General features: G+C 36.5%; 1 protein-coding gene and 1 long non-coding RNA gene across 2 annotated transcripts in view; both read right to left on the minus strand.

The window, feature by feature from the left end:
• Positions 1-25,327: 25,327 nt before the first annotated feature.
• LOC139670981 (uncharacterized) lies at positions 25,328-39,940 on the minus strand. Its single transcript, XR_011697621.1, has 3 exons — positions 39,865-39,940; positions 27,211-27,313; positions 25,328-25,520 (listed from the first exon to the last, which is right to left on the minus strand). It is a non-coding gene; the product is annotated as an uncharacterized lncRNA (long non-coding RNA).
• Positions 39,941-64,756: 24,816 nt separating this feature from the next.
• DSEL (dermatan sulfate epimerase like) overlaps positions 64,757-72,089 on the minus strand; it is a 10,271-nt gene continuing 2,938 nt past the window's right edge. The window contains exon 2 of the mRNA XM_071554894.1: positions 64,757-72,089. This exon is cut by the window's right edge and continues 2,051 nt beyond it. Coding sequence (XP_071410995.1) covers positions 69,524-72,089 — 2,566 coding nt within the window. The 3' untranslated portion in view covers positions 64,757-69,523.

Raw genomic sequence — 72,089 nt, forward strand, 5'->3', positions numbered from 1 at the left:
GACATTTTATCTTTGCTTTTATTTGGTTAATGCTTATAAATTGAGCCCTTAATTTATCTTCAGCTGAGCTTGAAAAAGCAGAGTTAAAGTTTTATTGCTTACTCATGGTGTTATAAGCTTTAAAGTAAATTTCCTTCCCAGGATATTATCTCTTATCATTAGCTACCAGGACATCCCTTATCCCACTTTTGTCGATCAAAAAAAAAGATAAAAGAGTAATACATCTTTGCAGAAACTAACTGAACCCTCTCTCAAGCAAATTTTGACAACATTTAACCCAGTATCCACAAATAATAGGTTTATATGCTAGCTAAAGGTGACTTAGAAAAACATCTAAATGGAAGAACCCTAAAATTCATCATCCTGTGGAATTATGCACTGTATTTGCATGTCCTATACAGTATGCTTATTTCAGCTTTGATGTTATGCTGAGACAGGCTCATATATTTACAGACATTTTTACGATTTCCTTCCAGAACTCTCCAGAGATATATAGTGATTTCTTATATCACAAATGAAACCTATGGAGTTAATAATTCTTTCAATATGTTTCTCACACATCAATTATTAATTTCGCTTTTACATTCAGTGGTTTTCTACTAATGGCTTTATAGCTATATGATGTTGTGGTGGAGAGGATGGGAGGAAGTGAAGAGGTATATAAAGTAAAGAAAAATCATTAGAAACACTTAAGTTGTAAGTTCTCATCTCTCTCATACATTTAATTTCAAATATTAACATCTCCTCTTCAGCAAGGTAAATCTTTGATAAGAAAAGGAATCCAGGATAATGAAAGCTAAAGTACTGATTGCTGGTCTGCAATAGAGCAAAAGCTACTTCTAACATCAGATGAGTGAGTCACTACATGAAACCTCTGGTCACTACAGAGTGTCTCAAACTGGGACTAGGACATTGCACTTTGTAGATATTATTTCTGAGTATTTCTTTTTGTTAATAAAAACTTTACCCACAAAACCAATGTATTTAGTGTCACCTTCCTTGCTTTTACAGAAAGCGAAATACTGTTCTTTGATCATTGTGCCCTAACCCATAGAAGTAGCTGGATTTCAACAACAGGCTGAGACACTTGTGTTACGTGAAAGGGAGGAGGGAGACAGAAATGCAAAGATTTCTAGTCTTAACTGTATTAATAAAAGTTATTAGCTATAAAGACCCTCAGAGTAATCAAAGCTTTATGAACCCAGCATTGCCTGCCGGACTCTGGACAGAACACAGGCTGGAAAGATTTTTGACTCCCCTATGAGGACCACACTTAAGCCAGGGAGAAATTATTAGCAATAAGTGCTTCTAGACAATCAGAGCCTTATGTCTCCAACACTGTCTGTCAACTAATGGACAGCCCACAGGTTGGAAAGGTTCTAACCTCTAATATGAAGCCACACTTAAGCCAGAAAAGAACTTTTCTCACAACCCTCCTGAAACAACATTTATTAATACAAATATGTGACAGTTATTGTGGGTTCTGCTTTGGGGGTGATAACGTTCAGCTGCAAGATTGTATTTAATTGATAATAAAAGACCCCAAAAGAAACCAGCACAAAACACATTTTACACAGACCCACTAAACTCAAGTTACAATACAGCAATGTATCCCATTTTCACAACAGACAGAAACTAGCAACAAAGAACTACTAACTAAAAACACAGCTACCTAAAACACGTATCTAGACACCCTCTCAGTAACATAGGACAATAAAGTATCCTGCACACCACTCTCTGTAACATAAAACAAAAGGAAAGAACAGAACTGCTTCTTATCAACACACATGTTGAAAAAGAAACTACACATTGAAAGTAAAGCAAGTTACTGTAGTTGCAAAACAGAGCTGTCTTATAAAGTAAGAATAACAAGAAGCAATAACCAATATAAAGTAGCAAAGTGTGAAGCAAGTTACTGTAGTTAGTATTAAGGCAGCAAAACACAGTCAGGAAAGAAGATGCTTATAAAGCAAGAATCAAAGTAGCTGTTAGCATAAGATGTAAGATATAAAGGAATAAGCTTTGTAAGAAAGTAAAGTTAAGAAAGTGAAATATAGAGAAAGTAGAAAGCACATGGTCTTCTCACACCTACATTGTTCCAGGAGGTAGGAGGAGACAGGACAAGCTGCAGCAGTTACCCTCACAGAGACACTGGCATTTTCCCCTCTCCTTCTGCTGGAGTTTAAACTCCACACTTTTTATACCTTTTTTATTTCCTTCATGTGGTTTTCTGACTAATAGTCAATCTACTGGGGGGTGATGGTGATGCTTGAGGGGAGGTAGCTCCTAGAGTAGTTATAGAAGATATCGCAAAGGAAGGCCATGCTATTTCTTAACACTCCATCCTTTGTTAATCTTAGTTTGAAAGCCTTTGTCCTCTTCTTGGAGCATCCCTCCAGGGGGCTGAGGCGTCTCCCTCAACCCATCAAGGCTTATCAGGGGCCATCACCCCACACTCTTGTGTACAAATTTATCATCCCCAGCCATATTTAATATTTTGTTTGGTTTAAATGAAAAATAAAATAGGATTACATATAAACCTAAGGACTGTGTTTTGGTTCTCCACTTTTTTTCTTGAGAGTGCACCTTAATAAAAATTAAGAGCCATGTACTATACCTTTGCAATCTCCCTAACACTGAAGACAACTTAATAGGACCATTAATCGAAACTTTTTTTTTAATGTAACATTTTATTTTCTTAGTGGAAAAGTATTTTTTAAACAAAATTTGCAGTTTGAAAAAAAGAATAAAAATTAAAAAAATAACCTTTGGAAAATATTTGCAGGGGTTTTTTTCATCCCAGAGAGAAAACCGTAATGAAATTGTTTTCTTCTTTCAAGGAAACACTGTGGGCTTCAATGCTGGTATTCAAAATACGGTAACATTTTATTTCATTTGCCTGTAAAATAAACAAAATGCTGGAAGAGAGCTTGAAAATTACAGAAGAAGCACGTTACTTAAAGTCTCTTCAGGGAAGCAAGTATGATTCATCACTAGATGTGTGCAGTGAATGTAAACACAGGTCAAGTTTAAAGAAGACATAGGCACAAAACCAAACTGAAAGACACTTGTCTAACACGTCAAAGGCCCAACACAACAACTTTGAATGTACGTGGGAGAACAAAAAATCAGACAGAGAGATGAAAGTTCCTTATGATGTTTCCTGTTATAAATTGTGGAGGAGTAGAAAGCCATGCAGTGTATTGAAACTCCAGGGACCTGCAAGTAACAGGCCTCCTAGAATCCCCTTACCTGGAAAAGTTCTAAATCATCCCTTTACATAGTTGTCCTAAAATACCGTATACTTGAAAACTTCAGTGCAAAGTTGATACTGAAGATTAAGTGTCTTGTGCTCTAGCAGCTGTCAATGGAAAAATAACTTTTATTTTCCTTTTTGTTTTCTATAGACATTTTCCCCAGCTAAGGTGAATGTGCAGGTAATCATTTATACCAGTTCCAACTCTGCTGATGAAAAGGCAACATGCAGCTTGAAGAACAAAGGAGCAACTCACTTCAAGGTTCAGGGCAAAGTTAACACTTTATTAAAATGGACGTCAACTTGGTGGGGGGGAGGGAGGGGCATGAAGGAGAAGCATGCAAATGAATGGGTTGGAATAACCATATAGGGAAGGATGTTGCATTGCACCAAATGTGGACCAATAAGAACAAGAGAGAAGGAGTACCACAGGGAAAACAGGGAAGGTTCCAGAACTCACATAACTGGGAATTGTACATTATAAGATGTGGGGAAGAAAAGGAAAATTCTAATACAAATAACAAGTAGTACAATGCATTTCCAACAAGTCAACTAGCAAAACCAGAAACACTTGTAACAAGAGTGATCAAAATGTCAAACGCTGGTCTCTTCCAAGGCAAGGTCAATGAATTTAGAGTCTTTTATCCATCTTTGGTATTCCTCTACTCAAACAGCAACACTCTTATCATTTTGAACACTATAAATGCTTATCAAAACTATGCAAAACAACAAAAGCACTAACAGAGTCTTGACAAACCCCTCAGAATACCTCTGTCTTTATCACAGTAGGCAAGCATCGGAATGTTATTTTGTACAGCTTAAATAGGATGCCAAAAATATAGATAATAAAATAAAGATAAAATAGTTTTCACTGACAATGAAATCTCAAGTGCATTTTTAACAACTTTCTGACATATATGTTAAGGATCCCGCAAGGAAACATAGAATCACAGAATGTTTTTGTTGGAAGGGATCTTCAAGATCATGTACTTACAAACCCTCTGACATGAGAAGGTGTGCTACTCACTAAACCAGGTTGCTCAGGGCCTCATCTAATTTGGGCTTAAAACACTACCAGGAATGAGTCATCCACAATCCCTCTGGGCAACTATTCTGTGCATCACCACCCTCTGAGCAAAACATTTGTTCCTAATATCTAATCTAAACCTGCATTGTTTCAGTTTAAGACCATTACTCCTTGTCCTGTCACTATCTACCCATATGAAAAGTATTTCTCCCTTTCTTTTTGTATGCCTCCTTAAGGTACTGGAAGGCCACAATGAGGTCTCCATGAAGTCTTCTCTCCTCTCCCGGACTTCATGCTTACCAAAAACAAAAGAACTGATTTGGAATATGGACAAGCTTGGGTGCAGTGACCATAAGAAGGTGGAGTTCAGGGTCCAGAGGAAAGGGAACATGGCAAAAAAAAGAACACAACACCAGGTTTTTCAAGAGAGCAGACTTGATACTCATCAGAGATCTGCTTGGATGAATCTTGTGAGATACATCCCTGAGGGGAAGACAGGTTGTGCAGGTTTAAAGATAAACCGGCAGGAGAAGTGGACCCACCACAAGAGAGATTATAAGTCAGAGTTACAATTTAATGAAAGATGTTACCATAAATACACTGACACAAAGAGAAATTGCTTTCAACTCACAAAACCTAGCAGTATAACCCAGTGTCCTGGGCACAAACCCAAAGGGGTTTGTTAGCCCTTGTGCTGAGACCTGCGTGGTTCCCCCCAAGTCAAAAGCAAAAAGAAGTGAGAAATCTGTTGGTGCAGGTGATGGCTGTAGTCTGGTCGAGAGTGGCAGTCGTACTCTAGTCAAGAGCGGTGGTCTCCTCCTGTCGAGGTCCTGCTGCTCCTCTGGATCCAATGAATGGTTCCCGAGGTCTTACCCACCACTTATGTACCCTCAGGGAGCACCCAGTCCCTCTCCCAGGGCAGGGACTCACACAATGGGTGATTAACTCTGGGAGCCATGGGGTATTGTTGAACCGTTGATAGCCCATTAGCAGCCACGCCCCCTCAGGCTGGGTGTGAAGGTGCTAATGACTCCCTGGGCAGGTGCTGCTAATGGTCCATTGTCCTTGGGGAATGAATAGAGGTGGTAGAATACACAGCTTTGATCACCTCCACACAATGATAGCTGGTCCCACCTGCTGAACTAGTACACATGTCCAGAAATGCTTGCTCATATATAAAGATCACCTCCTCCAAATACAGTACCTGTCCCAAAAAATAGAAAATCAAAATAAAAACAGAGGACAACCACATGGATGAGCTCCAAACTGAACTTAGACATAAAAAGGAAGTGTGCAAGAGGTGGAAGCAGAGGCAGATGACCCAAGGGGACTATGGATTTCTTGTCTGGTTGTGCAGGAATAAGGTTAGGAAAGTCAAGACTGGCATGGAAATTAATCTGGGAGGGGATGTGAAGGACAATAAGAAATTATTCTTATGTACATAAGCAACAAAAAGACTTCAGGGAAAATGTGATCTTTCTGCTGAGAGGAACAGGGGAGCAGGTGAAAAATTACACAGAAAGGGAAGAGATAGTTGTCTGCTTTGCCTCAGTCACTGCCAGTAAGGTGAGCACTCAGGCACCTAAGACTAGAGGCATGACTTGCCCTTGGTTAAAAACCACCAGGTCAAGGAGCACTGCTCTTAGATAAGTCTGTGATGGGTTGCACCTGTAAATGCTGAGAAAACTGGTTGATGTTATTGTGAGTTTATTTGGAATATCTTTGAAATGTCAACTGCAAGAAGTTCCTGAGGATGGAAGGAAAGAAATTGTTACCTCTATCTTCAAAAAGATAAATATCTGTGAAAGTACAGGCTGGTCAATTTCACCTCTGTCCCTATGTAGATGGTGGAAAGAATGTCCTGAAACCATGTCAAAATGCAATAGACAAGAAGGTAATCAATTAGCATGGCTTTAGGAGGAGGAAATCATGCTTAACTAACCTGCCACCCTTCTACAATGACATGTCACAGCACTAATAAGTTTGGTTAGAGGTCAGTCACAGCTGTGTACTCCAGGACTTGATACTGAGGAAAATGCTGTTTAACACATTCATTGATGACTTGAGGACTTGATGACCCTCACCAATTTCACAGGTGATACAAAACTGTGAGGAGTGGCTGATACACCACAGCACAGAGAGTTGTGCTGCCCTTCAGGCAAAGCTAGACAGATCTGAGAACTGAGCTGCCAGGAAACTTATGCATTTCAACAAGTGAAGTGAGAAGTCTTGCATCTGGGGAGAAATAACCCCAGTCACCAATAAACAATAATGGGCAGCCAACTGGAAAACACCCCTGTGGAAAAGGACCTTGGGGTTCTGGTGGGTAGCAAGCTGATCATGAGTCAGCAAAGCACACTCATGGCAAAGGCAGCAAACAGTATCCTGGGCTGCATTAAGAAGAGTATGTTCAGCAGATTGAGGAAATGATCCTGCCCTCTACTGAGCACCGTTAAGGCCCACCTGGAATGCTGGGTCCTGTTCTGGACTCTCCAGTGCATGAAAGATATGGACTTACTGGGATAAGTCCAGCAGAGGTCCACAACGATGGTTAAGTGAACATCTTCTATGTGAGGAGAGATTGAGGGAGCTGGGACTATTCAGCCTAGAGAGACTTAGCAGAGGTATCTCATCACTATACATATACTCATCAGTTTATATAACCCTCTGAGAGGAGGGAATAAAGATGAGGGAGCCAGGGTTTTTTCAGCAGCAGTCAGTGACAAGTAAAAAGGCAATAAGCAAAAACTGAAGTACATGAAATTTGATTTGAACACAAGAAAGCACCTTTTTACTGTAAGAATGATCAAAAACTGGAGCAATTTATCCAGGGCAATTGTAAAGAACCCATTTGTGCAGATGTTCAAAACTTGACTGTGTTTGGTTCTGGACAGCCCCTGAGCAAGGCAGAGGCTGGAATAAATTGTCTTCAGAAGTCTCTTCCATCCTAAGCAATTCTGTAATTCTGGGAAGTCTGAGGCTAGCCACAGACAATATTTCAGAAATTATATCAACTATATCCTTTTTTAATATGTCCCTATTACAGGTGAAACAATAAAAACAAAACAAACACAACACCCAAAAAATCCCCACCTTGACACTCAGAGAAACCAAAACCAAACTTAACACCTGATTTGTGATAATCTGCATTAAGAATGTATTTTTGTTTTCTTTGCCCATAGAGAGTTAAAGAATTTCTTGCACAATGAAACTGTAATATTAAATTAAAACTACCTTCAGAAAGAAAAGCTATTTGAACACCATTGCAATCTTAATGAAATGGGTGAGATTTGAAATTTCATAAGTTCTGAATCTGAAAACAGCTTAAGATATGTGACATAGTTTTATTCTTTATAAAAAAATATCTGGCTCTAGTATACTGTAATTATTCATCCCTCGCATGGAGATGTGACACATTATGGGTTGGACAGAGCACTCTTCACTGGATTAAAAACTGGCTGGATGGCTGAACCTATAAAGTGGTGGTGAATACGGCCACGTCCAGCTGGCGTTGGGTCACTAGTTGGGGTCCCCAGGGCTCAGCATTGTGGCCAGTCCTGTTTACTATCTTTATTGATTGGATCGAGTGCACTCTCAGTGTGTTCACTTAGAGGGCATTAAGTTGTGTGGGACTGTTGATCTGCTGGAAGGCAGGAAGGTTCTGCAAAGCAATCTGGACAGGATGGATCAGTGGGCTGAAGTGGCCAAGAAGGCCAATGGGATCCTGTCCTGTATCAAAAATAGCGTGGCCAGCAGGACCAGGGAAGTGATCCTTCCCCTGTACTCTGCATTGGTGAGGCCACATCTTGAGTACTGTGTTCAGTTCTGGGCCCCTCAGTTCAGAAAGGATATTGAGGTGCTGGAGCGAGTCCAGAGAAGGGCAACAAGGCTGGTGAAGGGACTGGAGCACAAGCCCTGTGGGGAGAGGCTGAGGGAGCTGGGGTTGTTTATCCTGGAGAAGAGGAGGCTCAGAGGTGACCTCATCGCTGTCTATAACTACCTGAAGGGAAGTTATAGCCAGGTGGGGGTTGGTCTCTTCTTCCAGGCACTCAGCAATAGGACAAGGGGGCACGGGCTTAAGCTCTGCCAGGGGAAATTTAAGTTGGAGATCAGAAAAAAAATCTTTCCAGAGAGAGTAATCAGGCATTGGAATGGGCTGCCCAGAGAGGTGGTGGATTCACCATCCCTAGAGATTTTTAAACGCAGATTGGACGTGGCGCTGAGTGCAATGATCTAGTAAATGGACTGGAGTTGGACCAAGGGTTGGACTCGATGATCTTGGAGGTCTTTTCCAACCCAATTGATTCTATAATTCTATAATTCTATAAAGCCAACTGTATGAGGTTCAACAAGGCCAAGTGCTGGGTGTTGTACTTCGGTCACAACAACTCCAAGGAGCGCTACAGGCTGGAGGCTGAGTGGCTGAAAATCTGCCTGCTGGGAAAGGACATGGATGTGCTGATTAGCAGCTCACATGGCAGCAGTGTGCCCAGGTGGCCAAGAAGGCCAGTGGTTTCCTGACTTATGTCCCTGCTCAGGGAAGTTGTGGAGGCACCATCCCTATAGGTCTTCAAGAAATGACTGGACATGACACTTAGTGCCTGGTTTAGTCGACATGATGATGTTGGGTCAAAGGTTGGCCTTGATGACCTTGGAAGCCTTTTACAGCATAAATGATTCTGTCATTAAAAGAATTTCTCCTTCAAAATATAGAAAACCTAAGACATTTTTATGCTATATTTGATAATATTTACAGCTATGAAAAAAAATTAATTAATTAATTTCAAGTCCTGTAGCATCATAGGCAATGCATTTTATAATGCCAAACATAATTCCTTGAAGATCCATCCTAAAAGCAATTAGTTGTTGATTATATTGTTTTCTTCTGCCAGTGTTGATTATATTCATTTGAATGTATTAGTCTGCAGTTTTCCTCAACATCTAAAAGACAGAACATACTTGCCTCTACTATAGTTCAAGCAGAAAATAACACCAGTGTGTGAAAATATGGGATGATGTATTGAAGGACTTAACTTTTCAAGAGGGCTCAGAGTGAACAACTCAATACATGTCCTTTATATAGAGTCAGTTTTTGTTTTTGTAGTCTCTCAAGTTTATCTCCCCAAAACTCTTCTATTTGCTTTCATCTTAGCTCCACATGAGTGTTCTTTCTTCATCTAACACATATTTACATATCTACATTCTTCCATTTCTCCACCTGTATCTGACTGCACAATTGATTACAATTTTGGTAAATAATATTATTGTTTAATATCAGTCTACTAAACATCATTTGAAACAGTTCAAGATACAGGGCACTTTTTTCCCCCCATAAAGTAATTAATAATCTAATGCTTTGATCTTTAAAACCCCAAATTGTAGGACTACTGGAAAGACTAAGGAAAGATGAAATACCAGATTTAATTAATGATCACCTTATGACAATGCTCAAGCTTAAAAATACACAGAACTAGGCTGGAATACATGAAGGCTTGGTCCTTGCCCTGAAGATTTTAGTCTCAAAGAAAACTTAATATTTAAAGACAATTAATGTGAGAGAGAATGATTAAGCTGTCTGCCAAAAGGCTTCCTAAGAATCAGTTAATATTTAAATCCACCTAAATACCCAGAAAGGAAGGAATGGTGGAAGACTGCCACATTTGGCACTCTATTCTTGTCCCTTTAGCTACAACAAACCTAATTAATACATGCCAGCCCCCTCACCCTCCACTATACCCCCTTAACAGCTTGCTGTCTATTTCGTTAGGAATTAATATTTCATTAAAATAAAGGTTAGCATCATAGGGTGTTAATGACATTGGATTTCTATTCACAACATTAAGAGTAATTTGAATCATCAGTAGAAGAAACAGAAGGAACAGAAGGTATGACCTTTCTTGAAAGATGCTGCAGGAAGAGAAATGTCAATAAAAAGCGAACAGTGTTTTGCATATCCCCTTACAAAAAGCCAATTCCTGTTTATGCACTTAAGAGAATAGGCTTTTTCTGAGCCATCAACTTGGCACAAGGGATCACTTGACAATGTCAAAGTGAAATAAGAACTCATATATCCCATGCACTGTCCTGCTGCTCAGCTGCAGCAATCAAATATACATGAAGCTCTTTGCTCCAAAATGGCAACCAGCTTAGGACCAGCAGGAGAGAAATCAATGTCTTTATCTTGTGTTATCCTGTTCTCTTTACGATTCCAAGAACATCAAGCAAACAAATACATGACCATAATACAAATGCTGTAAAAAGACCATAATGCCAAAAACATTCAAGGCTTTTAAATGTGGATATTTTTATACCACTTTATTTTTTCTGAATAAAGCCTCAGATCTTCTGATTCTCCTAAAACTGCTGTAAAGCTTGGTGAAAGCACTTTTGAATTATTCTCAAACTCCCTAAAATTTCTGTAGTTTTCTGTAGTAAACTTATTCCAATCATTTAATGTGACAGAAACAAAACACAAACAAACAAAAAAAAACTTCAAAGAAAACCAACTATTATAAAGCAAAAAATCCCACCACAACCAAAGAGAAGTGAATCTTTAAGCACATTTGAAGGCATTTTTCTAAAGTCAATAATTTAGAAATTTTTCTAAAGTCAATAATTTAGAAATAGATTCACTATGCAACAGAGAATACTTTTCGAAGGCAGTTGCTTCTGAAAGCAGATGATGTTTGAAAGATTAAATTTACAAAATTGCACTACAAATCAGTCTCTTTCACTTCCATGCAATTCATCCATCTGCAGGAAGGAACTGCAACTAGATCCACCTCAGAGTATTTTAAATTCGTGTTCTTTATTCTCTTAATTTTCTCTTTACTTTCTATGAAAATATACCATGATTGGAAAAGACAGAATGGAATAGATAAACATGTTGAAGATACAGAAACAAGTAACGAGAGTTATTTGACAGAACAAAATATTGTCCTCACTTGCCAGTTTTCTTAACCAGCCTATCAATAAATCTCGAGATTTAACTGTGAACTTTGCTTCAGCCATGCTAATCCATGATATGCTCAGTATGGACTGGTCCCAGCCTCTCTGAATTCTTACCAGAACTGGGGCTTTTGAGCCATCAGTTTAAGCATTTAACTTAGCATGAGTTTACATATGAAGACAATAAAAGCCTGTGTAACATCTGTGGGACAAGTATTGAGGAACATGGAAAAATAAACCACTTTTATTTCTACAAACACAATCCATTTCACCCTCATTATGGATGTCTTGCTGTCCTTCCACTCTTGGTGTGCTCAGCCAGCAAATTTCACATGAACAAAACTATGTGAAAAACAAATTGTTTGTATGACTGTGTACTAAACAAAGGACACATTTCTGGAGGTATTGAGGAAAAAGATTGCAATTTTTACTTTCCCCCAAAAAATGACTACCAGTAGACCTTAAAGGAGAAAATAATTACCCTGGCTGGAATCCATGTAAAAGGAGCAATTCTGAATTACTCCCTAGAGAACAACTTGATCAATTTTATTCATACTTTCTGGGTATTTTTAATTCACTTTAAAAGTTCAGCTGAAAAAGAATAAGACTAAAATAATATGTCGAGAAAAAATAAGGAAAAATAAAAAAGATATGAAAGCAGGCTACTAATGGAACACTTATTGAAGCCTTAATTAAGAGTAGGCAGTTGATCGCTCTTTAATCATTGCCTTGAATTAAATGTCTCAAGTACAATAACTAAAATATAATGGCACTATTCAAAGCAATAGAATGAAACAACCTACCATTTTTTGGCTTACTCCTGGTTCCTCCAGATCTCCTTTTATAAGTATCATTAAAAATGCATATTTGTATTGCTTGGAGGTAACCTCTTCCCATGAACTCAATCACAAAAACAGAAGTGTCAATTACTAAGCTACTTGTTGGATTAAGAATCTCCTATGAGTTCAACATTGGTATAGACAGAGTAAAAAGATCTCTGAAACTTTGAATAATTAGCCTTTCTGTAAGAAAAGTGAGACTACTTTCCTTCACATCAGGGTAACCTTGAAGGAAGTTTGTTGTAACTTTTCACTAACATTAAAAAGGAGAAATAAGGGAGATGAAAGAAAATTTTATAGGACAACACTGGAAAGGCAAGGTAGGAAAAAAAAGGTGTTAAGCAGTATATAAGTGAAATAAAACACTGAAATAATATATTAAAAAAGCCATAAAAATACAAATGTCTTAATCAACCTAATATACTCCTATGTTCAGGGAATATAATAACTGCATGTGCAAGCAAGTTTTCAAATCTTTACTCTCAGTTCATATTCTTGCAGCAAGGTTAGTACTAGGATTTGGGACTTTTTTATGTTTGACAAGCACAGTAGCAATACCTGGGTGCATTAGCAGGTTACTTGGCTGTAATTAAAAGGCCTGCAGGCAAACATGTATGGCATTTCGGGTACAAGAGAGAGTCTTCTTAATTGCCCAAAGCATGTCTCTGGCAAGAATTGAGGCAAAATCCAGAAAACTAAATGCAGGAAGTTTCAATGTATTCAAAATATTCAATTTCTAAAGTCTTTATTATAGGTATAACATGAAAAACAAATATTGGGGACTAGATTTATGTACTAGCAAACGAAACAACAAAAAGAAAACAGAAAAAAACCCTAAACATAAAGAAAATTATGAGGAAAAGCAGATCTTATTTCCATTCTACTAGCAGGGTTCTAGTTTTGCTGTACAGTTGGTTTTACTTAAACCAAATTTGCTAAATCCTGCTGCTTTCAAAGAGAGAAAGCTATTTGTTTCCAACTGGGTATCTTTCAGCATGCTGAGCCTTTACTTTCTTCAAGCATAAAAACCAGCCAAACAGAAAATTCTAAGTTAAGTCATAATGGTCAGCAAGAAAAATAACACAACCTAACAAATAAAAACCCCCAAGAAAACCAAACCAAACCAAACCAACCAAGCACACACACATACACACACACTAAAAAAAACCCAACAACAACAGCAACAAAACAGAAAAAAAATTCCCAAAAAAACTCAAACGAACAAAAATCCCACACACACAAAAAAAAAACCAAACCAGAAAAAAAAAAGACTTTATGGACTTGTACCCCTTTCTAATGACACAGATTCCACTGAAACATGTCTCTACCTTGTGTCCTTATCATAGATTCCTGAGATCATAGTGCCCAAGAAATCTCTGCCTGTAATAGCTGAAAACTGGAAGAATTCTGCAGCTATTTCTGAGTACCTGCACAGTCCATTTCTCAGTTGAGAAGGTCACCTAGTTCTTTCTGAAAAGATTTTTCCCCCATTGTTGACTAGGTTACCCATGAAATCGCCTCCTAGAGCCCACAACAGAGCTGAGAATCCTACAGAAGCCAGAAGCTGCTCTTGAACTCCTGCATTAATATCTGAAGGGTTATGCTGAACTCAAAGTCAATGTGACAAATGGAAAAAGAAGTTCATACTCTAATTACAACAGTTAAGCATTTTTTATAATTCCTTACAGTTCTATGATTGTTTATTTTATTCCTCTTCCAGCTTAGAAGTGTTAACACTTTTAATTAAGAGAACTATAAATGAAAGTTGAATCAATTACTGGCAAAACTTGCCAAAAATGACACAGAAGTATGCCTAGTCAGACATGATAACAACTATGCATAAATTATGTTCAAAGGTTTGGGTAGCACTTAATATTTTTCACATTATTAAATTGGAAAGCAATGTGTGGCATCACTGGACCTGGGTGTCTCTAAATGGGGGAAGTCTATGGGCCTGAATAATAAATTATTTAGAACATTTTTTAATGCCACATATTGCTTACACTGAACTTCAAAAATTACACTTAGAAGACTCGAACATTTGAACTTCGTGGACTGAGTTCTTTGCTGTGAAAGCTCCACTTGAGCTTATAAAAAAAGTTAGGATCCTAAAGAGGATGGAACTCAACAGAATGTTGAAGTCATCAGCCTGGATTTAATATTAGGATAGAAATCCATCAGCTGAACAGTGAGTGCAAAATATTTCTTATCTCTAAGGTATATAGCAGTCAAGTGCAACCACTGGCAAGGATACTGCAATAAGAACTGTCCAGGGCTTTTTCAGAATAACAGCAGCAGGACAATATATCCCCCTCTCCGTACACATGGGGACAAGATTTCAATTGTATTTTTAATTGTGTTTGTTTTCATAGTGTCAGGTATGAGTGGAAATAAAGGATGTATTTGCCATCATCCACTGGAAGAAAAACTAAGTAATTTTCTTTCATAAACACTAATCATGGTCAAAGTTTTGCTGACTTTCCAAATTAACTATGTGCATTTGCCTCTGCTTTCAGCTGCCACTCTGCACCTTGAAGAATTTTGTCTGCCACTTGAACAATTGTCAGATTTTTTTTTCCTTTATACTAGGTACATGAAAGAAGTAAAGGCACAAAGTGATATGTGTGTTTCACTTTGGTGAAAGTTGACTTTATGGAATTCTTAAAAGAAAAAGACTCCATTTCTTTTCCAACACTTTAATATTCGTGTAAGATAGTGGCACAGGTGCTATTTCTACAAAAAAACACTCTCTCATAAGCAAGAAATCAGTAGATTGGCAGGGATGACTTTCTCATGTTGGCTGGGTTCAAGAAGCAAAGCCTTTAATGTGGATTCTGCATTTTTGGAACAGCTGCTTCTAAAAAATAACACAAGGTTTTACAAAAGTATGTCAGCTTACTGTGAGTGCCATAAAAAATTTCTTACAGGCAAAGCACAACAGATCAATTCTCAAGTAGATTTTTGCACTAACAAAATGCAAATCACTGCTTCACAAAATTATTTTCTAAGACAAAAATAGGAAAAATATCATACTCACTCTTTAAATTTCAACATAATAAAGTTAGAAAGGCTAAATACAACATTTTTTCATATAGATGTTATTTTTCTCAGATATAAAGTGATAGGTATTGTACACAACACCATTATGTTTTCCTTCAAGAAAAGTGCTGTCACTCAAAACAGTGTTCTGAATTTCTTTAAGTTTATCAGAGAATAAATGAATAAAAACTACTCCAATTTCACTGTAATTCAAGAATTAACTAGTTAAGTAAGTAGTGCATTGCAATGGAAATGTATTTAAATGTTTTTGGGAGGAGATTTTTTACATAATAGTCTCAACAAGCATTTCCTTCACTCTCTTGACACAGACACCAGCACACCCATTAATCTCCATTCTTGTCTCTACTTTATACCTCTAGTTACAATAAAAGTCCTTTCTGATTTTGGAAAACAGCATAAATAACAAATAAATGGAAATGAAAAACAAATATTTAATAAATACCCTGGATGGGAACATAAGTCATAAACAGACAAACTAATGAGCAATTAGCAGGGAAAAGTAGAGAACCACTTAAAAAAAATCTTAGAAGGTGGGCTAAAAGCAGAGGAATATTGCCTTTGCCTGCAGGACTGAGGTCATGTCAGCTGCATGTGCATGGAGGTTTTCCCCTGGCTTCTTCCTACCTGATCCAAATGATAGTTAGTGTGGGTAATGCCAGCAAGAGGTTGACAAGAATATGTTCCACCTTTTAGTGGGTTCAGATGGGTGTATAAAGAAAAGATGTGATGCAGTTTGATCTCTGAATGAGATTCGGGAGGAGACACATTATGGGTTTAGCCAAGTAGGCCTAAATTTAGGCTTTAAAGTTCAGATCAGGCCTGGGATTGTCAGCTGACTTGATCTAGGCTGGGCTAGCTAACAGCTGACTTCTTCTAGCCAATAATATTGTATTCCATACCATATTATGACATAATCTCAAAAGGAGTAAGAGCCAGTGTGTGGGAGTGGCTTAGTCAGTTCCACCATGGCTGAAGTAGAAGAAGAATGTGCTACAGCTCTTCTACTGTGCTAGGCCCTGCTCCTGCTGCCACTACTTGCCTTTTGTTTGAGTTCAGGGAAGCAAAAATATTTTGTTGTTATACTTTCTTTTTATTGCAGGGTGTCTTTTAGAGTGCTTATGAATCCAGAGTAATAGACTTTGTATTAATTGGGGAGTGGGAGGTTATTCCTTGTTACACGTAACTTGTGTGTGTTTTATATTGTAGTTTTTTCTTAATTTTCTCTTTTCTGCATAAATATATATAGTTAGTTTCAGCATAAACCTAGTTTGGAGTTTTTTTGCTCTCCCTCTTCTTCCCTTGGCTGGTTGGTTGGGGGGGAGAGAACCTTTTCTCTCTGTCTTGGACAGTTGGCAATTTGCCTGCTCAACCCAAGACAGAAGTTCCAACTTATGCATATATGCATAGATATAAGTCAAGCTTCTCTTCTTATTGCAACATATTATGCCAACCCAGAATATGAGACCAGCTAGATAGCTGGGCAATTTCACTGCCTTTGATTGTAGGTGACAAAGGTAAATACCTGAAATGGAAACATGGAGTTGATCCTGCACTGTAAACCAGGAAGTGATAGAGGAGACGCAAACTCTTAAATTGTGATGGAAGGAAGAACATTTGTCCACCACCAGAATGTAAATATACCAAAGTAATATTTTGTTAAACTTTATTGATTTTCTCTCTGAGAAGCTATACAGCAAGTAAAACTAAAATTATTTAGTAAAAATTATTTCTTTACAAAAAAAGAGGTGAAGAAAAATGTTCCACTTTAACCTTAAAATAATTTTTGTTTCCATTGGACTTTAAGAGCTCTTTCCTGCTCTCCTCTTTTCTGTATAGTAGAAATCTAAACATAAACTCACCAGCAACACTCTGTCTTGGTTTGAGATAAGCAACTGCCAACCCCCCCAAGCACAGAGAGAAAAGCCTCCCTCCTAACACCAGGGAAAGGGAGGAAAAGAGAGGGAAAAGAAAAAAAATCCACTTCAAACTGCATTTATACTAAAACTACATATATTTTTCACAGAAAGAAAGAGACAATTAGAAGAGAGTACAAATATACACTCACACAAGTCTGCAACAACAAGTTCCCCACCTCAACTTCTTAACGAACACACAAATTCTACTGTCTTAACTACACATTACTTAAGGAAATACTTATTCCCCAGGGAGACAAACCCAAGCAGAAAGGAGAGACCCAGAACAACACATTTTACTTTCCTGAGATACCCTGTGAGCCAGTGGTGGGCCTGGTCCTCTCCATCCCCCCTGGGGCAGCATCGTGCGTCCTCTCAAGAGGAGGGCTGAGAAGCGACTGCCTTAACCACTCCCACACTGGTTCCTGCTTCCCTGGAGATGATGTCATAATGTGGTATGGAATACAAACTTATTGGCTAGAAGAGGTCAGCTGTTAGCTCAGCCCAGCTCAAGTCAGCTGACAGCTTCGGCCTAGTCCAAACTTCAGAGCACAAATCTAGGTCCACCTGGGTGAACCCATAACACACTCAGATGCTATTTCATGTATTAAAGATGACTGAAAGCGATAAACTTTTTAAAAAAAATTCTTGACTTAAAATTCTAAAATAAACTTTAAAAATAATACTGTAACCCTCCAGCTCAGAACAGTTTGAATTTCAGTCACCATTTTGCTTTGATAGTCTTTGTATGTTGCAGGCACAGCCTCAAGCAAAGACAATAAAAAAAGAAAAAAATATGCTTTAAGGATGTATTTTTCATTCCAGTAAGTAAGGGAGAAATTCAAATGCATGTTCATGCCACACAAGAAATATATTAATACTTACAAATGTAAAAAGTAAAACATAAGGCATTTTAATAAACTATGTATTACTCTAGTTCTGTAAATTAAATAATATTATTATATTCTATACTGCATAGTGAAATAAATGAGATTCAATTTTCTTACATGTATAATGCAAATTTTTATCAGTGCTATATCATCATGCTACTTTGTAAAGCACTTCAGGGTTTATTTTTCCCTTACAGAAAACTTCAGAGGTTTTGTATTCAAAAGCTGATTCAATTCAGCCTTGTTTAATTCGTAAGTTCTCAACAGTCAGACTCAGTTGCCTATCTCAGAGAAGGACAAGAAAATATTTGAAAATAGACAACCCTATGTTAAGACATTGTTATGATTGAACCCCTTGAAGTGATATTAATATGGAAATGATAGAGATTTTAATTCCCAAGGGCAACTTTACACAAATGTGTTATATGTACAAAGCATTGTATTTTCCACTTTAAACTATAAGATGAAGGAAAAACTTTGTCATCTTTTCTTGTGGCCAAGAAGCCCTCTTAAAAGTGGTAAAAACTGATATTTCAGACTGTACACATAAATCACAGAATCTAACATTTTAAAAGCCTGGTTCACATTTCACTGCTGCTTTGTAAAACTTATCCAGCCAACTAAAATAAATACTGATGGTACTGACAACTCTTCAGAAATTCACAAAGAAATCTGTTTATTGATAGAGTCTTTAGAGCTTACAAAACAGAAATGTGAGGGATGCCAACAGGAAAATAATCCCTTGAACCGTAGAAATGCTTAGGGTTTGGGTTGAATTTCAAGTCAGTTTCCCTCCCTCCCTCCCTCTTTTCCTTCCTCCCTCCCTCCCTTTCTTCCTCCATCCCATCCTTTCCTTCCTTCCTTCCGATATCCTTTCTTCCTTCCAAATTCCTTCTGTCCTTCCGAATTCCTTCCTTCCATACAAATTTCAGTGTGCTCCATTTGCTGTGCTCCATTATAAATTATAATAACCACTCCGCTTTGCATTTCTAGCACTGGACAACCCACAGCTGCAAACCTCTGCACAATACTCAAAGACATGGGAAACTGAAGTTTGAGAAAATTGATTTTATGTTTAATAAAGAGGGCAAAGAAATGGTATCTAATGTGTAATGGTTACCAGATATATTACATTTGGATGTAATGGGGAGCTCTAGACCAAAGAAGAAAGTGAAAAATGTATAAGTGTATGTTAACAAACATATAAAAATTATATAAAGTGGATCCCAGAGTATGGATTAAGAAATCATCAACAAGAACATTGAGTTCCTTCCACAAAAGGACTTGGATCCTGAAAATTAGCTGCTAACAGTGGCATTCATTATCAGCACCAGAAGTAAGGCACACAGAGGAGCAAGGGAAGGGTGGACATAACTGCAAGAAATAGTGTAGGTTCATATAACTTAATTATATATTATAAGTAACTCTTGTTTTTTGGGTGTTTTTAAACCACAATATATTCTTTCTTTTCCTGAGAGAAACACAATTGAGCTAAAAATGTTTAAAGTCTTAAGATATCAGTTGACTGATATTTGGGTTTATACATAAGGTGCACTTTCTCTGACCATAAAAGTTTTGAATGTTATGTCCAAAATTTGTTGTATAAAATTCAGTGTTAACTAACTACCTCTAATAATTTTTAATGCCAGCTTGACAGAAAACAGATTAAAAAAAAAAAGGAAAAAAAGAACTACTAGAAAATCTAACTTAAAGAAATAATCCCTGCTTTTGAATGTGTTAAATTATGTTTGCCATCTGAACTAAAGTGAAGAAATAGTGACTAGACTCAGTTGTGATTACCAGTCTACCATATCTCCAATGTTATTTTGTTGTTTCTGGAGAGTGTTTGGATAATTTGGGCCTGAACAACAGAAAAATACTCAGGAATTGATGCATTGTCAATAATTACTATGATAGCATTTACCCAGCGAAAAGGAAGCATATACCTTGATCCTCTCTAAATAGAGATAAGGTTGCCTTATCACCACACTTTGCATCATAGCTCTGTCAGTTCTGACATTCATCCGTATCTGAGAATGCAGGTCTGTGAACCGAGGCTCTCTTTCTTGTGCAGACTTGTATAGAAACTGTCCAATATTTTTCAATGAACAAATGTGCTCTTGAGGCAATCCTGAGGTATTCTGGGAATGTATATGTGCAGGTTTCAGCTGAGATAAAGTTAGTTTTCCTTGTAGCAGCAGTTACAGTGCTTTGGTTTTTTATTTATAACATATAGAGAGAGACAGAATAATGTTGATAACACACTCGTGTTCAGTGGTGCTTACTCTGAATCAAGCATTTTTCACTTTTCCATGTTCTGCCAGTGAGCAGATGCACAAGAACCTGAGGAAAGCACATCCAGGGCAGCTGACCTGAACTTCTTTTCATTACAGCTAGTAGTATTTGTAGTAGTGTATTTTATCTTCTTCCATTATTAAACTGGTCTTATCTCTATCTGTTATGATTTACCATTTCTTTCTGATTTTCCCCTGCACTGGGTGGGGTGGGGGAGTTCTGATAAGTGAGCAGCTTCTTGATCCTCAGTTGTCAACTGGGGTTAAACCATGACAATATGCAACAGCATATTTTGTTTTGTTTGGGTTTTGGTTTGGTTTGGTCTCGTTTCTTAAGCAAATACATTAACTGGTGTGCTGTCCTTTTCTCAAATCGAGAACAACTGCACTTCACAGATGTACTTGGAATTCTGAGTGCAGCTTTTTTCACTCAACAAAGTCATCCTGAAGGCCAACTCAATAGGTAAGTAAGGACATAAATATCTTTGCAGAGATTGGACAGAATAAAGACTTGCATAGAAGTCCCCAAGTTTTATTTTCCAGTTTTAGTTTTCTTTCCAAGTAAAAATTACGTGTGCTGAGGACTTTTTTTCCAGAAAGTACATCTGCTTGACACTGCCTGAAAAGTAGTGAATGAGTTTCTGATCTTGCTTTCCTTTGCTTGTTCAGCTTTGCTTGACCGTCTTTGCTTGACCAGTCAAAAGATGTGATTATCCCTCTGTATTCAGCATTGATGCAGCCTCTCCTTTAGCCCCATGTGCAGTTCTGGGACCCACAATTTAAGAAGGATGTGAAGGTCCTTGAATGCATCCAGTGGAGAGCAATAAAGCTGGTGAAAGAGCTGCAAGGAAAGTCCTTGGAGTACCAGCTAGGATTATCTAGTTTGAAGAAAAGGAGACTAAGGGGAAACCTCATTGCTGTCTGCAGCTTCCTAAGGAGAGGAATTGGAGAGGGAGATGCTGAGACCTTCTCCCCTGGGACACCATGACAGGATGCATGGGAATGGTGATTTACTGTGCAGGTGGTCAAACACTGGAATAGGCTTCCTAAAGAGATGGTTCATGCCACAAGCCTATCAGTGTTTATGAGGCATTTGGACAATGCCCTTAATAACATGCTTTCACTTTTGGTCAGTTCTGAAGTGGTCAGACAGTTGGACTAATTGATCACTCTATGTCTCTTCCAATTGAATTATGCTTTTCTTTACTAAGCTAAGATGTTCTTTTCAACTGTTCTTTATCTCAACTGATGGATTTTCTTGCTTTTGCCCATCCAATTCTCTATCCTATACTAGGGGAAAGTAAAAAAAGAAGCAGTAGCATGCTTAGCTACCTGCCAGGATTAACTTACAACAGGATGTTAACTACGCAGTCAGAATCATAGAATCACTTCCATTCAAAAAAACCCTTAAGATCATCAAGTCAAACCCAGCACTATCAAATCCACCACTAAACCATGTCCCTAAGAATCCGATATATGTGTATAGATATGTTCAGGAACTCAAGCAGTTCCCTGGGCAGCTTGTTCCACTGCTTGACAACACTTTTAGTGAAGAAATTTTTCCTAATCACAGAATCACACAATGATTTGGGTTGGAAAGGACCTTAAAGCTCATTTAGTTTCAACCCCCCCCTTCCATGGGCAGGGACACCTTTCACTAGGCCAGGTTTCTAGAGCTCCATCTAACCTGGAGTTGAACCCTTCTGTAGATGAGGTGTCAACAACGTCTCCGTGCAACCTGTTCCATTGCCTCACCACTCTTACAGTAAATAATTTCTTCCTGATATTTCATATAAATTTACCCTCTTTTAGCATTAAGTCATTCTCCCTTGTCATATCACTACATACCTTAGTGAAAAGTCTTCCTCTAGCATTCTTGTAGGACCCCTTCAGGTTCTGGAAGGCTCTTCTAAGGTCTCCCTGAAGCCTCCTCTTCTCCAGGCCGAAAAACATTTTCAGCCTTTTCTTGTAGGAGAGGTTGTCCAACTACCTGATCATCTTATTAGCCCCCCTCTGGACTTATTCCAATGCGTCTACATCTGTCTTTTGTTGGAAGCTCCAGAGCTAGATGCAGCATTCCAGGTGGGAGTCTTACAAGAGCAAAGGAGACTGCAGCAGTCAACTCAGTGTGATCTGTTCTCACTGTTACTATGTTCCTACACTTAGCATTACTCCTTAGATGCTCTCAAGGTCCCAGTATTTAGATGGCCAAACCTAACAACAACTAAGAGCATAAGTGGATCTGCCTCCTTTCTAGGTATGTAAGGTTGTAACAAACCCTCACGAGCTCCTGCAAGTTCTGATTTTTTTTTCAGCATTAGTTATGTGTAAGTGATCATCTTGCACTATAGTGCTCCATATGTCAGCCATCACCAAACCTGATTTGCTGACGTTGCCCTAGTACTACACCATGGGATCTTGGTTGTGATAGAATAATACTGCTGTCCAAAAGGCAAGACACAAAATGGAAAAATTGCTTAGAAAAGGAGAAGTATTTGAAAACTGTATTTCCACCCCAATATTCATATTGCTATTCTTAGCCTTTGGTAGCCTCATATCACAAAGTTAGTATTTTATAATGCGCAAATTCTTCATTTTTTACTGACTTGTGAAACAGAACATGCAAGGATCAATGGAAAGCTAGGCCTTCTAGTTTCCTCCTGATAGGTTAGCATCATGGGGCTAAGAAGATGGCATATATCATTAGTGACATGTTCAGTTGCAGATTTTTATCACTGGCAGAATGATGTAACCCTCATTACAAAAGAACATTATTTAATTGATCCATTTGCTCCCAGCAGTCCTGTGGCTTTTTTCCCCTTACAATATAAAGGCCAAATTGCAGTTCAGCTTCAATCAAGTGAAAATATTATACTGCAGCAGGAATAAGAAATACTCCCTGCACAATCTAATTACCATGGTTTAAATATAAGAAAATCGTTAGACAATTAATGTTAGAAACAATGCTAGAGGATATTTTAAATAATAGTCAGATTAGTGCAGAGAAACCATAATACGATTTTATTTTTTTATTGTACTGGTCCCCAACCTATTCCAAATTCCCATTCATTCTTTTGGTTTTCCAGCGTTAATATGAATATGCTGCAAAGAATTTAAACAAAATACCTGTAGCTTCTAAATGGCTTTAAATAGGCAGTTGCTTTAGAAAGAGGAGCTAATAACTCCTTCCCTCACCCCGTGGAGGGAAGTTTTTCTCTCATATGAGAGAAAAGCAAAACGGACATTTTTATCTACCAAAGGCAATTGTAAAGAAACAGAAAGTACTCCAAGTGCATCCTCTGTAACTGACCAGAAGCCAAACTGAGAACAAGTTTTTCTAAAGGTGTAATAGGGTACAGGCAAGAATGAAATTGTTTCTGCTGTAGCTTATTTCTCATCATTTATGTTTCAAGTAACAGAACTTTTTGGCTTAAAGACTGAGTCTCCTTAACAATTTTTTTTTTCATCAAGATCTACCCTCTGCAGAACAATAAAAGCCCTGGAGCCTTCCCTTACTAGAAAGCAATTAATTTCCTCCCCTCCACAGATCATGACAAACCTAGCATTGAATAGAATATGCAAGAATTTATTGAAATGTGTGGCTACAGTTCTGTACCTTTCCATTCATTTTTAAGGAACCAAACTTCTTGACATCTGCAGTATCTACATCTTTAGTAACTGCTCTTAATTCTATTTGGGATACCAGGAAGCTGTTGCAATATAAATATTTTTTGTTTCACTGAAGAATGGACCTTGATTTGCCTTGCCTTTCTCCCCTTTTGGCTTGCTTTGCCTTTTTCCTTTCCTTTTTCCTTTCCTTTTTCTTCTCCTCCTTTTTCATTTTACTTTTTTGTTAGACACCTGACCGAATCAGGACACGAAAGTACAGAATTGTGCTTAACCAGTGAGGTGTTGAATGGCACTAACTGGAAATCACAGAGATGACGTTTCTCTGTGTGGTAGTTTTAGCTTTAGTCTTAGCTAGGCCTCAGTTTAGCAGGCCCAGACAGTCTGATGTGGATTAGAGGGGACAAGCATCCCCTGACTTAAGCAACCAAGGAGACATTTCATATCATTTTGAGGTCAAATCAAGTATAAAAGCAGGTGTAGGAGAGGCTTAGTTCAGTTGGCATCATGGCTGAAGTAGAGACAGGACATGCTACCGTTGTCCTGCTGTGCTGGGCCTTGCTACTGCTGTGACTGTTACTTCACATTTTGTTCTAGTTCAGGGAAGTAAACATTTTATTGTTATTTCTCTCCGTTTCTTGCTGGGTATCTTTTGGGGTGCTTTATGGATCTGGACTGCTGGGATCTCCTTTTGGTGGGAGGTAGTGGATTGTTGTAATTTCTAACTTGTGTATGTGTGTGTTATATTGTAGTTTTCTTTTAATTTTCTCTTTTCGGTATAAATATATATACCTAGTTTAAGTTTAAATCTTGGAGGTTTTTTTCCTTCTCTCTTTTTCTGGGCAGGGCAGGGACGAAGGGATCCTTTGTCCCTTTGGTTTATACTTGGCATTTCGCCAAAGTATTTGAACTCCAATACTCTGTTTCAGCAAGCTGCCAAGCACATATATTCATGTTTTGAAAATGCATCCTATTGTTAGTGTTCAATTAGGACTACAGTCTGTCTTCATTTGCAAATCACTTCTGTAAGTGTACAGTTAAACCAGAACACGTCAGAGAAGTATGCAAATGTTTCCTTGCCTAAGTAAAATAAAATAATGGAAATCAAATCTGCATCAAATGTAATCTTCATGGAGAATTAAATGCATTTTTAAAAAGGCAAACTTAGTTTCCAGAGGCCCTAGCAACTTTAAAAAGCTATAGGTCTTCTGAAGCTGAAGTTACAGCTTTTCTGAAGGTCCTAGAGTGTTTCAAAACAGCACAGTTTTAAAACACATCTTGCATTCTCACATTTTTATATGTTTATATAATTCTGATATATTTATATAATACCTGCTGAAAGGCACCCAGCAGTTTAGAATCATGATAGCAAATTCATGAAGAAAACCTCAATAACAATCAAGCAATTCAAAGTATAAGACAAATTAGGAAAAAAAAACATATAGCAACTTGTCAGACTTGATCCCCAATTAATAAATAAAATAATAGTAAAAACAACTGTAATGAAATATGCAAAGTATTTCCTCTTATATTTTCCTGTTGAATGCCTAATAAAGATCAAGAAATTAACATTAGATTACAATTCTGTGTGTTTTTTCCTTGTCTTCACTGAGACTTTCTTTGGTTTCTCAGCATTGAATCCATCCCAATTCACCAGTTTTAATTTCTAAAAGGAAGCACCAGAAACAAACATAATGCTTAAATCTTATTTATGAGGAAAAAAACAAACCCCAAAACAAACCAAACCAACGAAAAAAACCCCAAACATACACCCTCCCCCTACCCCCCGCACTCCACCCCTCCCATAATACCCACATACTGCTTGCATATTTTCTAATTTCTTTACAAGTCTTTTGGGAGGGGTGTGCATATATGTATATTTCCAAAACTGATGGGAAAGAAATTGTAAAATATTGAATAATGCTATTCTAATATGAGTTAATATAATACTTTAATTACTTTTTTTCCTAGTAGTTTCTATCATGTGCATCATGGAAAAAGATGAGAACTCATAGAAGTATCTAACATTTGAATTGTGTGTAATTTGTAATAAAAGCTATCCCTTTATGCAAGGTTTTTGTGACTCAAAACAGTATAACGGAAAGTAGTCGAGAAATGAACCTTCATCTAGCATAAGAGCCACAGAAACTGACAAGTATTTGCAGACTGAAATTATACCTGAACTTAAAGGTAAACACTTTCTTTAAGTTTTGTTAGTTCAAAATATGTTGATGCCATTTACTGCCTGTTCTACATGGAGTTTTAGGGTGGTTGGGTATAAATCTTCTTTTTCCCTTGTTCTGTAAAGGCTTTGCTGGGGAAAAGCTATCTAGGTCTTACAAAGAAAACTGATTAATATTTTAGCATTGGATTCTTCAAAGGAAAGAACTGAACAAAAAGTACATTATTCATTGCTGATTTTGCCTGACATGGTGTCACTTGAGGTTCTCAAAGTAGGAAACACAGAGAGATAAAGAGAATACAGTTAAAGACACAGTAGTACCTTACTAATAACTATGTCTGCATATTCTGTCCCCTTTAAGAATACTGATTTTTTTCTATTTTATGGAAAATCTGGTATCATTCAACACATTGGTGTCAAACCACTCTCTAAATGTGTGCCTGTCTGTGTGTGTGATTAATATGCTTTTCTACCAATGATATTTTCTGCATGTGCATGTGTGATTTTCTTCTTATATAGTTGGTTTTCGTTCTTTCTCTTCTGTAAACTACTTCTTGCACATTTATGTTAGAGAAGGCAGTATCAACCAAAGTACAAGCATTTTGATTCATTTATTTATATTGATGATTCTGGTCCCTATGTGTGTTCAATAGAAAGCAATAAGTAGCTTGGGTCAAATGATGTTTAGCTTTAACAAATATTAATATAAAAATATACCAGGAGGTACCAGACTGATCTGAGCATAGTTAAGGGTAATCATCTGTCGTATATTTAAACAGATCTATTCCATCAAGTCCTCTGGCCTTCTCTTAGAAGTAGAATAAATGTAACTTCTTTCACTGACCATCTAGTTTCACAAATAAGATAGATTTGATTACTCAATATCTCTAAAAAGTATCGTTAGACATAGCTACTACAAATGTCTAATTAACCCTCACATTCACAGAAATTACTGAGGATATTTTCAATCCTTTTTTTTTTTTTGACATCTTAACTAGTTTAAGTGAAACAAACAGGACAAGTAAATTCTGCTATCACTGAAGAACAGTGTGTAACAAAACTTATTCCTCAGCTGTAGTTAACCAGTTTTCTTACTATTTTTCAATTTTTAAGAAGTAATTACTTGGGTTTTTCTTATGGGTTAACTGCTTCTCCCTCAGCCTTAGAGCATTACCTTTTGGTACTAAGCACAGTTTTAATTGCTGATGAAAATGAGCAAGTTTTATAAAGAAATGTCATCCTCTCAGGAGTTCCATGCTTGTTTCTTTACACTGCAACTTAAGAAAATCACTGATTAAAAAAAATAAATTCATACTATTAGATCATTCTAAATCAAATGTGGCATTTTTGTCACAGAATTTCCTGTGATGGAAATTCAATCTACATCTACATAAAACTATGGGATTAATGATCAAGTTAAGGACAGATATTGAATGGCATACATAACTGAGGAAAAAAGTCTCATTATGCTGAATATTCATGTTACTAAAGTGACAGAAATATTAAATTCATGCTATTTCAAAGAAAATTATTATTGCTTGCAAAGAAGAATGTGCTACTCACTGAAACTCAAGATATTCTTAGAGGTATAAAAGGGGAACATACAGTGATAAAATCCAATATGGAAGGTGGAATTCCAATGATTGAACATAGATACAAGCGGATAATTATCTCAATGACTTTAAACAAAACAAAAAGTGATATGAATCCTTGACTTGGGATCATAAATATAAGCTCCTTGCGTAAAGTAATTGAAAGATGAGCCCTTCCTAATAACACAAATATTACATATGGAAGTAACTGGTTGTATACAGAAAAGTCTTTAGGGAACAAACAGTCTTATTTGGTATATTGCATAGACTCAACATTCAAGTAAGTAAGTAAATAAACAAATACAGACATATGTAAAATTAAATTTTTCTTCATCATCCACTACAGTGTAAGCATTTCAAACTGTATACTGGAAGTATTCATATGTGTAGTTCTTTTAATTATGCAGTATAAAATGTAAAGGTGTCCCTGTATGTAAGTTGCAAAGACCCTCAGGATGTTCTTATTCTTGTGAACATCACAAAATTTATTGTTGACCATTCTAATGCATTTTAGAGACCACATAAAGCTCAATGCCTAAAATACTCACTGTTGTCATTACCTTAATATTTGAGAATTTAATATTTTGGAATACTATTTGTCAGCCTTGTTAGGTAGGAAAGCTATACACTCCTCCATATTACCAGAAAAGTACCAAAAAGAAAGAGATCGTTCTTAATATACTACTGGAAATTCATTCCAAACCAAGTAATCACTTCTCAGATACCAAGATAATTCCCTGGTTTAAGCATTCACCTCTTCTGGGTGAGTATTTAGTTATCCTGGAAACTGTTTTATCCAAATTAAATTTAGTTGTGCTTTTAGTTGTACTCCTTTAGAGAATGAAGAGATCACTTCTCATTGTGTTCTCAGACATTGTGAAGACATAATTCCTTTTTTATGGACTTTTTGTTTCAGAATCTGTCCTAATTTATACAGCTTTAGCATATGTAGCTTTAGTCAGGGCTTTCTGGCTCCAGCTGCTTTTTGTTTTGTATAGACATAGTAACAGTGCAATGTCACGCAGAGAGCAACAGAAAAGAAATCAGTAATACAAGTACAAAATAGAGAAGAACTAAAACTGACAACGAGAAACAACTGGGGTTTAAATCGGTACAACTTCAGTCAAATACAGCTTTCTGATCTTTATTTGATAGTGCTTGGGAGAGTTTTAACATGAATGTAATTAAGGATGAAGATTCTCTAAATCACTATTAGTCATATGAATGATATTCCTTACACTTGCAATTCTTGACTTACTAACCATAATAACTTTTAAATGAATCAATATAAAAAGCACAGTCAACTTGCTGATACTTCCCATTGTAAGCAATTAATTTATTTCAGGGCATAACCTATTTCCATTTCCAGTCTCTCTTAGTTTATTGCTAATCAGAGGTGGTTCTACAGAATCATCTCCAAACCATAGGCAATTGCTGAAAGAGGAAAATAGAATTTCCTCTGGAGCCTTGTTATCTACTAGGAATATCCTCCATCTGCGAGAATATTACTACATCTTCAACTAGAGGCTGCAGAAGTCCATGGGATAAAGTTAAAATTTAATTTTGGGATAATGCTGTTGATTTCAGTCATCTACATGAGGCATGTGTCTGGCAAGGGGCTTCTACAAAAATGGAATTCTCAGTAAACTTTTAAGGCAGATTGCATGTATAGGAGTACTTCATTATCACTGTGAACTTGTTAGTGATGTGGTGTCTTAGTCTTAATTTCCAAAGCTGCACATTCTGAGTACCTCAGCTGAAGTCCACAATCCTCACACTAACTTGTTCCTTCTAGCAGAAAATACTCCCAATTCTCTTGCTTATCTCAAATAAATTGAAAAAAAAATCTAGACCAGAAAGAAGAACACTGTAAAAACTCATAGGAATGTTAAGTATTTGAAGGGAGTCAATAGCCAGTGAAAAGTTATAGTTCTAAATATTGCTGAAAGTAGATCTTCATTCTCCTCAATGATTCAAGGTGGACTTTGTACCACTAATAAGCATTAAAAGAAGCTGTGAGCAGCTTCTGTAACCTCTGAAGTACACCCAGGGAACAACTAAACTCTGCAGCATGAGAAATGGGACAACTTCCAAGCATGTAGCACTGATTTGGGCTTTCACAGGAAGTAATTATCTGTAGTTACACATCTATAATTTATCATCATCAGGCAGTTTTGAGTGTATCAATTGACAACTGGTGCACAGTGTATAAAGCCATGACCCAAGAATCCCTCCCTGCCTGCCTGCCACTTGTGAAGTGGTATCCATGCTCTCTGGATAAATACCTCCGATGATCTAGTAAAGCTTCTGACTTCAATATGGAGGACAAGTTTATGTGGTCCATAGTTATTTCTTTCTTAAGAAGTCTCAGGTATTTAGACTGTTTCTGCCATAAGAATGTATCAAGTGAAATGAATTGTTTAATTTAAATAAGGACTTTATTGTTTCATAAATAAAATAAAATGGAAACTTCTACCAATGTTGGTTTGTGTCTGTAAGTGAAATTATCTACAAAGGTAGAAAGAAATGACAGTTGTGAGAGTTTCAGCTCATTCCTGGAAACACAAACTGCAAAACAGGGAGAAAACAATACTTTACACCTGACAGTTCCAATTACAGTGCCCTACAGAGCTTAACTGCCTTCTTCAAATCTTCCCACAACTTTTATTGAGGAACAGTGGAGTGATATATATTCTCAGTGGTTGTCTTGCTTTCCTAAATACTCTACGCAATTAGTTCATTTTATGGAAAACTAAATCCACAATAATATAAGCCCTTCTCTATGTTACAAAATCAAAGGTGCCTTTGAAACTACTATTTTTTTCCTCTAATATACAGTAAAATATCAAGTGATATTGAATTTACCTGGGGATAGGGATCATTTTGATGTTTCATTTGGCATGCTAAATCTTAATTCGTCTAAAGCATTATTTTTCATACAGATTAATAAGATTTATGAAAGACTTTAAAGAAGAAAGGGCATCAAACTTTTGGACAACATAATAATAAAGTAAATCCTGTTACATTAACAGCTCTGCATTACTGGAATATTTCAATACACTTGTAGCTCCCTGTGTGAACCACAATAGAGTAACAGTAATAGATACCTTCACATTTGAGCCTGTAATCATTCAGCAAAAAAGACTGTAATTCATCCAGCTGATGAAAGCACCACACCATGTCATAGTGTGACATAAAATTAAACAGTAAATCGATAGAGAAGACCATGTCATAGCATCATTATGGATAATCCTGGTAAACTGAGACATACCATATCCAGGAGAAGAAAAAAAAAAAGGCAGAAAATACTCTCTCTCTCTCTCTCTCTCTATATATATATATATGGTAAGATTTTCTAGAATAAATTGCAACAGTGTTAAAGAGTTTCTTGTCTATAACATCTAAGCATAATAGTAACATATCAAGGATATTCAAAGGAAGGAGAATGCTGATAGAAAAATCATAGAAAATATAAATGATACTTTATAATATCTGTGAAGGTATTGTTCCTTATAAACAATGAAGTTTCCAAATGAAGGCTGTTTAAGGGATCACTGTGATACTAGTTGTTATTACTCTCCTTTGCTACTTATCTGAACTTTAAATCCCTACCTTCAATGGACTGACCTCTCTATCTAGCATTTTTGCTTACTCCTTGGCACTAATCATAATTAAGATAGGTGTTATTCATTCATAAGAACCATAAAGAAAGAAACCAGTTTTTGAACACTGCTCTTCAGAACTTTGAATATTTGCTATCATTCCTGGGGAGGAAACCTTGCTATGTAATGGACCTCTCTCTTGTTTGAGTACAAAAGGGAACACTAATCACCAACCTACTGCATGACTCTGAGCAAGGAAATTTGCTGCAGTGCCTGTTTCTCTTCCTTTGACTTCATGTCTAGTAGTTTCACATAGGAAACAAATTTGTGGAAGCAATTTGTTTTCACTGGAAATATGTTCAGTGCTGAGAACAACGAGCTCCAGACTTCACTTAGGTGGCTACATATTATAAATAAATGTGTGCGTGTGCATGTGTGTGTTTCTGTGTATACACATAATCACATACACTTTCTTTATAAGTGGTCCAAATACACTACAAACTCTCTGTTTTTATATATATCTTAAATTATAAATATATATATATATATTCTTGTAGTGGCATAATATTGTAATATAAATAGTTAATTTAGCTCAAGTAACTGTGCATTAAGCCTTGCCCCAGCTAATCACAGACATCAAAGGAAAGATCGTACCTGTGCTTTCAGTTTTCTTTATTTCGCACTGATGGAGTGGAAGATATAATACAAAATCAACAATACACAGAATATAATTAATTTTTATGGTGATTATGAAGGATGCTTTTGAGAATTAGCATGCACAGAATCATGGAAAAGCTTGGGTTAGAAGGGACCTTGAAAGATCATCCCCTGCCAGGAGCAGAGACAATTTTCACTAGACCAGGTTGCTCAGAGCCCCATCCAACCTGTCCTTGAACATTCACAAGGATGGAGCATCCACAACTTCTCTGGACAACCTGTTCCAGTGTCTCATCACCCTCACAGTAAAGAATTTCTTTCTCATATCTAATCTAAATCTACTCTATTTTAGTCTGAACCCTTTCCTCCTTGTCGTATCACTACATGGCCTTGTAAATGTCCTTCTCTGTCTTTCCTGTAGACTCCCTTCAGGTACTCGGAGCCTGCAATTTGGTCACCCCTAAGTATTCTCTTTTCCAATCTGAACAAACTGAATTCTCTCTTGCAGGAAAGGTGCTCCAACCCTCTAATCATCTTGTACTAATCATCCTCTGGACTGCTGAACCCAAAAAACTCCAGTAGCAAATTTCCTACCAAATACAGAAATTTAGATATTCAGCAAGCTTAACTAATGTAATTGCAGATAATGGAATAGAGAACCATTCTGCATAACTCAGTCCCTAACAACTCCAAACTTACACTATGTAGCATTTCTACATACAGAAATTTAATGCAATACTAAATTTTATATATATTTTTAATATAATAAGGTTTACATGTATTTTACCTTCATTAATGTCAAAATAAATTATTAAAATAACTGGTATTTAATACTATCATAAAGCAATATATGAGGTGATTACTTCCTATTTACATAATATTGATAAAATATGTACTAAACCTGCGTCTTGATATCAGTATTTTATCTCACAAAAGTTTTTTATCCTTCATTTTTGAGAGTTTAATAGACTTAGATTTTGAATAAACCACCAGCCAGCATTCTTACTCTGGTGTTTTATTCATCTGTCTTTGCAAATATTGTCCTTCTTTTCACTCAGTTGGATAAAGGATTGGGATTTTTTTTTCCTCTTTGAAAAGCAGTCACTGACATTGAAATCCAACAGAACAATTAACGGAGAGAATATCTTCAGTCATTAAGAGAAGGATAGAAATAGTCAGACTTATCAAGACAGTCAAGATAAAAGAGTTTTTAACATGCTGTTAAAAAAAAAATTAGAAAAGGTCCCTTACAACCGAATGCAAGTATTAATTTAAGGGCTAGATCACTAGAGTCCTTTTTGACCTTCTAAACAGTTTGGATATATATATTAGCACCTGTTTCTCCCCAAATTATTATTACTCTTATAATATCTATAAGTATTGCAGGATTACAAAATTACAGTATTAGTGTTTATTAAGTGATTTTAGTAGTTGTGTCAGAGCTCTTTGTTTTTATTGGGTTATAACTGCTCCCAACTTCAATCCAAATATGGATAATTTTAAAAATATTTTCTTGTTGTCTTTATATTTTAGGGTAAGCATTTATGACAATTTAATATATAGGATTTATCACTCCAAGTCTTCTCTAGATACATATAGGAACTGTGGAGATCTCTTTACCAATCATGCTCAAGTTAAAATATATTGTGTTCAAACTGCAAATGTCAAGACAAATCTGTCGTTTGTGCTAGCAGATAATTATTTAGAATAATTGTGTTCTGTTGACCAGATCCTAATATCTGTTCAAAGAATTAGAGACTGCAGCTAAGGGATCCTCATGCTTACCCACATGATAATCAACATCATCACTAATAGCTGATAAATAGTTAATATAAAACATAGCCAATAAATAATCTGCTTTGTTTCTTCTCTTATTTTTTTTTCTTTCCCCCCCCCCCACCCCTTCCCCCACCCTCACCAACCTCCACGACTTTTGCATTTTTGGTTGTATTTTCTTTCTCCCAGACAGAAGAATTAATATTATTTATTATTCATAATTCACTGGAAAAAGTCATCAAGCCCTAGAAAATGACATTCTTTAAAACAAACATCAGTCTTTATTGCAGAATCCCTAGTCTTCTAGATTTTCTTTTTGAAGCTGCTCTCTAAATTTATTTCTTAAAAGCTGACTTTTAATATAAGCCATTTGTGCATTTGTCCCTCTAAATATCTATGTATCCAAGCAACATGATCTAATGAGATCATTACAGAATAATGAAATTAATAAACTACTCTTTGAGACCTAATACAGTCCAACCAAACTTGTTAGAAATAGATTTTCAGATTCTTTTTTTCACCATGATATTCTTTCTTACTGAGATACAAGACCCTGAAAATAAGTTTTTCAAACCCTGGATTCTCAAAGAAGTGAGAACTTAGCAACTTAGCATTCCATATTTATGTCCTTTGAATGAATACCATTTAAATTATGATTTGTTTTATAGTGAAAGAAAAGCTTTTTTTGATCAGCTGTATGGTTGGGATCTGAAAAGCAGACTCCCTGCTTTTCTAAAAAACCCCACATAGTAGAGTCAGACATTTCCTGGCAATGTGGAAATGAATAACTATAAATTTGCTGATTCTCTAAGTAGTTTTTACAGCTTCTTTTATTTGATTTTTAGGAACATATGTACTCTATATTACATATAATAGAGGTATGCATAATCTATCTACATCTGTAAAAAATTTGAAAAAATCCAAAAGGTCTTTCACTTTGAGTATTGTTTGATTTGTTTTATTATTTTCAAGCCGTTACTTTATTATTTTCACTTTTTGCCTCCTTTGAACTGGGACCAGGAATTTCTTTCTTATTCATATGCCAAAATACCTTTTAGGTCTTATACACTGTCCTAAAATAAATTGTCCTGGGTTGAGCTGGCAAAATGCCAGCTGTCCAGGACAGAGTGAAAGGGTTCCTCCTCCCCCCAACCAGCCAAGGGGAAAAGAAGAGGGAGAGAGGGAAAAAAACCAACTTCCAAAGCCAGGTTTATGCTGAAACTAAATACATGTATTTATACAGAAAGGAGAAAATTAAGAGGAAACTACAATATAACACACACTTACACAAGTTATGTATAACATGAAATAACTTCCCACTTCCCAGTAAACACAAATTCTACCATTTTAACTAGAAATCATTTTAGAGAAGTTGGTTTTTCAGAGACAGACTTAAGCAGAGAGAAAAGCTAAGAACAAACATTTTACTTCCCTCAGATAACATGATGCTAAGCCGGTGCTCTGGGCTTGGGCCTCCCCATCCCTCCTGGGACAGCAGAGTGTCTTGCTGGCACCACAGCTGTGAAGCAACTAAACCAGCCACACCCACACACCAGCTCTTACCCCATTTGAGATGATGCAATATGGCATGGAATACAATATTATTGGCTAGAAGAAGTCAGGTGTTAGCTAGCTCAGCCCAGCTCAAGTCAGCTGACAATTTCAGGCCTAATCTAAACTTTAAAGCCTAATTTAGGCCCACCTGGCTAAACCCATAACATAAATACAAAAATCTACATAGATATGGAAATGATAACATTGTCTAAAATCAGAAAATATAATATGTGTGGTTTTCTATAAAAACTGCTTTTCTAGAAATAGCAGATAGAATCAGAAGTGTACAGAGCACTATAACTAATTTTGCAACAAAATAAAACCAAATACTTAAAGGGTAAAGGGTCAGGAGGAGGGCAATCAAATCTTTTATGTAATTTCGAAGCACATCTATTACCCACTGTTCAATGAGACTGTGGGCCTGTTTGTGACTTACATTAATGAAAAATAGACTGCAATGTTTCTGAGCTCAGATACATTGCATCAGAGTAAATGGTAATGCAGAGTCAGAATCAGATCAGCAATGCTCTTCCTGTGGGTTCACATGTAATCAAATCTCTGAAAAATTTTAGATGTTCTGTAAATAACATCAGGAACTTGGATTTCTCTGCAAAATGCTCTCTGGTTTGGATATGGTATCCTTGTGGAAGAAGACTAAAATTTCCAAGAAGAAAAAAACATTTAAAATTTTGTCCTTTTCACCTTTTAGCGTTTTCAACCATACAGAGCTTACAGCATGAACCAGTGTCTTTGCAAAAGCCATATATTAAGACAGTATCATTCCTTTGATTTCTCATTGATTTCTGTCATTCACTAAGAAGTGAGGGAAGAATAGAATCCACATTCTTCCAAGTGATCAGTAAAATGATATTTCTGTAAACTCAGAAGTTTAATCATCAAGTTCTGTTTAAAGATATCTACGTAGTAGGAGGCTGGAACAGAAGATGACAAGATATGCACAAAACATCCCTTATAAATAGACCAAATTGCATCTCCTGAAGGACTCTAAACTGCACTAGGAAACCAGACTGTTATTTTTATTATCTCCATCTCAGTTGTTATTATCTTCACCTTTCAGTTTTTCCAATATTAATAGTATGGCAAATTTGCTGATGGTGGACTCAATCCCCTCATCTAAATCATCAATAAAGAGGTTAAACAGGACTGGACCCACTACAGCACTATGAGGATTTACCTGGGTATCCCATTCACCTTTGCACTGAGCACATCAGCCCCTTTAATCTGCCTTGGTCCCTGCACATGCTGTTGTTGCCCATTGAAAAATCTGACCATCTGTCCTCTGACTTTGGCCAGAGTGTCTTTGACCAAGAACATGCCTCCGACCATGCCGATTCTGGTGTTTAATGCATGTCTGTTGAAAACCTGAGTGTCAAGAATATTAAACATCTGCCCCTGAGTAGATGCAGAATAAGTAACTTTTTCCAGCATCTGTAAAACTTTTAAGTCATAGACCTTTCAAATTCTTTGTACAAGAAGCCATTAGTTTAGAAATTGGGTGGATATGACATGGGAGGAAAAACGTCTTAGATTAGAAATATTTTAATCTTTTCTCTCCTGACAAAGACTGAAGTAAATATTAGGTCTCCCTTGTGTTTCTCTGTATGCTTCCTCTTTCATCAGGATGGAGACTATCTCTGTAATCTATAGTTTGAATGTGCAGGAGTGCTGGGGCCCACATGACCACCCCCAGCAGCTTCTCTGCACTGTATCAGGCATTTTTTCCTACCCTGGAAGTTGTACCTGTGATAACAGATGCAGTGACATGCAGCATTTTCTCTGCTTTTCTCAGCAATTGCATGACTGACATATTTTATAATCCTACTCCACAGAGTAGCAGATGGTGCCTACCCTTTTTCATCCTGTACAAGACTTGGTATTTCTTCTCTGTCAGTCATAAGACAGGTTTCTTATTTTCACTGGCTGTACAAGCCATGAAATTTCATACAGAAGTAGTTACTTCTCCTGCCAATCTCATGTCTCTGTAGGTTCAGACTTAGCAGAAGTCTTTAACTCTTGGTGCAACTGTTATACCAAATGTAGCAAGCCCTAAATGATCGCTGAATAACATCATTCTTTAGAAGGACTAGCACATTTAAAGGCAGAAGCAAGCCAAAGCAATTCAACACGAAGATTAACCACTCCCTTTGCCACTAGGAGCAAAGATATCTATTAATAGAAGGCCTGCTAACACTGCAGAGAAACCTCAGAGGATGCGAGCATGATCATCCACCTTTTCTTCTTCGCTTCAACGTGAGATGACAGTCACATAGCACATGAAAGCAAAAACTAGTTCACCATACTACTCAGTAGAGCGTGTTCATTTAGGTTCAAAATGATGCTCAGCAGTTATGCTTAGTGTAATGTTTCTTCCCAGATTTATGTGCATGAAAAATGTGTCCAAACTGTATCTCTCTGTGTGATCCCGTCCTTTATTTTTCAGCCATATAGTCTCACTGCCCCAGTCACTCATGACAAATGCCATGAAATTTGCCAGGGATGTTTATCAAGAAAATACACTTAGCCCATGAGAGCTGAGGTAGAAATGGATATCTCAAAAAGTAAAACTACCCAGGACTAGAAAATCTAATCATTCCTGCCTTAATATGCATGTCCAGGATGAAAGAGACAAAGCTGAGGACACTGCATAGAATTAGTAATTTTCCAGATACTGACACAGATCTGACTTACTGGATTTGGCCTTAGCAGCTGTAGTTTCTACTCTTCCCTTTTGCTGTATTTCTTATTATTGTTTTTAGAACATAAGGGTTTTTAAATCTCTGAATTTAGAAGTAAAAGCATTATTCTCAAACACACACCAATTTCTTGACAAAGACTAAGTCCAACTGTCATTTTGCTCCTTATTAATCTTATTTTTATATGCCAGTAACAACCTCTTATCATGCACACACTCTTTAGAAATAATTTCGTAACAATAACGAACACTACATTAGTCATGGGTAAAAGCATCATTCAAAGTCATGCATATCTTCTAATATTGTGCTATCTCACTATTGAAGTGGGCATAATAGAGTGTATAAAATTGGAAAATAGACTGTTGCAATACAGAATGAGAGCTATTGTTTAGTTTTTGTTAGCAATAATATTGAGAAATAATGTAAACATTAAATTTATATTAAATAAAATTAATGTATTAAAGGATTATAAATAGAATTTTGAAAGTAATAATGTTACCGTAAAGAGAATAAAAGGTAACCATCATTAAGGATTTTCCTCCATTGCTCCATCTTAGTTTTTCCTTTTTTTGGAAACTTATAGGGTAATGGAGAACTTCAAAAATATACAAGTAATGTATGTTTCATCATTGCTGTTTCAAGAAAATGTCTTCATTTTTCCCATGTTTTAAGTTGAGTATAAGAAATTATTGTTATGAAACCCTGAACTTACACTTGAGGGCTGAGGGTTTATCAAGCAATTGCAAATGAGGCAATTGTTGGAGAAGGGGACATCTCTAATTTTTGAGGCCCAGGCATATAACTAGAAGGCATTCAAAGATTTGTGTATTGAAGATAGCTGTTAGCACAAAAGGAAACAAGACTGGATAAAGTGTTTCCATCCAAAATTTTTCTGATTAATAACTGAGGTTTTGTTAAAGGTTCAAACAAAGGAAGGTGGTGTTGGGAGGAGTCCCTCAGAGAATTTTTCTCACCCTACCAACACAAAGGTTTGAGCATTGGAGTACCAAAACTGAGGACAAAAGATGGCTGATGGCTTTCAGATTCCAACTTAATGGTGGGGTGAAGGTAAGAAACAGAACCCCAGGACCTGGGGGTGGGAGAGGCTTTTTCCCCGTGTGCTGGTTTGACTTTAGGTTTTGGGCAGCTGCAGAAAAGGAGCCACTGCTTGCAAAGCTGGTGAGAGGTCTTTTCTGACTCTGCTCCTTGCCTTCCCCCCTCCATCTCTGGGCACCCTGAGCTTCAGAGAGAGAGAAGAGAGTCACAGCTGCTTCAGGACATACTGCAGACCTTTTTCTTCCTAAGGACTGTCTTGGACTGCAAGGACATTCCTAGGAATTATCACCATTCCTCCACTCCCAGCGTTTCCTTCTTTTTGAACAAAGGATAAGGAGAGAGGAAGACAGTCTTTTCCCCATGAAAAAGGGTCCATTCTGTACCATGTAAGTTGTTCACCCCCTTGTCTCTGCTTTGCTGGGAAAAGACTGAGAATTCACCTTGGATCCAGCCGAGGTGTGACACTGACACTGTCCATACATATAACTGCTCCAGGAGGATCCTACCGGGTGTCTTGGTTTCATCCTGGCCCCCCAACTTGAGCGGTCTCCCCCTTCTCCCCCCCCACTCCTCAAAGCAGGGAAAAGGAAAGGGGGGAAAAAAACTTGGAAGAAGCTGAGCCAAATCAGTATATTGTATATGTATGTTCTCTAAATGTCTACAATTATATGTATACAATTTGCAGCTACAATAGGGAAAAGGGAAAGCAAAGGGAAATAGGGAAGGGGGAAGCAGGGGCTACAAAGAGACAAAACAAAAAGCAATGGGTACAAAAAACCACTCTCACCCACCCACCAGGTAAACCAGTACAACACAATCCCACCAACCCCTCTTAGAAGAAAGCTAGCCCCTTCTCCCACGTGGGGGTCTCACTCACATCCTTTCCCCAGTCTTCTGTGTGGCTCTGATAAGGAACCGAGAGCAGCAGAGAGAACTCCCTGCACTCCACCCTCACCGGAAACCAAAGAGGGCTAAACTTCCTATCTCCGGTCTCATATCCTCCTCTGTCCCATGGGAGGGGCAAGAATGGGTGAAGAATACCTAGGAGACAAGCCCCTCCCTAGTTACACCTAGTTACCAAGAAAAAGCCTGGGTCAAATTATCACACCAGGTTGTTTTGTTTTTGTTTTTTTTTTTTTTGGAGGGGAGGGTATTCTTTTTTTTTTTTTTTTGGTGCTGCGAAGTAGTTTGCTAAGGTCTGTTTATAGTTACATCTATATCTATACCTATATCTATCTATCTATCTATCTATCTATCTATCTATCTATATCTATATATATATATATAAGTAAAGAACAGTTATCCTTCTTATATCCGTGTTCTAATTAAAGTTCCTTTTTCTTAAATTTAATAGAGTGATGTCGTTTTTGAGGAGGAATCCTCTCCTCTTGTTTCAGTAAACATCTTGGTTTCCCTTAAACTAAGACAGGTTTTCATAAGATAATTTTTTGTAGAACCTGTTTGCCTTTCTTGAAAAAGATTTCTCAGCAGAAACTTAGGATCCAACTTGAGGAAAATGGTTTTGTGAAGTTCTCCTCTTTGACAAAAATTAAGAGTTCTCACAACAGAAAGGAGAAAATCCATTTAGAGCAGCATTAATAAACCAGTGTGTTCACAAACACCTACTAATGTTGAATGTTGTTGAAAATATGTTGTTTATCCAAATCATATTAAGTGCAAAAAGGACAAAGTAAACAAGCACACTGTTATTTTGGTGTTTTTTCAATTAAAAAAAAAAGAGAAACATTTATCACAGTGAGCAAATAGAAAGGTAGGACGAAGTAGAGACTTGTTGCTTGAAGTGCTCTATCCTGCCTTCAAAACATGTTAATATCCATCAGATCATAAGAACTGTACAACCTGCAGCACGTAGCTGATGTTGGGGTAGGTTTATAATTCAGTGGCAGTTCAATTGTCATTCAGCTGTTTGCTTTAATAAAATAAAAAATAAAAAAAGGTCATACGTCAGTTGCTTTTCAATTGTCTACTCTTTCTTTTTCTTTCTTTCTTTCTTTCTTTCTTTCTTTCTTTCTTTCTTTCTTTCTTTCTTTCTTTCTTTCTTTCTTTCTTTCTTTCTTTCTTTCTTTCTTTCTTTCTTTCTTTCTTTCTTTCTTTCTTTCTTTCTTTCTTTCTTTCTTTCTTTCTTTCTTTCTTTCTGCCATATACAGTGTGTGCTCTATTTTATAACAAAGTAATGAAACACAAGCTGTATGGCAGCTATTCTTGTGGGACTCAGCCTGAAAGATGTTGTCCAAATAGCACACTTCAGTGCATCTGCACTGTATGTTGCCTCAGACCAGGAAATCAGTATAATACATGTGACTGGAAGAAGAAAAGCTGAGATCTGAGCAGTAAATGTCACCAAAATTCATTTGGTGTGTTCACATTTACCAGTGTGAAAAAAACACCTCTCTGCTGTCAGCAAAAATGATGTTCTGCAAGTATTTGTGGATCACATGGTAAGGATTTCTCTCATTACCTTCTTGCAGAGGAGATTTGCTCTTTCTCACCTTCAGTTTGACATTTTACAGGGATTAGGGACATAAGTCAGAAAGTGTATAATGCATTGTTTTCTCCCTGTGGCTGTCTGCTGCTAATCTTAAGTCAACAAATGTCAGATTTCAATTTTACTGAATTACTCCATCACAGACTGCAAAAATCAATCCTTGTAGGTTTTATTGTTCTAACTCTTTCATATACATTGAGTAGGGAAAAAAATATTTTTGCTATAGCTGCCTGACATCTGCTTACAATCATAATTTTGAACATCTGATTGAAGCAATCAAAATTGCCAAAATATACTGGGAACTTAAATGCCTGGTTTTCATGGTGATTTTCTTACTTTTTACGAAGGAAGATTCCCTGTGGGGACACTACAGAAAAGACAAAAACCTCCTTTGGAAATTGATCACATATCACTGAAAGAAATAAAAGTGCTTGGAAATATTTTGTTATGCTGCAACTTTTTCATGGGCACTAATATGAACATAAATAAAAGCCAATGACTTCAAGGATATATGAATTTCAAAGTTATTTCAAAAGTATTCTAATAAGAAAAGTGTAAGGAAAACCCAGTCTTTTGCAAATAAATATTTTTGTCTTTACATTTAATGTTATGTATTCTTTACCTTTCATTCTTTATTCAGGTAATAATAAGGTAGTGTATAATAAGGAAGTGTTTACTGAATCAAAATAATAAATACTCATTATTTAAGTAAATCATTAGTGAATACAGTCTAAGAAAAATATTAAGAAGCTTTCACACTTAACATCACCACTTAATAGCTCTTATAACGTTGCTCTCCTAATTAATGTGGATTAATTCATACTGATTCTTCTTAAAATTTGAGAATGCTCCCTGTCAACCTTCACAGTTTTTCTTCACCTAAAGCCCTCTGAAACCTTTGAAGGACTTCTATATCTCTGAACCAGACAGGTTTTGACAGTTTTTATTATTTTTTTCTATACCCAGCAGTGTAACTACAATGTTAGCACAGAAGAACAGTCAAAATGTCACAATCAATACCCAGAATGTATTTTAAAAGCCTTTAAAAAACCACGTCTTTTCAACTGAGTTTGTAAGGAGATAAATAGGTGTTGAATATCTCTCAAAGCAAAAGAAAACAAAAATGGAATTAGACTGGAAGAACAAAGTGAGGTTTAGTCTCAGACATACTGGGTGGGTGTTTCAAATAACAGATGAGAGAACAGCAATAGCCATTGTGCAAACATCATCTGTATGTGCAACAAACCTTAGAAAAAATGGATCTGCTGTAGGTGAGGGTTAGACTGTGTTCCAGGCAGCCACTCCATGCTGTCCTCAAGCCAGAAGACCCAGCTGATGTGACAGTATCCATATCCCCTTTTATTTTTTCCAGGGTAGCAGGAGCAGCAAAGTCATCATTCTAAAATTTTGCCCTTGCTCTCTAGGAAGCTCTGCCATTTGTCTCCCCTTTCGATGTGAAGAAAACTACCGGTCCAGACTAGCTTCCACTTCTCACCTTCAGGCTTGCAAAGTCACATTCTCACATACACTGTGGAGAAGCTTTGAGTCAAGGGGGCAAGATGCTCATACTGAAGCCACTTCAGGCCGATACGGAAATTGTGCTTTCTCTGGGTAAGTACATACAAACCTTCCACATTAAAACCTGGTAGAATCTGTTGCCAAATAAACACACACCAGCACAATATTTATTGAGTAGCTAGGCATGAAATAAGGTGAAGGAGGTCAGTCAGAATTTGTAGGCTATACATTTTCAGGGGATTGTTAGGTTCAAACTGGGTCAGCGAATGTGACTTGTATGTTAAGCCAGAATCTTGTACAACAATTTCAGGGCTTAGTCCAAGTGCCTAGAAGACCATGTAATAGAGTTTCACACAGCAGATTAATATCTGCTTCCTCTTTTGAAACAAACTCCACTAGTTCTTACTAGACAGTGAGACTTGGAACTCCTTTTTGCCTCCTGATCCAAAGCTCATGGAAGCCTACATAAATACTCCTGTTGAATACTAGGAGCTTTTGATTGGGCCTCAAATGATGAAACATGATGAAGTTTTTCTAAAGAGCAATAATCAGGGTTTCTGTGAAGGAGAATTCATAAGACCAAGCTCTAATTTTTCCAGGTCAGGATAGTGGACTACACAAAAATGATTCATCTGTGTTTGACTGAAAGCATTTGCCTGCAGACGAATTTCTTTCTTGCTTGTAGTAAACCAAAAACCCCTAAATCCAACCAAACAAAAAAGACAACATTTTAAAAATATAATAAAAGTCTTACAATAAATTCAGAGTGGTAGATTCACTATTGCTAAGTACATAATAAAGAATCTTATCAACAATGATCATATGATATTCATATCATACAGAGTAACAAATAGCTGAAATCAGAAACTCATTTTAAGTTCTCAACAGCTCCCCAAAAGACAGTTTTTTCTTTTGTTTTTGTTTAGGGAATTTTTTACACATGCTAAACTGTAACATGATTGTAACAAGGCACTTTAAACTCAAAATATATCCACATGAGGACATTGTACACTGTATCAAGTAACTATATAACATTCAATAGCTTTGTATCACTGTAACTATAACAACATTCAATAACTAGCTTTCAAAATGGGGTTTTAATTCTGATGGAAAACCCATGCAATAGAATGACAAAAAAAAACCAAACAAAAAACCCCACAACTCTCCCCCCCCAAAAAAGCAAACAAAAAAACCCACCAAAAACCCCGAAGGAACGCTCAACAGTTGACAGAAGCATGAAGTTATAAAAAAAATTTACCTTATATTTCAAAATATTAAAATAATTCTAAGAAACTTTCTACTGAAAAATAAAACATTTCATGCTGAAATGTTCCAATAGTTCCACTTTGACTTTATCACAATATCCCTTCCTAATATACTAAAAGTTATGAAATTGACATGTTTCTAAAAATATTTGGCTTTTGTCAAAATGGGATTTCCTCACATCAAATGGCATACAAAAACATCCTTGACATGTTCACTGGCATAGGAAAAATATTTTAATCTTTCTAAACAGATAACGAATATTGACCTTTAGTACCTTGAATAAGATATTACAAGGCTGTTCTGCTAACAGTCTTAAATTTTTATTACCTTTACTCTTTTACCTAAATCATTATTGTGATGATGATTTACCACAGAATTACCAGTTTAAGTGATACACCTTATGCCATCATAAATTATCTTCTTGCTTCATAACGTATTTATTTGCAAGTTCCTGCCTATGCTAGATATGAATTAGTTTTCAATGGCAAATGTTCTGTAGCAACAGATAAAGGTCATATTCTCTTTTTCTCTTGTTTGTAGAGTTTGTTTACATAGAATCATAAAATCACTCAGGTTGAAAAAGACCTCCAAGAACACCAAAATGCAAACTTCTTGCATTTCCTTGGAATTTCCTTGATGAACAAACCCCATATTACTGTGAAAGCATTTTTAATACTATTTGTCTAAAAGCTACCTTGTTGATACTGTAATAGTATTTTCTAAACAGCTACTCCTCATTAATGAATGGAAGTATACCAAACACCTGAGCAACAATGATAAGAATTCTGGACTTGAATCCACAGGTGGTGATTAGTGGTCTTTTCACTTCTGTATATTTTATATAAAATATCATTTGCGAGGTTTTGATTTTTTCCTGCAAGGGGTGTGTGTGAAGGGATTCATACAGTTGTTTTGTGGTGGGATTTTTTTTCTTTTTTTAATGAACGAGATAAAAATAGTGAAATTCACTTGGATGAGGGACAGCTTGGAGGGCTTAATATTAAAGTGATACAAATATATCTATTTTAATCTTCAAAGCAAGTTTATTGTAGCAATATGACTGTTATCATGCTATTTCAAACAATCAGACAGCAAAATGCATTTACTTGTCATAATGAATTAATATTCTGTATGAGATGCCAACCTAGAAAGTAGAGAACTGACAAAAATATTCAATTTACCCTTACATTTTTTCTCCAATAAATGTTTTACTTCCAGTCTTCCTTTGCTCAACAGCATTAAAAGTTAAACTGCTGTAAGAACACTTTTTTTTTAGCATTCTGTGTCTGCATGCATGTCTTCCTTAGTTTTGCATTATTCAATGAACATGTAAAATCTCATCAGCCATGAATGGAATTGTAGTAGTATAAGATCTCAGGAAGGCAAGAGCCTGGGATTGCTGCCAGCCAGCCATCCTAAGTGCAGCACACAGTACACAATGATATCAAAGGCAGTCAAGTGCCCATCTGCTTGCTTTGGAAGTATTCTTTTTGCAGAGTGGAAGAGAACACTTTAGTTAAGCTCAGTAATGAATTGATTAGGCTGGCTGTGAAGCCAATAGAAGTGAACAGCCTGTTGATTAACAGTCAGCTCATGAGATAAAGCAAACCCACCTGGTCCCAACAAGGATAACTTCTTCGGTGTTTAAGGAGTGATTTGAGGTGAAGAGTAGTATTGTTTCTCGAGGGCTCCTGAACTACTGTAGCAAGTACACACCAACATAAAATTACCAACGATAAAATAAAGCAAGACAAGAAGAAACAACTCCTCTCATCCCTTAAATAATAGACTAAATTGTCCACTACTGTTCTAAAGGAGAGTTGGCAGACAGCATTAGTATAAGGCCAACAAAACTTCCACTGAGATAAACAATTGGTACTGACGATTTTCCTTCATGGTTAAACACAACAAAAGAACAACAACAAAAAAAATCTGCTTTCAAGCTTTCCTCTTAAAGCCACAGAAGACAATCAGTGAATATGATGATGCTGGGCACTACTCTGAATGGCACTAACCTGAATGAGAGATGGTAGTAAAGATGACCCCATGAAATGAAATGGATTGCTATCACTTAGCCTTTAGTTAGGAGACAAAAGCCTTACAAGACCATACATCTCAAACTCAGATATTTTCATGCACCTCAGTGGCCTGGAGTATATGTGGCTGCATGAGCCAGCCCTTCATTCCTCACGAGGGAGAGTGAACCCAGTTCTCCTTTCAAAGACCTCAGTCAGGTGTGTTCAGTGTTCCACTTGCATGTCTGCCACCAGCACCCATGAATGACACTTTGCTTCATGCTTAAATAGCTAAACATTATGTAAGTCACATTTCATTAAGCTGTGCACTGTGAAACATCTGATACACTTTGATCTGCCTTAGCACTGAGACTATTACACACATGCTGAAACATGCTGACAAAAAAATTGTTACGAAAGTACAAACCACTTTAAGGACAGCGAATTAAAAATCAATACTAACAACTTACTACTAAACACATAATGCTGAATATATTGATGTTCTGGGTGTTTATACTATTTTCCACCTACTGATCAGGTATTCTATTTACCCATTTATAGCTCTCTCTCGTTTTTGTTGGGGTTTTTTTGGAGGGTGGGAGATTGTGAACTGCATGCAAAATAAGAATCTAAATAGAAGGAAAAATTCCCACAAAACTAACACTAACCTAGCTGTCAGAAAATCCAGAACAGCCTTCTGGATTACTGGGCTGACCACTGTTCAACTGGCAATTTCAGCAGCAGTTCCCATTTGACTGTGTTTCTTTATTCTTTCAAAGAAACAGATTTGTCAGAATACAAATTTAAATCACTTGCACAGACTCTCTAAACTACCCGTAGCCTTCTTACTGGTAGAAAACTCTTTACTAATCAGTCGTACTTTTCCTCAGGACTGCATAGCAGATAAAAAATTGACAAAAGAGGGATACAGGGCTTTGACTTACTCTAATGTCCTTACTTTAAGAAGAAAGAGAGGGCACTTCAAGCATTAGAAGTAAATCCTAAATTTCCCCAACCCCCATCCCAGTTTATGTGTCTGCAGGGATTTAAGAAGAATTTAGTTACCTGTGTGCTGTGAACAGAATCACTTTCAGTCTGAAATAGCAAATTAGGAACTGCAGCCACTGAACAAAAACCAAAGTAACTGCCTCAAATTTTCTGAAAACTGTCTGCTTTTCAGACAGTCTAAGTAGATATCTATTAACGAGGCAGTATCTCAGGCTGAGGATTATAAGGGAATGCCTGTGACGCTCTGAGGTTTGAGTTTTGAAACCAGCTCCTCATCTCAACACTTCCTATCACCTAATGCATGTCTAAATAAGTAAGCATTGGCTTCTGGCAGTTCCCTGTTCATTTTGCTGACTGAAGTGGATCTTGTTTGAAAGTTCTAATCTTTCCCCATGCACTGTCCAAAAAGCCTAAAATCTCTTTTCATTTTTGTGGTCCTAAAATTTTTTAGGAATATGCCTTCCCTGAAAAATGTTTCTTTATGGTTCATATGGTCTCACAATGTTGAAGTATAAGGAGCATCAATATGTCTGTCTTCAGTTTCTCATTCTCACACAAACATTCTGCCAGACCTTGGAAAGCCACAAGATCTTTAATCCTATCATTCATACCTCTAAATATTTTAAATAGGATGAGAGATATTTTATTTGTTTATTTCATTTAATGTGCTCATGTAAAACTGAGTACGGTAGCTTCATCCTGAGTTGGGATGGGAGCTCTCTGACACAAAGATTGATAATTTTCTGGCCACTCTGATACACACTAGAGTCTTTCCAGCACAAATATAAAGTCAGACGTGTACAAGCAAATTATACCTGCTATGCACATATGAAAATCAAAGGTGTTCTTCTCAACAACTGGAACCATAAAATTTCTTAAAAATGGGTTTTCTATCCTGTTCATGGCATATGTGCACACTGCAAATGGAAATATGCATGCAGATATTAAAGCATGAAAGGTTTAATCAGATTAAATAAATTAAAAAAGGATGAATTTAATTCTTATGGGTAGTGAGTTTTCTGGGAATTTTTAATACAAGTTTGGGGTTTATGGAATCCTTTATTAATTAAGGTTATGAAGTGTATTACATCCCTGTATACACTATTACTAACTGCTGCCAGCCATCACGGACTCTCTGTAATTCAAATGAGCAGCAGCATAACAAATTTAAAATAAAGCAAGATGACACTAGCCAGCACTGACCAGCAAAAATTTATATAAATTTTCAAGGATTATCACGATATGGATTTGCATGTTGTTTAACGTATTTCTTTTAGGAACCCACTCTACTCTTACCGCTGATTCTTGTTTGCTTGCTTTGACAACTTCTGCAGACGAACAACAAAAATATCACGTGTAATATAACACAATAAATTACTATGAAGCTTACAGTATCAAACTAATATGACTTCATATACATATGGCCTATCATTATCTATCAATCATTAAATTAGAAATTGGAGTGATCTTTGATTCATAAATGGCTCTTTGTTCAATGATTACCTTAAGCAATGAGGAAAATGAAACCTAAGTGAAAAGGAAGTAGAACCCATATAATGCCCATTTTTAATAAAAATATTTTTAGCCAGTATTTGATGTTAGGAAAATGGATTATTATAACCTTATTTATAACTCTCAGCTCCTATGTAACTGAACATTCATAAGCAAATATTTTGATCTATCACAATGATTTTTACACTCTAAGAGTCTAAGCTTTTGATAATTTTCCTACTAAGCTGTTGCATTTATTTCCCATTTCAACATTTTATTCCTGTCTTGTACCATAAAAATATAATTGTAACCACTGAAGTTGTAGCTCTTCTGTTCCCAAAAGGCCAATTCATTTTACAAAGCACGTATACTGTACAGCTTATTGGCCTTCATTTTCCATCATCAAAAGTTAACACTACTTGAAGGAAACTCTAAGTTAGCAAAATACCAATGAATAATGAAGATGGCTTCTATGATATGGATTTGCTGCCCAGCATAACAAAATGGAGCTTTTATTGGAACCCATTTCCCAGAGTTGAGCTATTTGATCTACAAGCTGTTAAAAAAACTAAATCATGTTTTCCGTGGCACCATAGATACAGGACAATTAATTTCCAAACCAAACAATAAGAGGAGATGAAGTAGAGAGTAGCTAATATGAATTGCTCCCAAGACAGCAAGTAGTACAATTTCCTGTACGTCCTCAATGTTTCTACACTGTGATTGATTACAAAAAGAAGCAAAGTAAGAAAACAGTTTATAAATAATAGTTCATTGAAAGAGTACATAGGTTCAAAATAAGTTGGTGGTAACATATAATGTAAGACTTACTCAATTTGACTTCAGGGGGGAAAAATTAGTAAGATCCATTTTACCTTTACAGTTGGTGTAAGTCTACATAACACTGTTTCCTCCAAAGATCACAGAAACATCGGGATCTGAGGGGATGTATGTGTTTGTGGAAGTGACTCAGGAGAGTTACTGGTACAGAGAAATTACAGAAGAGGATAGCACCTTTTTCAAAAGATTTCATAATCTCATACTCACAAAACACAGGAAAAGCATCTCATCTTTATGATTGACAGTGGTCACTGTATGTTTTATAGTTTTCATGAATAACATCAAAAAGAAGGAGGCATATGTAAAAATAGGAAAGAATGACTCCAAAGAGCAAGAAGGCATAGAAAAAATAAATAGCAATGGATAGCTAAAGCTCACCATGGTGTACAAAAATTTCTGAGTGACTTTAAAACTTCTGACAAAGAGAGCCAAGGGAAACCTGTAAAATGGTTGATCTGAATATTAAGGAGGATTTGATCAACTAATGCAAGATTTAAAAATTACTTTCACCTCAGGAAAAATTTGAATAGACTAAAACTTAGTTCTATGAATATCATTGACAGATGATATATTTTGCTATTAAAAAAAAGGAAATAATCAATACCTTACAAAAAACAATTTTCAGGGCTCATGTTTCAGTTAAACAGAAATTTTTCTATGCAACAACACTCTGTTCAGGCAGAAGAAAGTATAAAATTAGTACTTTCTTTGTCAAAATGATTTTTTAAATTATATGGTGATTAAAAATGAAGACACAAGTGTTTGGTGTTGGTTTTATTTTTGTTTGGTTGTGGGGTTTTTAACAGTTAACTTACAGATAGATTTTGAAGCTTTTAAAGCTTTTCATTCCAGTGCTCATGGAAACCATAATGTACTTCTACTTTCCCACAATTCTTGCTTAATGAACTTGAACAGCAAAAATTTTAAATCATATATTGACCGATTTTAAGGTCATAAGACCTTCCTTCACTGTGATGTAACTCCAATGAATCCTGCAGTTAATTTGACCCTAGAAACTTACCTAGATATTTATTTTACTAAAGAAGTCACTCTGATTAACTTTTAACTCTTTTCCTATTAAAAAAATTAATACATTGCATAAAAAATTATTATTATTATTAATAATAATAATAATTATTATTATTATTATTATTACATGGCTGCATTTTAGCTCATGAGACAAATTACTGTAATCAATCATTTGTAAGTCAACTAAAATAGTTAGAGTACCATCTAGGATTGCCAATGAAAATGTGATAGCTATCTTAGTCTCCATTTTAAAGAGCTTCTAATTAAAGTATAATAAGAATAACCTGGAGCAAAAACAAGCACCTCTATAAATAGAATGCTGGAAAGTACAAAGATCACAATCAATAAGACACAGAAGAATCAATAAGACACAGAAGATACAGAAGAACCGACCACACTCTTTATGTTTATTTCAGTGTGGATGACATTGGATCCCATGATGCACGAAACACTTTCTCTTTGCCATCCTATGCTTTTTATTTTGTGACAATAAATTACTACAGAGCACAGCAGGGGAGTCACGAGGGCACTGGAGGGTGGAGTGAGCTCAAAAAAATAGAGTGGAGAATCTGAGAAGACATCACTCTGGTTATGAAGGAAAGGTCATACAGAATGCTGCCTTTGCCTTCACTGCCAGTCTTACTTTTTCTTCAACTTTCAGCATCCTCATCTCCTTCTTTAAGATCTTCATCTATGAGAGAACTCCCTCTACATCCTTTTCTTCCAAGTTCATTACTTCAAAATAAATTCCACAGCTTCCATCACCTCTGGAGACATGAGCTGTTTCTTCAATATCCAAACCAGATGAAACCATGCATTCCCATTCTCTCTAAATCACAGGGGAAATTCATTACACCATGGGAGATGGCTGTTTTATTGTTGTTCTGCACTCTGAAAATATACTTTCTAATATATCTTTGAAGAGATACTTATGGTAGTGACTCTTGGACTTTGATTCTGAAAGGTCTACATAGAGCGTGATAAATCCCTCTCTGATCTATGCATGCATCTTCCATTCATTGCAATTTCACAACAGAAATCTGGCATCTAAACTGGAGCGAAAAAGCTGTTCAGTGTCAGACATAAAGCAGAGTCACACTTACTGAGTTTGCCAAGGGAATGCTACCCAAGTCATGTCCTTTCATACCTCTTCTGTTTCTTCCAATCCCATATTTGCTTCCAGCTTTTCCAGTATTTCTCCTGACTGAAGGCTTCCCAAATCCTTTTGACAGCAGCCAAGAAGCTCTGTCTTCTATAATCAGTACATTCCTTGCTGCTTTGTTCCTTACATTGAAGATGTTAGAGTCCTCTTTATCACTGTCTGCAATCTGAAAAATGATGTGTAGAGCCTTGAAACAGTCTATCATTCCCTATTGAGCAAGAACTCAACTATATTTTCACACATGCAGTTAAAGCAGCAGATGTGATTTGTCACTGTGGTCACAACCATTGGTACAGCAACAGTAAATGTGATTATGAGTGTTTGCTACATTAAAAACCCAGATGGGGTGATCATGCTCATGACTATCAGTCAGGGCATGACCCTAGCCACTACATCATTTTGATAGCCATTTCACAGATGGACCCTACGGCTTTTTTGAATTCAGTACCTTCATCAAAGGCTGAATGTTGCCAAATACATATAGTCGGTTGTATTCACCCAGATGATGTATAAATTTGGCAACTGTACATCTTTCTTGTGCCTTTTTGGGGGGGATACAGGAATTTCATGTGAAGTAAAAGCAGAGTCTCTTTTTGTGATGCCTTGTCAGCTATATATCAGAGGGCCAAGAACTTCAAGCCAATGTGATAACCCAGATTAATCAAGGATCTGTCTTTCCTAGCCTCATAGAGGCCAGAGATTTCTGGATCCTCCTCCTTATCATAATTCTCACCTAACATCCCAAGAGTACCTGGGACTAGTTTGTACACAGCCAGGAAATGTGGACTAGACGTTTAATATAATTATTTAACAGAATGAAGTGCATTATTGAACTGCTTTCTTTGGAAATTCAGCTTCTAAAACAAACAACTGAGAAAAGCTGTAGTTAGGTAACTTTCAAAATGGAATCTTGTCAGGTGTCCACCAAAGTCCACCTAATGACAAAGCAACTTCTAGAGAGCATGTCCTCTATTTTGTATAATCTCCTCCTTCCTATTGACAGACATAGTTATGTGTTCAGACTGGTTTCTTTTCTTCTTAGTATAAGAAGATTACACCAAATGATCACACAGGAAACAACACTGAGAACTCCAGCACAGCATTCTAAGCAGACAACGTTCCTTCTCAAAGCATATTCAGATAAAGACATGTTTGCATGGGCAAGGTATCTTAAGATTGGGTATATTTTACTGACATATCACTTATATATTTGCAACTTTTCTATAAAAACAGAGACAGGGTGTGCAAATCTTATTTTTGCATTTCTTATTTTCCTGAAGCAAGGTAAGAGCTCTTGAATATTTAAAGAGTTAATTAGATGTACTGGCACCCCCTTTTTTTTTGGTCTGTTTGCTTTGTGCAATGCCGTTCAAAATCCAGAGATGATTCTACTTTCAGATGTAACAAACAATATCTTGTGCACACTAATAGACTGAGTAAAAATTTCAGAAGTACACAGCTGACTTTGAAACCCAAGTTGCATTAATTGTCAGAACAGAGAGGCTGCTGCTGCTGTGTTAATTTTCTATGAACTTATTAGATATTCATTGTTTTGTCCTGAAAATTCACCTATTATCTCTCATAAAGTTGTAAACTAGTAGCAAGTTTTAATTCCAGAAAAAAAATAAACTTGATTTTCCATAAATTTGATTGAAGTGTTCATTTGGACACTGTTCTTTATAAACAGACACTTTGTTTTGTAGAGCAGTGTCTGAAGGTTTTTGGTATGACTTGTAAACATTCAGTTAATATGGTCATAATTTATTTATAATACTTGTAAGCTTCAAATACAACCTTCAAAATCTCTCTCTGAAAATCTGAGCACAAAACTGAAGGGGTTACATTTGCAGAAAAAGGCAAGTATCTTTAAAATATGATTGGACAATCAACTTGGAGTCATAACTTACTACCTGTGTGCCCCTATCTTAAACATTATGAACAGCTCCTGCCCCACTAGCAAAGATAAAAACCAAAAATCAGATAAGGAAAATGAAGATGATTATAGGAGTGGTGTGATTTCAAACATAGAATGACTAAGTAAACAAGGACGTTTCAGATTAGAGATGACAGGTGCCAGGGTGAAAACATATGCTAAAATATGGCACTTAAAATAAGGAATAACAACCTTGTTAGACTCCTTGCCAGAGGACATAGTAGATTCTAAATTTTACATGGACTCTTGGGAAGACTGAAAAACCTAATGGAAAAGAAATCTATTTAGATTTGCTAAATGCATCTAGCTCAGTCCTGAGGCAGGGAAAGCAATCAGAGGAAGAGCTTTATTTTTACCCTGTTTGCACTCTTACCTAAGTGTTCACATAGGCTGGAAACAGCACACTGAGTTGAATGGTCCTTTGCTGCAACCAGTTAGTCCTTTTTTTATCTTCTTTTAATCTTAAACTGACTCTTTCTTTGTTTCAATGGAAAACTTATTTTGTCTGCACAGAGTTACATTAGGTGCTTTAAATAATTAAAATCTTTACAATATTTGAAGTCTTAATTTTTTCTAACTCATGTCCTGATGGGGTAATTTCATTCCAAAGGGCAAGTGACTTATAGAAAATCAGGCACTCTTTTTTATTTTTTTCCTTCTTCAAGCTATTAATTTCGAGGAAAGATGCCAGTGGAAATGTGGTTATTGTGGGGTTTCAAAATGTCCAGCCCTGGATCATCTCTTTTAGGTCAGATGCTTGAGGAAAAATGGACTAAGATCCATGTCCCTCAGACCCATAATCTCTTCTCTGCTTATCAAATGGGATAGAATTTATAACTGTAGGGATCTCAAGAATAATCTTTTCATACTCAACCCTCTTACTGGTGGCCTAATGTTAGCTACAAAAGGCTGGAGGCAAGAGAGCCATAAGCTGGCTCATACACATTAAAGCCGACATACATTAGCTTTGAGAGCCAAAGAGAAACTCTACAGACTTTTAAACCCACTTATTCATTGAGTCTCTGGTGATTGAGTTCTAAAAAGCCAATATCAAATTTGGACAGAACAGCAAAACACCTTAACTCTGTTGCATTGCAATTTCTATAACATCTGTTACTGAAAACTTGCCAAGAATAAGGAAACCTCATTTTGGACAATTCAACTCAGAATCCTTTTTATCAGGTGACACTATCATAAAGAAAGCCTGTGACAGGAGACCAATCAAGCAATACAGCTGACATGGCTACAAATTCAAGAGAATATATAAAGGATGCCTCTTGGAGAACATAGCCCTCACATGCAAGTATATGCTTTGCAGTTCCATCTGAAGGTTGGGCTAATTTATTCAGCTTTTTGTCTTGCTTGAAAGACCATTGCAAATTAAGTTCAGGGAATTTTATACACATTATTTTTCTATTTGGCTTACTTGACTGGCTTTATATAATGTTTTCTAAATAAGTTCTAATCTTGTTGATCTTAACTAGACCTTCTGTTCAGCTGGTTTGTATGGAAACACAAGCAGCATTGTGCATTCATGTAGCAGAAAAGACAGCCAAGGAGTGCCATGCACTTTAAAAGAAAGAAGGAAATGAACTATTTAGGAAAAACAACAAACTGCTACTACCTTGTCAACCTACCTTACTTTTAATTTCTAACATATAGAGTCACAATCAACTTTGATGAGTCTGATATGAACCTTCATTTCAAATTCAAGAATATTATTTTTAATGAAAATGAGTTACAGCTGCTGGGGTTTCTTGATTTCACCATTGGAAAGTAGAGCAGGCATGATCCTTTGTTATTGTGCTCTGTAAAAATACCTGCACTGTTGGCAAGGCTCTTCAGAGTGTGACTACATTATCAGATGTGGGACATGTACCAAGTACCAGGATTTATGTGCAGGATGTAGCCAGGAGCTAAACCTGAACATGTAGATTCAGAGCTCATATAAAGTGCCCTGAATAGAAACCAGCCCCAGTAATATGCTGCCAGGAGTTCAGCACACAGGTATGGACACAGTCTAAGTTACCTGATTTCTCACAGAACCATAGCAGGCATGCTAAGCAAAAGCCTTTATCATTATGATTTCAGTCAGGTCTTCAAAGAGAGCTATAAATCTAAAGCTTAGTAACAACTTGGCCTATCCTTCAATCTTTAAAACCTCTGTGATCTATTTTGCTATCAATAGGTTTTTCACTATTCAGGTATCCAAAGCACAGAAATAGGTGCCCAGCTGGTTCTTGCACAGCTTTTAGATAAAGATTCAATATCTTTCTCTATTTGTTATCAGAGATGGGACTGCAATACTGCCTTGTAAGAGAACAAATCAGTATGTAGTTCCAGTGCTAGTCAGTATTTTCTCTTTGTATTTCTGATTGCAGGCTGATTACACAACACTAATGAAAGCTTTTATTTATTTATCTAAATGAACAGAAGCCAACACACAGAAAACAGAAGAGGTTAAATCTTTAAAGAGATCTCTTTTCCTGGTCCTAATGGGGCTGTGGACAGAGCTCCTTTTTCAACTACAGAAGGAAAGGAGGAGGGGCATATGGGGGTAGAACATGATGAATTGCACAGCATGAGTTTTACAGTACCTGTCTTCTGGCTCACCTCCCAGATGTTATGCCATCCTGTCCACCAGTTGAAGTCTCTGCCCCACACTGACATTTCTTCTACAGAAAAAAGCCTATGTAACAGCTGTTGCAGTCCTGCTCAGCTTCATTATCTTCAGTGGTACTATGCTAATTTGCAGTGGTAAAGCGTGTTTTTTGAGGATACATATATATAACTGTTCAGTGTTCATAGAAAATAAATAAAACCCCCAGAGCATGGAAGGTACATGACAAAACTGGAAACAAAGAATACAAATGATGAGACATAAGACTTTGTTACATAAAATTATTTTGCTACAATCTAATTTTATAACACTGAGGCAGGAGACCTGGAGTATTTGCAAATGACATTATAGTTTTAAAGTATTTAATTTAAAATTACCAGAAATAGCAAAGCTCTCATATCCCTTCCTGTTATGTATTACTTTAGTAGTTCATGGAGGTACATAGTTTATTCATCTATTCCTAATGGAAATTTGTAATTAGAAAAAAATAGATTAAAACCAAAATTAACCCTTCTGATGTTACATTCTGAGATCTAATTTGTCATTAAATAAACAATATATGATCCTAGTAATTTTCACTTTTGTAAGAAGCACTTAATTATAAAATTAAATGAGCCTTTTTTACAGAACCAATTGTGCTGTTCTCATTTGTGGAAACGTGAAATGGTAAAAACATTGCACAGCAACTAACATAGAGAAATATCATTACAAGCATTACAACAGGTGTTTCTTAAGTTGTCGAACTTTTTCCTCCTTGCAGATGTCTAGAATCTCCAGACCTCTAAAATTATTCGTATCTCACCACTTTTTCTTCCCGTTGTTCACCTCAAGCTGCTACTGCCTTTTCATTCACACTACATGCTTCCCTTCTCTCATCCACATAGTCAGCCTGATTCCTTGGACTTGGCCTTGTACATGCCATGCCTTGCACATACATTCACATATTTCACTGGTTCAGAATCAACATATTAAGGACTTACAATGGCATCTCTCACCAACATGGGAAATTAAGGGGGTGAGCCTCTACCCTCCTTAAGACACCTGAATGAGGCCACATAACAACATTTGTTTTGATCAGTATCTTAATCAGTGCCTAGCCTTTGTGCTGACTCTAGCCACAGCTATCAATCAGAACCAGAACTAGAAGCTGTGCAAAAGTCCGTTCTGGCAATTTACTTGTCTGCTCCTGAATTCTGCTGTGTCATACACTTATAGCCTGATGAACTAAAATATAGTGCTGCTAGCATTCCAGAAAACTACCTTTTCTTTTACATGATTATGTATCCTACATCTGCGCATTTTCAATTTTTTAAGAGCATCAGTGAAGATCATGGAAGTTTTGTGATTATCTCATATGTCATGAGATGAGAAATACTTTTTAAATGCCTTCTCATTTCTGAGTCTGAAGGGAGCTCAAAAGAGATTTCCAAGATTTTATCCACAAGTTAGGAAGTTACAATAGGCTTCTAGTTTATATTTGTGGCTGCATAGCAAAGATGACACTCCTGAGGTCCATCACATGGCCGGGACATTCTGGCATACATCTTCTCCTCCAGCTATGTCGCTTTGCTCTGCTGTGCTGGCAGCAGTGAAAGACATAGCACAAAAAATCTGTTAAGCCTTCCAGTGAAGGAAGAGATCATTCTTTCCACAGCTTACAATATGCCCTGTGAGCGCAATAAAAATATTCTATTTACAGTGTATTTTTGGCAATACTAAAATGCAAAAAAATAAAAAAAAAACGCTCTAGGCTATAAGCTATCCTGTATTGACTGCCTCTTCTGTTAATGCATAATATGAGCTAGCATATCATCATGTTTTCCCAGTGCCAGCAAATACTGACCTCAGTTAGAAATATATACTCCAACAAAATATGATTCTATATACATTCAGGCAAGAGATATTTTTATATATTGATTAAAACCACTATTTTTTCTCTTGACACAGCTTTTGGTTTTGGAACATCAAAGAACATCCTATCACTTCATCCTAAAAAGATGATCACATAAGACAGGATGAGAAGTTATGCTGTGCCTTGGTATTCATGGTTCTCACTTTGATATGAAAAGCAATTATTTTTGATATACTAATATCCTGGATAAAGATCTTAGGCCACTTTTAAAATAATTTTGCAGGAAGAATTGAATGGTCATGGTTGTAACATATATTCTCTGTGAGTACTGAATGCAAAACATAAGGGGTTCTCTTAAGTCCAGAGGTAATGTTTAATATGATTTGCTACTTTAAAGTACATTAGCAGTTTCTGCAGGATCTCTAGAATGTCCATCACACAAGAAAAGTTTCTACGTAATAGAATTACAATGACAGAGACTTGAGGTATCACTGAAGGATTTCTTTTTGGAGAAGTACATTTGTAACTCAAAGTCAAAAGAGAGGTAACCAGTACAGGTCATTTGCTAAAAAAATTTAAAATAGTTTATTAAAATTCAACACTCTCTAGCCAATTAAGCAAAATTAAAGTTTACTAAAAGAAGAACAGATTAGTCCTACCAAAAATCTGTCTCTCTCCAAATTTTGGAGTGGTACAGGTAAGCAAGTTAACAGGTAAATTTACTTAGATTTTTATATCAAAATGAAAACAAAACATTCAAACTTCATTTGTAAATAAGAGTAAAATATGATAAAATATTATTAAATGAATTTTCCTTTATATGTTTGCCAGTGTTTTCAGTGCTATAAACACATCTTGCCTCCAAGCAAGAAACCCATTAAGTTGCTGGTAAATTTCATTGCAGTTGAATTCACAAAGTATGTAAGAGATATGGCAGATTTGGTTTACTACAGAATTCCATCTAGGAGCCATTCATAATAATAATGATTATAACTGTGAAGTATATGTATTTGTTTTGATGAAGGTTTTTTTTAATTATTATTTTAAATAAAAATAGGTGCACTTTCAACATAAATTATACAAAGTTGAAGCAGAGAATACAAAGTTAAATTCTTGTGCTGCTTTTTGTTGGTGTGACATTTTGAAGTGTTTTTTGGAGTTTGCAACCACAGTTGTATGCTGACTACTTTCTCTAATTTGTGACTTTAAGAAATTCTGATGGATTCCTTCACAAAATGCCTGAAAGTATGATTTCTATTTTTCAAGCACCAGAAGGAAAACACAGTGAAACAGGTAATCAAATTCACTCTGATAAACAAATATATCTTTCTAAACTAGATAAATAGATGTCTTGCAGAGAAACTACAGAACATAAAAAAGAAGAGGAACATAGGATGGTCAGTCCCAGAAAACTTTCAGTAAAATGTGATGCTAAGAGAAAAAGAAGTGCTTGATTTGGAAAGAAAGCAAGCCACAACCTATATATTTCCCAGTAAGCTTCATATATCAGAGTCTGTTTTAAGTTCTAAATTCAAAGCAAATTCAGTGTATTTGCTGAGAGCCTTCATCACCTTCCAATCTCTCTGCATTTCACTGCATATATTTTCTGTGTAAGACTTAATTCAACATCATAGACATTGCTTGCTCTCCAGCATTTTGACTCTATCCCAAACTTAGCAGAATTTTAGGAACTTGATGATATGCATGCACAATATATATACTACACTGTAAAGCAAAATATATGCAGGTATTCCCCCAAAGAATAGCAAAGCAGTGAAAAGGATTCAAAATGTTTATTTCAGAGGTGAGGACACTGAAAATTTATAGATCCTAAAGGTGCTGTACCTCCAGCACCAACCTCAGAGACAATGCAAAGACAAGGCTTTTGTTTGTTCCTTGGGCTTAATCGTCTCTTTCCCCCACTTTGGCTCCCCCATTGGCTGCTGGGGCCTTACTGCACATCTGTGAGCACTATCTCTGTTGTGCCCAGGGAGTGATCTTCTGTGGAATGCATGCAGAGAAACATCCAAAAATGTGTCTGGGGAAGATGCCTTAATCCAGGCAGGGAAGCTTCCTTAGCAAAAAACTGTCTCCTTGGTAGCAATATCTTCCAGAAAAGAGCTATTTACTCCCCCACACACTAGACTATACTTGATTTTAGAAAAAAGGCTGAGAAGTACCTCACTACAAGAAAGATATTAAGGTGCTGGAGTGCATTCAAAGAAGGACAATGAAGCTGTTGAAGGGTTTGGAGCACAAGTAAGAGGAAGAGTAGTTGAGGGATCTATGGGTGTTTAGTCTGGAGAAAAGAAGCTGAGGGTGGAACTTACCATTCTCTACAACTACATGAAAGGAGGATGTAGTGAGGTGGAGTCAGTCGCTTCTCCCAAATAACAAGCGATAGAACTAGAGGAAATGGACTCAAGTTGTGTCAGTGTAAGAACAGAATATCGTTCCAGAAGATTTAAGGCAAGGAGATTAGAGCTTTTCTCTTAAGAAAGCTTTCCCGCACGGAAAACCCATCTTTCCCAAAGACAGTTTTAGATGTTTTCTCTTCCTGCATTCTAGAGAGGGTCCTCTGGTATAAGGAAGAGATAAGCACTCATAGACATGTTGAGGGCCTCCACGACAGGGAGGCCAGAGGGCCAATGTTGATAAAAGCCCTGGAAACAACAGGGGGCGCGACTTTTCCTCAGACCTGGTGTTTGAAGCACTGTTAGGATCACTGTTCTATTAAGTCTAGTGTTTTCAACTTTGGAAATCAATTTTTCTACAAACTTTCCACTGCCTGGAATTTCAGAGGTACCTGCATGCTATCTTACTTCACAGTCAACTGAGATACTAGGAAAAAAATTCTTCTCCAAAGCAACTGTCAAGCATTGGAGCAGCCTGCCCAGAGAAGTGATTGAATCACAATCCCTGGAGGTATTTAAAAGATGTGAAAATAAGGCACTTGGGGATGTGGTTTAAAGGTGGACTTGGCAGTGCTGGGTTTGACTTGGTGATCTTAAGAGTCTTTTCCAACTTAAATGATTCTATGACTAAACTGCAAATGATTATGTTTAAGAATAAATTGCACATGATTCATGGAAGCAGACTGAGATTTGACCTGTTTCAATTCAACTTCCATTACACCCATAGAATTATCTACAAGCCTCATGAAAGTTACTGAACTTTTAGTCTCTAAAATAGATGCTAATACTAATTTACTATTTAGACTATGAGATCTTTAAAGTTATGGACCATTTCTCCCACTATAAATAATACATCTGAAATAATAACAAAAACTAAATTAAAATGGAGTTACTAAGTGTTCATTGAAAACATGGAATGAAAATCAACAGATACAAGAGTAACTGCATGATATCTAAATGTGGCTAAGATCACCTTTTCATTAGATTATTAGATATGGTTTCACTTAAAAATTGTTTTTGTATCTAGCTGATTCTGTTTCATAAATTCAACAGAAGCCAGTTGATTATATTTGTAGCTGTTTTGCAGGATACGTTATAGAGCACAAGTAATAATAATTTAAAAACACACCTAATAGCAGTTTTGCTAAACTGAACCTACAGATTTTTTTCTAAATTTTAATAACATCCAAAGATTTTTTTTTCAATACACCATGCCTTTATTTAAATTTAACTTTCAAGGAAATGTATTCTTTCCTTTCATTATCCCTGCACTTTTAACTAAAAAAGAAAATTTCACCTATATTAATTTAAGAGGCACTAAACCCATGATACATTAACTGTTTAAAACTACCTTTAACTTATAAACTTCTCAAAGGAGTTTCTTCAAAGGGTGCTATGAGTCTATTGCTATGCCAACTGAGCTAAATGCAGATGGAGCAGTTTGCTGGCAAGCACTTCCAACAAGCTGTGAACAATGAAAACTAGAAATCTTTGTTTATTGTCTAGCCTGGCTCTTTACTAATCATTCTATTCACTTAATGTATTGAGGGTACTAGGGCGTGGCTATTATCAGAGAAAGATGGAATACAAATAGGTAAATTCCTACTCACTGAAATCAACATGATCATTCATTATGTAAGATTTGTAAATGCACCCTAGAGGGATTTAGAGCTACAGACATACATTCAAGTGACAGCAACTTAAAAAAATCCTAGTTTATCAACAAAGCCAGGTTATTTTCACGTAGGCTTGCTGTTTTCCTTCAGCAAATACAAGAACATTCGTCTTAGCCTAGCCTGCAATTAAAGACCACCATGAAGATTAGTAATTAGGCTGAGGAACAGATGAGGGCTACACCCATACTTTTAAAGATCTGACTGTGAGACTGGTTTAAGCACGACTGATTGCATTCTGTCTATAATATGCAGGTTTTTATGTCACCGCTATTTTACTCAGCAACAATGCAGTCTATTCTTCGCATGAAACAGTTTGTTATTACAGAAGCATGCTTTCCTTACAAATGTGTTGCCAAAGGATGCTCACAGTTGAGAAACCCCAATATTGAATCTATACCCATCGGCAAAACTGTACCCTGTCACTGAAAAGCATCCTTTGGTGCCAACAATGTTGTTATAGAACTACACTATTTAATAGCAATCCTGTTACAAATTAACACAGCTTGGGAATACAAAAGAATAGCATTGCTTTGAAGAAAAATAAATCAAAGTAAATACAACCAAGATTTCCTTTTAACTTTTTTTTCCCATCAGTATTCATTTGGTAATTTGAAACAGACAATGTTCAGCTGATAAGTTAAAGCAAATAATAAAGAGTATTATTCAAGCATTCATAAAGCATGATATGTCTGCTCATTAGGACCTAAATATTCCGACACACATTTAAAAATCTGTTCTTTTCAGCAGCTTAACGTTTTGTTTCTACTGTTTCTCAGTTCATTTCTGTGTACGTATCATAGTCCTCATCACCGCTGAGATTATGTTTCTTGAAATCAAGTGGCAGCTGTAGGATATGATTTATGAAGTGAATAGGTTTGAAGATCCTGAAACACAAAAAAAGGTTCAAAAATGTAACAAACAAAATGAACATTTCAAACTAAGATTCAGACAACATAGAAAAAAAGTCTAGTTCAAGGCAAGCTGTAAGATGGAAACACAAAAAGGCTTTAAGAAAAGTCCAAAGAAAAGGTAATAAATTGCTCTCTTAGAAAAGCAATTAAGAGTGAAAATACTAATGGCTTTCACAGATACAAGTATGCACTAATTACCTCTGACAGCTTGCCTTTTAACATGCTCTTGGTATTAGCTTCCTCTCAGCTTTGCACACATTTATTCACCTTTCAGAAAATAGGTGGAGACAAATATTGTCAAAGAATTTGCAATAGACAGCAACATTTTTTTACAACACACCTTGTTGTCCCTATCAAAACAGTATTTTTCCATGTAACTCTGTCAAAAGCCAAAGTTGGGTTCAAGAATCAGAAAGTTAAAAAAAAAAATTACTTATGAGACTACAGTGACATGACCTGGGATGACCTAAAGCATAAGCACGTACTGCCCACAACCTGCAAAATCATTCAGCAGCCACTAACAGAGAAGGCGCAGGGCTAATACCTTCAGAAAACTGAAAGCAAACCAAAACCAGAAAAAATAACAAAACACCAACATTAAACCTCACAGTTATGTATCACGCCAAAAAGACTGAAAAACATGCAAACATTTACTTTACAACATGCTGAAGTTCACAGGAGAGACAGATCAGGTCTTGTTCTTGGTATGTTTAAGGTATATCCCAGGCATAGTCTTCTAAATTAAATTAACACCCCACCCCACCCTCCCCTTAGTTACTTAAACCTGCAGAACTCTGCTGCAGAACACTAGATGGAACTCAGATGGACATACAGCGGGTTATAGATCTTAGCAGCAATAAGGATGCTGAACTACCTGTGCCTCTGGATCTATCAGATGTTGCCTGTGACAGCCCAGATTCAGCAAAAGAGATCCAGAGGGCTTCAGTTATTTCAGTTGACTTAATTATGTGTCTTTAAAAATACAAAAAAAACCCAAACAAAAAACAAACAAAAAAAAAACAGAACAAAACAAAAAAACACCAAACAACAAACCTCACAAGAGAACATTCATGGTTGCAACTTGCTTACCTACACTTAAATTTAAGAATGGTCTTTCAGCCAAATATCAGTCTCTGAAAAAATTCCTGGGTATAGTTCAGGAACTAGAAGAAGCACTATTCTAAATACACAGGTTGCATATAGCTACAGCATTTACAGATGACACGACTTCAAAATTAGGGATTGCATCAGCTGTCCAGTTCCCAAGAAATGAGTGGGAAATTACCTTTTTCTGTTCTAGGAACATACCTATTTTGTGGTCTTTAACACCAAATGTACTTACTGTGCATCCAAGGGCAGACAGAATCAGGTCTGGCCATCAGTAGTTTTTGAAAAGTATCAATGATTCTCATATACAAAACAAACAAAACTAGCAGTATTTTAAAATGTTAAATACATACAGTTCACCACATCACGAAATTTTGTGATATCCTAAGTGGCAGAATAATTTGGGAGAAAAAAAGGATAACACAAACAGTATTATTTTACTAACAATAGTTTTATTTTATGCAGGATGTTTCACAAAATTTTGTTGGACAGTGTATTCACAGGAACTGTTCAGACACAAGAATCTACTTAGACGGAAAACCATACACATTTAAATCCAAATTCAACCTACCTCATTTGAAGCCTGTCAGTGAACATCTAAAGTAAGAGTTTTTTCAGTCTTGGCTTTGGAGTATTTAAAAAGATGGAAGCAGTGTCTGATTTACCTTTGAAGGCTACATTGGCTTTCCATTGATTCTAGAGGGACAAAGCTCCTTATTTAGCTGTGAAAGTTAAATTACCTAATGTGAAATAGATTATTTCAGGTCATGTTCATAAATGCCACTATATCTTTCTCAGTAAAGGCAGTAAACAAAGTGTTGAATTTCTATCAGCATAAATTAAGAGCCTTTCAGAAATTATTCTGTTGTAGACAACTGTGAATGAAATCAGACTGTTCTTCTCCTCCATCACATAATTCTCAGAACATTGTCAGCTCAAAAGATGTATAGTTTAATTTAAAACAGTATCATTTTGGCAACATGAAATAGCACTTTCTCATTATTAAGTATTTTCTGAGACAGCATGAGATTACTCATTACATCCTTTATGAGAATAGTGTTGCTCTTATATCAGCAAATTTCTCCTTACTGAAGAAAATCCAAGTCTTGACATTTGAAAATTGTAATTTTTAGATTATTTTGAATATGTTTGTTTCTACACTTGCTTTTATGAGCTTGTAAATTTATCAGTCAGTCTACAGGTAGTTTTGATTAGAGTTACAAAGCAATTTATATTTTTACATAATTAAATGCATTTTTTGTCATCAAATAACAAGGACAGTAATCTTTCATGATCCTTTGAGGTATTTATTTCATTATTTTCTTCTGTTTTGGAATATTCAGGCTAACAAGTTGATAATAGTTTGGTGATAGTAGATGATAGTATTTTGTTCCTGTTGAAACCAATGGCACAACATTGAGGTCAGTGAGGCATCATTCCACTTATGTTCCAATTCTGAACAGCTCACAATTTTCAGATTTGATTAATGAATCAGAGTCTATAGTATTTCATACTGAAATATGAAATTTGATATTGTAAGAGTCTCCAGGTAGACTCTTCACTTGGAAGACAGCTCATTCATTGTGAGTTTTAGTCTGAACCAAAGCTAAAAGGGAGTCTAGAGAAAGTAATAAAAGCTTATGTTGCCCCAATTACAGAACTGTTAAGATCCAGTACTTACTCTCTTGAAGAAAATTTATATGTAATAAAAATAAATAATTTTGAAAAACTACTAAGTGACCTAAACAAATATCACAGCTTCTAATTACAAAATATTACAACATATGGAACCCAACATATGGGCCACTTGCAAAAGAGGTATTTTTTTTAACTTACAGAAATATTGAGATCACATGTTTTCATCCTTAATCTTGAACTACACAATTCAAATGTCTTCAGTATGACATTCCACTTAATGTATGTTTATGTTCCTTAAATAAATAGTGCCTCCAATAAGGAAAATAATTGACTGTAGGATGGACAGAAGTCTGCTAAGAGTCATACCACTATGTTTCAACAGCAGGTGAAACCAATTTCATGGTTAAAAAAAAATCTGACCCAACTGCAGCGTTACAAATCACTGAACAGTGACTTTATAAAACTTGAAAAGCAATTTTTGTTTAAATTGCATTTTAACACCATCAGAATAGTGTTACACTGCCAAATGAGTTTTGCCCTATATTTTACATAATTGAGGATCTTGTCACGAAATTAAACTCCAGATCTGCCAAATTACCTGTTTAAACATGAATCTGACTGCATGCCAACTGTGTGTTAAAAGGGGGAAAGGAAGCAATCTGACCATGATACTGAGGCTCATCTCCAGAGATGTTGCTCTTGCCTACTGGGAGCAATAGAGGCATTTAGATGTTCTCAAGAGACTACAGATTTATGCTATTTGACAGAACTCTGAATGCCAAGACCTATGTGCATCTCCCCAGAGCCAATGTCACTTAGTTACAAAGTAAGTAAATAACAGAAATGTTTTCCTTGGTGTTTATTTTTCTTATGCTTCCAAATATGATTCAGAGGTAAGTATTTAAATAAAGCCTGCCTTTTCAAAAAATACATCAAAATCTTTGCTGTGTCATTATTGGACAATTCAAACTAAAACATAGTACAAATAATTATCAACATTGAATAGAGGGAGAAAAAGGCAGCAAAGTTCAGATAGAATATTGAGACTAGTTTTCATGAGCAGAACACTGTTCAATACAATGTAACTAAAGAGACATGCTTTTGAAATAGGTCAAACAACTCAGAGCTTACTGACACTCTTAAACATTACTATATGGAGAAAGGGCAGGTTAATGTCTTTGTCTATGTAGTGACCATTCTTCCTCTGGATTCTAGTGACAAAACAGAATTCTGAGAGTAAGTCTGTATACCCACAAAATATTACCTTCAGCTGCCCTACAACATCTGACAGAGAAAAACCTTTTTATTTGTCTTGGTTCTAGAGTGTACATTGTGGAAATAGAAGGCAAATGCTGAAATTTATTCCATTGAGTACAAAATGTACAGAATCAACACTTTTGGTTTTTTACCATATGATCAAAAATGGCCTCAGAGACAAACCAATTTGAGAAAATTACACTTGGAAACCTACATTTCATTAAAATGTCAATATATATTAACGTGTTTAATATTTCTTTTAACACAGCAACCCCCTAGCCAAGCATGAAACATAAGTCTGAAGGGGAAAATATTCGCAGTAAAGGAGAGATAAGTTATTGTTAGTGAGACCACAAACTAACAATAGCTTTTACATGGTAGAAGCCTGTTTTGGCATATTAATGACTGCCTGAGAAAGAGCTACTTTTATCTAGGTCATAAGGAAATATCCCAAAGTGCTCCAAAGGACATGAAATGTACATTTAGGATGGACAAAACAGCGGAGTAAGACAGGGATATATTATCAAGATTAGAAGAAAAGACAAGAACTCCTTTATACTCGAAATCAGCAAGACTACTTGTAATCTGCATGAAGAAACTCACTGCACTCTTGACATGGCCTAATGCTTACCACCCAAATAAATAGCAATTACACGCATATTTCGATATAATAAGCCAAAGCTCTGATTCTAGTTCCCACAAACCAACTGAAGCATATTTCAAGACAATTCCATTTGTAATAAAAACAGATGGTAAAGGAAAGAGATGTCTCTTTGTGATCTGACTTACACATCTGCAGACATTTACAATATGTATGCATTTCCAGACAATGCTGAGCAAGTTAAATTGGGAAATGGAAAATTTTTTTCTTAGTGGTGATGCACAAACAAAGAATGTGACTGAAGAAGAAAATAAGCTGTGACAAATACACATCTATCCTACCAGGCCTGTCTGTTTCCAAATTGAAATTATATTAAAGCATCATATTAAAGAAATCTCAATCATGACAAAAATCAGACAACTTTGGATATAGTTTACTGCAGGGAAACATCACTCAAATGTGAGGTGGCTGAGGGACAGATGATTTTCTGATCTCTCACCTCTCTGAAAGAAGACTTGAGGTTAGCAATGGCTGTCCTTCAGAAATTCATTATACAGACAAACAAAACATCCCTCAGTGACACAGACCTAGAGATTTATCTAAGGTCTTCTAAATCTCAGACTGTCATTTTAAGCAAACATCAGCAATAAGCCATTGCCAAAATGGCATAAAATATTTGCACTGGTCCCAGGGAAATTATGCACAAGAATCATCAGAGAAATGTGTTGCAACAAAGAAGGACGGAAGAGTCACACTCGAAAACAGAAAATCTGTGCAGAACCTCTTAGACGAGGTTCAGGATAAAGCAGTGCAAGAAGCCAATATGTCAATAAACTTCAAAATTAGGTTATGTTGAGGCAGGTCAAAACTGCACAAAATCTTCTCCAAATTTAACTGCTAGTTTCTTAGATTTTGTCCCATTTCTTTTTCTCCAAACTGTTTACTTCAGGGTCACAAAGGGTACCACATTGTCAGGCATAGGGAATTAAGTCTTTTGTCTCGCTTCAAAACCCAATTTGAGTACCACATCTCCGAGTTGAAAGAACCATATTCTATAATGAGATTTAATATCCACGTCCATTTCAGTCCCAGACCTCTCTTCTCAGACTGTAAATAAGGAACTAGATTTAGTCAAATATTCTGTTTCCACCTTCTGAACAGATGCTGAACAGCCCTAAATCTTTAGTTTATTTTGCACCACTATAGTGACCAGTGAGACACAGACAGAATGCATCAGTAAACCTGTCCAAGGGGGCCAATTATCACCACTGGGAACAGGACCAGTTTAACCAGTATAATTCCATATAAGCTATCATATAATCATCAAATGGTTAGTACTTCCAGGAACTAACCACTTGGACTGGAGTCAAACTGGTGAGCTAGAAGTGAAAAGCTCTCTATTACTAATCCCCTGAGCTATAGAGGCCCCAGATGGTAGTTCTGCAAAGGTTCACACAGCTTTTTTTGAAAGGCAGCAAAAGTAGTTACAATTTCTTTTTAAAGGAAAACAAATCATAAAAAACAAACAAAAAATCCTCCACAGTTTCAAGAACAGTTACTTTTTTCTTAAAATAATCTCTCTCAAAGTAGCAGACTGTACACATTTTACAAGAATAAACAAACTTCTCTAATATTTATCCACAAATTGTGAGTCACAGATCATTAGTGCAAATTTTTGCTGACCGGCAGCATTTATTCTATAAACTTTGGGTATCCTAAGTGGTCCATCAGTGAATAACAGATATCCTCAATTTGTCTAATCTCTTCATGGGGCATGTTTTGCTTCCAAGCATGAATGCCACTTGGTGAAATTTCCCCTTCGTAAGGAAGATAGAAAAGACTGGTGGAGGTGGCAAATAATATTTGGTTTAAGCTAGCAGGAGGAAGAGGAATACCAAGAAAGGCAAAAATTGATTCAGCTGTCTTCTGAGGAAATTTCACAATATCTTCAAACTTGATCAGCTGATAATTTGCTGGGAGTAAGTCCCTATTTATTCTCATGGCTGCTGCTGTGTTTGCTAGCCATAAATGGGACAAGACAGAAATAGCATTTGAATTAGAATTTGAAAGTTCTTTTCTTAGTAGTTCATATTCAGAGGCATAGCCTCCATTTAAACTACATTTTTCTTTACCATTCTCCCCTTTAAACATCGCAGCCAAGTGTTGTGGAACATTTTTAAAGGAATAAAGGCTTGGCTTACTTTTGTACAACATTGAATAGACCCATGCCCTTGGGTCCCTCACTACATATAATGCTCTCATTGATGGTCCTAGGATTTCCTGAAAGAAGGGAAGCTTTAGTGTCCAGCTCCCACTACTTAAACTAAGCACAGGTCGTGCACTAGGGTAATAAAAGAAATGTCTTCTCAGTTCCCTGATATATTCAGCATCTTTTTCTTGATTACCTCTTGCCCTGCTTCTTTGCTCTGACAGGGATTCTCTCTTTCTGGATCTTTTCTTTTTGTCATTGCTTAAGGAAGAATGTTGAGCAATTTTACTTTTGCTAGTTTCATATAAATGAATGTTTTGTAAATGCAACTTTGTGTCTCGAACTAGAGACTGGAGCCACCCTTGGATAAGACGAAAATTACCCTTCTGAACATCAGAAACCTTCCACTCACATGGATCTACAAAGGAATCAATTTCAAATTCAGTCTCGGGAATCTCAAGATAGGGTGTAGGTATCCTGATGTATAAAAAGTCACTGGTATTGAAAAACAGCTGTTTTAAAATTTCTGCACCAGAAGCAGGAAGTGAAGTAATGATAACATCTGGCAAAACAACAGTGTTTCCTTCTAGTTGTTTGGCTTTATTGCCTTTATCATGTTCTAGCCTTGTCATGTCACTGCTCCATTTTGCACAGATGGGCTGAGTACACATGCTCCACACATCCACCAATTCAATAAGCCATAGTGTGACAACCAGTATCAGGATCCAACGCAACATTTTACCGAAGGATATGTAAAACCGCCACTGAAAAGCCAGTATGACCAAACTGATGCCCAAAATTAACCCTGCGATTACGTTCACTTTGAATCCAAATGGGAAAACTACCCTATTATTTTTCATCTGTTTTTTCACAGATTCAGTACCAACACCAAACTTGGTCACTTTATTATCATGAACTACTTTGGCAAAACCACCAAATCCCAAGTAATCAAACCTTGCCTTTAAATTCTGATACTCGGTCACAACAGAGATGGTATTTTCAGTGTTGTTGACACTGAGCAAAATCTGGAATCCAGAATTTGCATTATCCATGAGTCTACAATCCGAAACATTGACATATGGGCCATAGAAAAGGTAAACAATCCTTGTAAGTGTATTTTTCATTGGAAAGGTAACATTTACAAACTGAGTCCATCGCTTTTTGAATTCAGCAGCTTGTTCAGCCTCCTGTATCCTAGCAACAGGACTACTCCCACGATGATCAAACCAAAACATCTTGTAATGGGCATCCCACACATCCATCATAGCCCCACTGTACTTGTTTTTAAACTTATAGGGTGTGTACTTAAAATCAATGTCAAGATTATGAAAAAAGGCACTGACAGAATCAACAGAAGAGTCTTCCTCCTTTTCGATATGGTCTACTACTAACAATGTCTGAGAATTTAAGAGCAGCAAAATGCGATACACACTTTTCAGTTTCATTGCTGATGTGTAAGCAGATACCGCCTCACCACTTACAAACATCATGTCTCCAGCCTGGGAGGCTGTTATAATTTCTCCAGCTGAGTCTCCAACCTCATCACCAATCCACTTCAGCCACTGGGCACATTCACCAAGTTGTCCTTCCCAAGGCTGGTTGCACTGGCTTGTAGGAGATGGAGCAAAGACCAAGACATTGTTCAGGTGGCTGAGTTTAGGTCCATAAAGAGCCTCAGATACAAACACCTGTCCATTGGGAGCAAAAGTGAAAGAATTCTGATCAGGATGTTCATGTCCTGGATTGAAACTTCTCCACCCATCAATCCAGGTATAGGGTTGAAAGTGAACAATATCATAGACAGCACGTCCACCAAGTTTTCCAGACTTAAAGGACACAAAGGTGTTTGTCTGACTGTTTGGCAATCCAGCCCCATAAGTGACAACTCCCCAGTTAGGAAACACATGCATTTTAGCAGTACCATAGTCAGGAGGAGGCTGAGGAGTGATTTCAGCAGCATACCATATAAATTCAGTATGCAATGTGCTCCACCTCTGTGCAGTGGATGGCACCATTGGCCCATCCTTGGGTCTGTGTTTTCTAATCTGC

Source organism: Pithys albifrons, chromosome 4 (genome assembly GCF_047495875.1).
Source record: "Pithys albifrons albifrons isolate INPA30051 chromosome 4, PitAlb_v1, whole genome shotgun sequence".
NCBI lineage: Eukaryota > Metazoa > Chordata > Aves > Passeriformes > Thamnophilidae > Pithys > Pithys albifrons.